This window comes from Saccostrea echinata, unplaced genomic scaffold (genome assembly GCF_033153115.1).
Source record: "Saccostrea echinata isolate AGI-Se365-2 ecotype Australia unplaced genomic scaffold, CSIRO_AGI_Sech_v1 ptg000006l, whole genome shotgun sequence".
Classification (NCBI taxonomy): Eukaryota; Metazoa; Mollusca; class Bivalvia; order Ostreida; family Ostreidae; genus Saccostrea; species Saccostrea echinata.
The window spans coordinates 14,059,628-14,131,716 of NW_026889755.1; the positions used below are offsets into that span (position 1 = coordinate 14,059,628).

Below are 72,089 nucleotides of genomic sequence, written 5' to 3' on the forward strand. Positions count from 1 at the left end.
ACACACAAGTACTCTGAAGTTGACATTAAAAAGATGCTTGAGTTTCTTATTGACAATATCTATGTGGTTTTTGGAGACCAGGTCTTCCAACAATCTATTGGAATTCCCATGGGTACCAATTGCGCCCCGTTATTAGCAGACCTTTTTTTGTATTCATATGAAGCAGAATTTGTCCAAAATCTTGTACGTGAAAAGAAGAAAACACTTGCTGTGGTCTTCAACTCGACATTTAGATATATCGACGACGTATTGTCAATTAACAATGGCTATTTCCATTCTTATGTCGATAGGATATGTCCTGGTGAACTTGAGATAAAAGATACCACAGAGTCTGACACATCTGTTTCATATTTGTATATTTTACTTGAAAAAGATGTTAATGGTAATCTAACAACCAAGCTTTATGATAAACGTGATGACTTTAACTTTTCAATCGTCAACTTCCCTTACTTATGCAGCAATATACCTTCATCACCTGCATACGGGGTATATATCTCTCAGTTGATTCGATACGCAAGAGCATGCTCTACGTATGTATAATTTCTAAAACGAGGTAAATTATTGACAAATAAGTTGATGAAACAAGAATATCAGCTGTCTCGTTTTAAAGTCATCATTTCGTAAGTTCTATGGTCGATACAATGGCCTTGTCAGCAAATACAATTTATCATTGAGTCAAATGCTGACTAACGTTTTTCATACTAATTGTTAGGCCATTATTTACACACTGAATTGTCGACGGATTTTTCCGTGATTTCCCGATCATGACAAGGAGCACACGGCAGGTGTGACCGGTCGGCAGGGGATGCTCACTCCTCCATGGCACCTGATCCCACCTCTGATGTTTGGAGGTCCGTGTTTGCTCTGCTCCTATTTTGTATTGTTTAATGGACTTTTGAGCTTGAATACTGTTCGTTAACTCCATATCTTTCATATGACCGATCCAAACTTTCTCGTATTGTTGCGGGTTCGAATCCTGCTGGGGCGGGAGATTGTTTCTCTCTTTTTTCAGTTGTAAATGATATTTTTCTCTGTGAAGACATGCATGATAGTTTTTGCTTATTTTTTAAAGCTTTTTTAACAGAGATTCTACAGAAATCCTTTAATAATCATGATCTATGTTGAAAGACTGTGTTACATAAACGCGAACAAAAAATACCTTCAATAAAAAATGAAATGAAGTGAGGTAGCACAGCGATCTGGAGAAAAGTTCGGTCGGAAGACCACTTGTTGCCCTAGCAACAAGAAACGCATCTAGTTAGGTCTTCCGTTTTCAACGGAAGACCTATAGTGATTCTACTGTTTCTTCTTCTTCTTCTTATTATTATTATTATTTTTCATTTTTATTTTTTTGACCTTTTCAAATCGCGATATCTCAAAAACTACTCATTCATTTTCAGCCAAATTTTCAGGAATGATGTGTTCTCTCATGCCATTTTGAAATATTGAAAAAGTTTGGGAAAAGTTACTTCCGGTCGGGAATTATTACGATTTTTCACTTTTTCCACTAAAAATCTAGTCCATGAATGTTCTCAAAAACTGTTAAAGGAAGGAGTCTGAAACTTTCAGGTATGATAGAATTTGGTTTGTAGATGTGTGATGGAAACATTTCGTGTGTCGTCGTCACTTCCGGTTGTCACAGGAAGTGATTTAAAAAGGGTAATTTTTTGATTTTTTTTGTTTTTCATTATTTTTTTTATGACGTTGATAGGCTAAATAAAGAGTCTTACAAGAATGCTAAATATGTAGTTTGTTTGAAAATTGATTAACCCATACTCTAAATATTTATCATTTTTCAATTTTAAACGATGATGTTTGATAGCGTAATGGTTAGCATGTTGAATTTTCATGTGGGCGATCCGGATTCAATCCAAAGAATGTCCGAATTTTTTCTCACTTTTTGGGGCTCAAATATAAGATTTTATCTTTAAGGGGGGGGGGGGCTATGTCGTTCGACGTCAGAGCAGCGGTGTTTGACGGCACAATATCAGCGTGTCTTTTTACTCCCTTATAAAGAGTTTGCAGTTGAATTTTGCACTAATTAATGTGCATAGATGCAATTGTGATATGACAAAATGAGGAAAACATGTTGGTACAAATGTATATGTAGCTAGATACCTATGCAATTGTATCATAAATTGGAGAGTTGCCGAATTGTATATTGAAAGCAGAATTTGTTACTTTCTCATGTTGATTGAAAAACATATAGCAATTTCAAATGAGAGAAAAATAAACTTCAATGATATTTTTCTTTGATTTTAGTAGGGCAATATTCCTTTATAGATGCAAGTTACTGAACATAAAAGGTATCGGATTCCTTGAGCGTCATATGGCGAGACGTGTTTTGTTGCGAAACATTCCAGTCTTTTCATTAATGTGTTACTAATTGGAATAATCCACTTTTGGGGTAAAGAGGAATATAAAATGTGTAAGAAATCTTAGCGCTGCATTTTTGTATACGGTATGTTATATGTACAGTGTGATAAATATACATTCTTAGGCTAGAAAATCAGTCTATAGCAACATATTTTTTAAAAATTTCCTTGAAGCTATCACGTACACTTATTCAATTGAAGACACATTCCAAAGAAAAGGCGCGAAGATTTACTCGTGACGTTTGGCGCGAAATAATTATCTTGACCCGCCTTTCACAAATGGTCTGATGCAGTAGTGTAGAAGTACAGAAAAAGATAACACGGACATGTCTGAATTTGGAATTGCATAGAATAGAAAGTTGAATGCATAAAGAATAAAGGAAGTAAACACAATAGTTTTTTTTTAGTTTTTATCAGTAACAGACTATTTTCTCTTCTATCAGTTATTGTTAAAACTCAAGTAACAAATCCGATGTAAATCTACTAGTACTTGCACAAAATTTAGCTGGCTAGTTTTCATCCTGTAATTCCACACTATAAGAAAAAAAGATTAACCTGCCTGACACTTGTTACTTCAGGGAATGAGTGCAAGGTAAACTTCGATGATGGCTGGTACATTGTGCTAGTGTAATGGTTTCAATATTAAAGAACAAGGTTCACTTAGGGCCTTTTTTGGCCCTGTGAATTTCAGAAAAACTGAAACTGCTTGGCTTTAGTTGACCATGCATTAAATATCATTTAGACCTTTGAGGACTGCGTGTCAATCAAAAATGACGTAATTTTCTGGCTAGCCAATGCATTATGACGTCATGAAATGCGTCATTTTCCTCATATCGTGAAAAATTCTACAAAACAGCCAATTTTTAAAGATATTTTTCGATATTTTATATAGAGCGTAACTTTTGATCTTAAATATGCAACTATAAAATGATAGAACTATTTTTGAGGGTTACAAAACCTGTTTTATTTTTTAGATCAGAGGGTGTGCTCATATTTTTTCTCTTCTTAAAAGTACTCATATATACTTATTTTCATTAAAATTCAAGAACATTGCAATTTCATGAGCCCTGTTTTCCAAGACCTTGGCTATAAGGAGAAAATTTTTAATAGGAAATGAAAACACTAAGTCTCTACTTTATCTTGTTGTTTAAAATGGAACATAAAGTGTTAGTCAATAAATTGGTATATCTACAGGGCCATTTTATGCATAAAGTGAACCTAGCCTCTTTTTGGACAGCCGAACTTGGTTTAATCCCGACTATATCTTAATTTTTTGCTTAAATTTACGCTTTCATCTTTATCAATGATGTTGAACTTTGTTTTTCTCTTTGTGAATTTTGTGCTCTTTTTATCTTTATTTTTTTTATAAATAAAACATCTTTTTAAAGACCCATGTTAAATTTTTTGGTGCCTTTACAACGAGCAGATATAAATGTAATTTTACGTGGAAAGAATATCACAGTTAAGGATGGTTATTCGGACGGAAGACCTCTCGTTGCTCGCAACGAGTATCTAGTATTCTTAATATTATTGTATAGACGAAATTTTGTAAAGGACTTTGTCCGCTCCATTTCTCCAGAACAGTTTAAGATATGAAAGTTAACTCTGTCAGATATCATAGATAATGACTTGTAGATGTCACCACGAATATTCTTTCCGTCGTCAATACTTCCGGTCGTCACAGAAATTGGATTAAAAAGTCGATTTTTTTCAATTTCTTCGTCTTTCTAACTTCTTTTGTCTGTAATATTCATAGGGTATGTAAAGGCCCCTCTTTGAAGATTTTACGTATTACCAGTTTCTTGATAGGATTAAGAAGGAATTAAATATCTTTAAATATCTTAGAATTTCCGGAAACGTAGGACCAACGTTTCTTAAACACTACAAAATATTGATTTTTTCCCCGTATATATAGTTTGCGGGGACTGCTCAGCGCTATTTACGTAGGACGTGGTGTAGATATAACACCTACCTGGTGATTGGGATAGGCCAGAAAAACCTTCCTGTTGCCATGGAAACGAGTTTTTATTAAATAAAAACGGTTGTATATGAAATGTGTGTGCATTTTATTCGCCCCTCTTTTTTTGTCAACTGTAGAAGACATTGCCATCTTTACTGACCCCCCCCCCACCCCCCACCCCTTTCTCTTTTTCGCTTTTATGTTATGGATTCTTAATAAAATGACCTTGACTTACATATCACAAGCAACTCTTCTTGAAGTTTTCAAAATGATAAGGCTTAATTCTTTCTACAAAATAATGGTAATTTACATGTTTATGTTCAAGACCCCCCCCCCTTCCTCGAAGCAACCAGGTAGAAAACACAGATCTAAAATTCACAACTTATTAGGAACTTCTTAAGAGTTTCATTAATAAAATTCAGTACCCCTGATGTGATTTGAGATTTTGCTACCATTCATTCTTCTTCTGTCTTGTCTATAGAATTTATAATTATTTTATTTAGAATTAATTTATCATTAGAAAGTAGTGATTGCCAGCTGCATTCATTAGCATTTCGCGTTTTCTTGTATATCTACTACTTGCATATTAATCATTTCATTAAATAATATTTAAAAGTATTAAAACTTCATTTCTAATAAATTTTATTCATTTGTAAATCCTTGGATCCGCTCCTGCAGGTGCGCGAAAGCCTCATCACTACTGTAAACAAATTATCCATCACGCCGAAAATGTTCATGATTCCGCTAAACTAAGAAAGTTTACACATAGTTTATCATCTCATAAACAACCATCAGCCCTGTCCAATGCAGAAATGCTCGAATTGAAGGGGAAAATTCAGGAATTGTTTTGCGTCAGCCATGTTTTGACGTGAACCTTACACGGCATTCTGTTATTAAGGTCTTTCGTTTCAGTCGGAAGACCTTATAGTGATTCTACTGTTTCTTCTTTTTCTTTTTAAGGTCTTCCGTTTCAGTCGGAAGACCTTATAGTGATTCTACTGTTTTTTAAGGTCTTCCGTTTCAGACGGAAGACCTTATAGTGATTCTACTGTTTCTTCTTTTTAAGGTCTTCCGTTTCAGACGGAAGACCTTATAGTGATTCTACTGTTTCTTTTTATTATTATTTTTTTTTTCCCCTTTTCTTGTAAATCGGATTTCTCAGAGATGGCTGGACGGATTTTCCTGAAATTTTCAGGGATGATAGAGAATGAAAATACGCTCAGGCGTTTTTTTCATTTTTTCAAAATTCACTTCCGGTCGTCAGTTATGTCCGATTTCCGCTTTTTTCAAAAAAGTTTTGTCCGAGTCATATCTCATAAACGGTAAAAGATGAAGACACCAAACTTATATGAGTAATAGATCTTGATAATTAGGCAAAACCAATCGGGTTAACATCGTGCGCCGTCACTTCCGGTCGTCACAGGAAGTGATCAAAGAAATCGAAAATTTCAACTTTTTATTTTTTGAAACTTTTTTGCATCACATTATAGCATCTTGTTTGTAGTTTCGAAATATATCAGTCTCACCGGAAACAAAAACGACAACTTCCGGTTATAAGAGAAGAACTGCATATTTTCAGTATTTTTCTCTCCCATAAATATTTTTTATGCGTAATGTATTTGAAATGGTTTCTAGATATGTTATTCAGACTGCAAATGTCTACAGTAACGTCAAATATCCTTGTAAAATTTACTTCCGGTCGCCTGGTTTCCTGTCCTCAAAATGAGAAGTTATTATAGCTAGATCTCGTAAACGGTAAGAGATAAAGACACCAAACTTAAAGGAGAGATAGATCTTGATGAGTATGCAAAAACAATTTGGATAAGATTGTTCGCCGTCACTTCCGGTCGTCACAGGAAGTGATCAAAGAAATTAAAAAAATCAATTTTTCTTTTATGAAACTTATTTTGCATCAAATTAAAGCATCTTCTTTGTAGTTTTGAAATGTAGCAGTCTCACCGGAAACAAAAACGACAACTTCCGGTTATAAGAGAAAAACTGCATAGTTTGAGCATTTTTCTTTCCTATAAATATCTTTTATACAAAAACCATTTGTAATGATTTTTGGATATGTTATATAAACTGCTAATGTCTACAGTAACTTCCAATATCTTTATGAAATTCACTTCCGGTCGCGTGATTTCCTGTCCTCAAAATGAGAAGTTATCACAGCTAGATCTCAAAAACGGTAAGAGATTAAGACACCAAACTTATGAAATAATAGATCTTGATAAGTTGGGGAATTCCTTGTTATAAGATTGTTATAAGATTGTCCACCGTCACTTCCGGTCGCCACAGGAAATGATAAAAGAAATCGAAAATTTCAACTTTCCTTTTATGCAACTTTTTTTGCATTACTTTTTAGCATCATATTTGTAGTTTTGAACCATATGAGTCCTACCGGAAACAAAAACGACAACTTACAGTTATAAGAGAAAACCTATATGATTTGAGTATTTTTCTTTCCCATAAATACTTTTTATAGATAAAGTATTTGAAATGATTTTTGAAGAAGTTAATCAGACTGCTTATGTCTACAGTATCATCCAATATCTTTGCAAAACTCACTTCCGGTCGCGTGATTTTTTGTCCTCAAAATGAGAAGTTATCATATCGAGATCTCGAAAACGGAAAGAGAAGAAGACACCAAACTTAAAGGAATACTAGATATTGATGAGTGGGCAAATCCAATTGGATTACAGCTGTCACTTCCGGTCGTCATAGGAAGTGATCAAATAAATCGAAAATTTCAACTTTTCTTTTTTGAATCCCTTATGGCATAACAGTTTTGCATCTTATTTGCTGTTTCGAAATATGTCGATCACTCCCACCGGAAACAAAAACGGCAACTTCCGCTAATATGAGAAAAACAACGTAAATTTGAGTATTTTAATCTCCAATAAATATCTGTTATAGAAAGAGAATTTGAAATATTTTTAGATATATTATTCAGACTGCTACTGTCTATAGTAAGGTCAAATATCCTTGTAAAATTTACTTCCGGTCGAAAGATTTCCAGTCCTTAAAATAAGAAGTTATCATAGCTTGATCTCGAAACAGTAATAGTTCAAAAAACCTAACTGATATTATTAATAAACCTAGAGGAGTAGGAAAAAGATATAAGATTAAATGCATCAGCATTCTGGTTTAAAGAGATAACATCTTTATTTCGATGTTTAACTTTCCCATAAATATCACTTATAGCCGAAGTATTTAATATATATATATATATATATATATATATATATATATATATATATATATATATATATATATATATATATATATATATATGAATAGCTGCAGAACTGTAGCTCTCTGCTTGAGAAAATTCGGACAGATAGAGCAGAGAGCTACAGATCCAAGCGTTGTAAAAACCTTCGATTTACGCCGACCTTTTTTCGTCGCTCATTATGGGTATTTTTTTGTGTATTTTATACTTCCCCAAGCTTTGGAAATAATTTTAAATGGTATTTAATAATTATTCATACATTCAACTTCAATTCCTGATCATTTAATTACTTACCTCTCAACGCTAACAAATGGCTGTTTGTGGTTACGGACGTCGAAATGGAACTCTTTAACCGACATTACAAAACTATATACAGGACTGTTTCGGACCGTTAAAAGGTAAACAAAGGTCAAATATAAGAGTTAAAATACGTGGACTGTTATAGGATACCATTCTAGAAGCATGAGAAAGATTAATCTACACGAAATAAATACCTAAAGTAGCGACAAAAAATCGTCGGCGTAAATCGAAGGTTTTTACAACGCTTGGATCTGTAGCTCTCTGCTTTATCTATCCGAATTTTCTCAAGCAGAGAGCTACAGTTCTGCAGCTAATATATGAAAGGTACTCATAATCAAAATTCGATTATCGTGTAGACTTGAAAATTGAAGAGTTGTGAATTACCTGCGTTTTCATCACAGCGCGAAAATATATATTCCGTAAAACAAGTTTACAACATGAAAGATATACACATTCGTTATAATTATATACTTAATGTCAACAGTTTTATATTCGGAACTACACATTTGGATGTTTGACATATCTATATGAAGAAAATGAAACTGATATCACTACAAATTTCAATTATTTGGATCTACAATTCAAAAAATCATGTTTACAAACATACAATTTGTACAAGCCTGGATTTATGAAGACGATTACCCTCATTACGAAAATTATTATTCTTGTCATTATGGGTATTTCCTGTGTGGACAGAGTGGTGGATCTGTGTGGTTTTTATGTCACGTCATATTAAAATAGCAGGTGCGTGCTTAAAAAGATAACAAGGAATAGATATGTAAAGTATGAAAGCTTAACCCTTCATATTAAAAGTTAAGGTCAAGTTTTTTTTTTAAGTAGGTCAAATACAGAAGGTCAAAAATCTTGTTATCCAATGAAATGTGTTGTCACAAGGAATAAATGTGTGACGTATGAAAGCCCTGGCTCTTACCATTCAAGTGTTTTTTTAAAGTGGGTCAAACTCCAAGGTCAAAGGGTTTAAGTGCTTGCTATCTAATGAAAGGTCTTGTAACATTACATATGTGAAGTATGAAATCCCAAGCCATAACTCTTCAAAAGTTATAGCCAAGGTTAATTTTTATAAAAAGTGGGCCAAACTCCAAGGTCAAGATCAGAAGTCAGAGTTCTCCAATGAAAGGACTTTTCACAAGGATTACATATGTGAAGTATGAAAGCTCTAATTCTTTCCGTTTTAAAGTTATGGCCAAAGTTTTTTTCCATGAGATGGAAATCTCCCAAGTCATTGTCAAAGTTGTTGCTATCAAATGAAAGGTATTGCCACAAAAAAAAACCTAGGTGAAATATTAAAAAGATAGTATTTACCACTCAAAAGTTATGGCCAAAGTGAAAATTAAAGATGTATGCGTAAAAAGTGGGTCAAACTCTATGGTCAAGTTCAAAATTGGTGGTACCTAAAGAAATGTCTTGTCACGAGGAACAAACCTGTGAAATATGAAACTCATAATTCCAGTAATTCAGAAGTTATGGGCAAGGTTTAAATTTTTGTGATGGACTGACAAACTGACGACTGAGATTTAATGTCACCACGCTTTTGGTTACGATGTTCCCTGCGCTAACAAATTTCGAGAAAACTCGCATATAGATCACAGTCAAGGTCACAAGGTCATTGACCTTGGTGTCTATTTAAAGAACTTAAGGAGGAATGCCACACCAAATTTTAATTTTATAGATCTATTAGTCAACCTTTTTAAACAAAGGTTTCAGCATTGAAAGGCCGATTTTAGCTCTTAATTTTTTATATGATTTTTTTGATATTTTTCCAAAGAAAATGGAAAAAATATGTATGAAAATAAAACATGTTATTTGTGAATATTTTTTAAACTTGTGGATAAAAATCTTTTGAAAACCAGTCATACATGTAACTGGGGAAAACATGTCTGTTAATCATATTTATAAAAGAAATTGAAACGAAATAGCCAAATTTTAAATAAATTAATCATTTAAACTTTGACCAAACTCGATCAAAATTTAACCGACTCCAACCATGAAAGTACAATTAATGGAAATAAATAACATTTCCCCAGCAACACTAATCTTATTAGGTGTAAAAAGGGTCAAAGATTATTGAGCTTGACAATCAAGTAGATTTCTTCATTGTAGCTACATGAAAGAGGCAATAAATTAGTATTTTATTCATTCTGTGTTAATTTTGATCGGGATCAGTTTTATTTTGATTGGGTTAGTCCAAATATTAAAAAAAAAATGATTCTCTAGAATTTCTCAATTTCTTTTCAATTTCATTTTAAAATATGATTAACAAACATGTTCTCCCTCGGTGCTTAAAAATATATCTAAATCCAGGAATCCATTTTTTGTTTGCGTCATCTCATTTTTCATCTGCCCTTAAGCCTTTGGTGCAGGTGACAAAGCTAAGTTTAATAGAAGTACAAGAGAAAAGAATGTCGTGTCTGTAATCCCAATATACATCCCAATTTGGCTTTGTTGTTCTTGAGAAGATTTTTTCATGTATATTCCTTTGTAAAATATTGTTAACTCATATATATTCACTACCTGTGGATGCTTTCATATCAAATGGGTCAAACATCAAGAAACTCGATTTTCACCAATATCTTAAAACATTCCAGAATATAAGGACCATAACTTTCATAAAAAATACAAACTTGAAATTGATGTGCAAGTCATCTTTATTAAATTAGCATATTATCTATATACATGTATAAAATCCAGAAAACTAATTACATATAATAGTATGTTGGAAAAATAGAATGACTAACAAAAATGGTTATCATTATAAGCCTATTCCTTTTTACGACAGGGTCATTTCTATGTTTAATTAGCACCATAAAATATGGCAAAAGTGAATGGTGAACTTAAAACATCTGCCATTTAATTAAAATCAGAAATCTTTTCAAAAGTTTAACTCTTTCACTCAATGATATTCATTCATTTCACTTTGAAGAAAAGTGGGAAAGATAAAGTTGGTTCAAGGGAGTTGTTCAACATCAACAGCCGTTTCCTTTTTTACTTTTCTTGAAAAACAGTTCTGAAAATAAATTGGACAGATTATTCACAAATAAAGCCGACATTTATTTGTTCGTTTTTTTTTTTTTGTTTTGTTTTTGTCTGATTTCAAGTATTGTATTTGTTATATTATGTTTTTTTTTTAACTTATAACATTGGTGAATATTGGCATAAATTAGCAATACAAATGCATGAGCTTGCAATTGGTCAATACCAGGGATGGCATGGGAATTACAATGCATTTTTTATTGACAGGTAACAATTTACATTCAATATAGAACAAACTGAAAAACAATATAAAATTCATTATGTACGTTATAAAAAGTTTTCATTTGCAATAACGAAGGTTCACTTTTGCCTTTTCTGGCCCTGTGAATATCTGACCCCCCCTTTCTAGATCCGCCAATGAGAATCACTTATAATGTAGATGTCTTATATGCAAATAGAGGTTACAGTATCATAAATATTTTTTGCGATTTTTAAAACTTTTTTCTCGTATCCAGGTAAAACATTTTATTTCGAGTATATTAATAAAAGAACTATTTATTATATAAATAAAAAAAACATGCCAAAGTTCAAAAAGGGTCATAACTATGGTTTCAAACCTCAAAATGTGCCCCATAATAAGGGAGTGAAAATTTTACCTGCACGGTACAACAGACTGTCCCAGCAGATGCATCAGATGGTTTCAGAAACTCCTATAGCTGCGGAAGGGCAGGAAATGCTCGTGCGGCGCATGTGCCACTATCTCCTTAGGCCGAAGGGACCGAAAGTTGAAAGCCCTCCAAAGTGCCTAAATACAAATGAATCAGAACAGTAAGTCAAATTTTGTATAAAACATTTATAATTGAGCAATAGTTCATAAAAATTCTAACAAATCAAGTCTTACTTACCTTTCATATAACTAAATATGGGAAAAAATGGACAATACTAGGGTAGGATACATATTACATACTATTACAAGTAAATAAATGTAAATTAATACATGCAAAGTAAAATGTAATACATGCAGTTGAAAGTCATATAGGTACATAAGAAAAGAAATCAGAAGCATTCATTTCAAAGAATTAAATTTATATGATGTTAAAATTTCTTATGTCTTGTCAGACAGTCTAAGGGAAGTAACTCTAATATGTGCTCTCATGTACTGAAAACTTCCATCTGTCTCAAGCAAATGAAAAATGGTATATTTAGGCTATGTAAATTTAATTCCTTGGTTCTCAGGCCAACTTTCTCCAAAACAGATGCGGGAGGGCGGCATTTTATTTTTCATTTAAATGGCAAAAAATTAGATGAGGGAGGTATTTTTTTAATTTTTAATTTCCGAATTTTCTTAAACATAAAGATAATTTTTTAAATTACAGATATACTTTCTATTTCTGGTCAAAATTACTGCTTTATCCATTGCTTAACAACGTAAATATCGTAGGTAATGTCCTTGAATGTATTTTCAAGCGAAGGAGCCAAAATCTCATTGTAAATTGCTACCGGAAGTGATATTTGAATACTAAACTACAAAACAAATGAGGTCGGAAATTATTTTCCCGGATTGGTCTCCGCAATATCAACTTTTTATTTTATCAAAAAAACAATAAAATCAGCAATGCGGTTACCTCAAAACAGATGCGGGCGGGCCTGAGAACCAAGATTTCAATTTTATTTGGCCTTACTAAGATTGGCTAATCAAAATTCCTATTTACTGCTACACCTTGAGAAAACAGCCGAGATCTGGAATGAGGTGATCTCTCTCCACCTGCAAGGGAATACGGGGTGCGATGGAACGCTTGAGTGAGATCTGGCATTTGATGAGAGGCGTGGTCTGGGAAGCCGGATGGGCCTTCAATGTACCAAGTGTCTATATGTATCAAGGCGGTACAATCTGTATGAGGAGGTAGAGACCAAATCCCCAGGTAGGAAAGCTGCCACTGTTAACTATGTGCTTCAAGTTGGCCTTAGTCAAACCCCTATAGGCAATGATGGAATGAGGAAAATCTTTCCTTCTACCAACACTCCCCCTCCTACGAGAAAGTCTCTACAAAAGACATCAAACAAAATTATGCCAATTATTGGAAACCTTAACGAGGCTGACATGAGTAACCGGCTGGTGGATGTCAACACTCTAAGGGGAAGTGGCTCCCCACATGCCATCCCTGTACAGTGCGATGGCATGTACAATAACCCCTTGTACTCGGGGGTGGGTGAGACACCCTTCCAGTCAGCGACACAGACTGTATACTCATTTGCCGAGAATGTCACAACAAGACATCAGATGATAAAAAAAAAATTTGTTCAAAGCATGGACACTTACTTGATGAGGGCACTTCAAACCATCAGTGTAGTCCTGGGGGGTGTGTGGGGCAAATCTACCCATGCACCATACCATTCAGGATGACTTCACTTGGACTCGGGAGGGGATGGCGGAACTCCTCTGCAAAGATGGACTCAAGGTAATCATTGACATGGACAGCTCTGTTGGTTGAGCTGCAGATTCCCTCTATAAGGACAATCTGCTGCAAAATATCCCAGTTCACTATATTGACACTCGACACTTGTCCAAGTCAATCAGAAAGTCAATTAAAAGAGATCAGAAACTTTCAGAGGTTATGCCAAAGAGAACCAATTAAAGCAGAAAAACACCAAACTTTTGCATAATTTTGCCCTAGATGCTGTTGACAGATGTACAGCTGAGATTAATCAAGCTCATGCAGTACATATGCTGGAGATGCAGATAAATTAAAAAACAAGCTCTCATATGCCAAACTTGCAATTGTGAAATGTTACATGGGAGACCATGCATCATGCAGAAAACATTCTCTGGTGTGCAAAGGGAAAGTAATAAATAACTGGGTTAGCAAGATTTCTTATTTAGGTCAAGGTTTTACAATACCGTCTTCCACGGAAAATGAGGCAAGGCTCCATGCCTGCATCTCTAAGAGGTTGTCTCCAGCTGTACTGGACAGGACGATCAAAAACACCAACTCGCAAAAGGTTGAAAGCTTCAACAGAACTCTGCGACGATCCCTGCCTTGAAATGTTACTTTCACAAGAAACTTTGCTGGTCGGACCCACAGTGCAGCTCACTCATCAAATCATGGTCTGGGCAGCCCACTCCAAAGTCTCTGTGCAGGGGTTGGTGTCCCCATCCCCACTGGTGGCCAAGTGGACCAGACCCTGAATAAAATAAAAAAATGAGCATGAATAAAATAAATCGTATCAGAAAACTCAATCGTATAAAACAAAAAGGGTAATTAAACGTAAGATATTATATAAACTTTAAGAAGAACATCAGGAAGAAGTAAAATACAAGAAAAACATGATGTTAGCTGAATGCCCGAGGCAATAAGAGAAATCCCCCTGAACACAATTATTCGAAAACAGGAAATAAACAAGTTGATATTCAAAAAATATATTTTAAATTACTATAAAAAATGCATTTAAGGTGGTGAGCCCCACAACAAAACCCCTGGTCCTTGCAGTGGATCCTCTCCTGGTTAGTTGCATGCGGCTCCAGAGTAAGGTGCATCGGGTCGATGCATAACTTCTCATGGCAGAGATAACTGACCTCCAGGCCTGCAAGTGCAAACTGCGACCTAGTCTGTCTCTTCTCTTCCATAAGAGCTACCTGATGCATCCTCTCGACTGTACTGCCCTCCTCCGGCCAATTTACCCTCATCTTCCAATACCCATTTCTAGCCCTCCCCCTTGTCCAAAGCCAGCAACCCCCAACCTTTTCACTTAATGAGGCTAATTTCTCCTTCAGGGTCTCAAATATATCTGGCATTATTCTTAGCTTACTCGATAGGGAAAAGAGTACCAATTAATTTCCTACAGAACTCAATACAAATCTTAGGCCCTCTGAGTACTTACCTATTGTAATTTCAGACATATCCTTGGTATCATTGGAAAAATTTTTCTTTGCACTTACAAAATATACTGAAAACAAGAGGCCCAGGGGCCACAGCGCTCACCTGAGCACATCAGCTAGGAAAAAACACATATCAGATCAGAACTGAAAGTTAATTTAAATTGGGGGGGGGGTGAATTTTAACCCCCAAGGGGATCATAATTTGAACGAACTAGAATCTACATTACCCGAGGATGATTCCATACAAATATTACTAATCCTGGCTTTGAAGTACTTGAAAAGAAGATTTAAAAGGGTTTCCCTATATATTTCTATGTAAAACTTTCGTCAGCTATTTTTGCCACACCCTTACCCCGGGGTCATGACTTGAACAAACTTGAATCTACACTACCTGAGGATAATTTCACATGAGTTTCATCTTTCCTGTTTTAATGGTTCTTGAAAAGATTTTTCCTATATATTCCTATGTAAAACTTTGATCGGCCATTTTGGCTCCGCCCTACCCCCGCGGGTCATGACTTGAACAAACTTGAATCTACACTACCTGAGGATGATTCAACATGAGTTTCATCTTTCCTGGCCCAGTGCTTCTTGAGAAGAAGATTTCTAAAGATTTTTCCTATATATTCCTATGTAAAACTTTGAACAGCCATTTTGGCCCCGCCCTACCCCCGGGGGCCATGACTTGAACAAACTTGAATCTACACTACCTGAGGATGATTCCACATGAGTTTCATTTTTCCTGGCCCAGTGGTTCTTGAGAAGAAGATTTTTAAAAGATTTTTCCTATATATTCCTATGTAAAACTTTGATCGGCCATTTTAGCCCCGCCCCACCCCCGGGGGTCATGACTTGAACAAACTTGAATCTACTCTACCTGAGGATGATTCCACACGAGTTTCATCTTTCCTGTTTCAATGGTTCTTGAGAAGATTTTTAAAAGATTTTTCCTATATATTCCTATGTAAAACTTTGATCGTCCATTTTGGCTCCACCCTACCCCCGGGGGTCATGACTTGAACAAACTTGAATCTACTCTACTGAGGATGATTCCACATGAGTTTCATCTTTCCTGTTTCAATGGTTCTTGAGAAGATTTGTAAAAGATTTTTCCTATATATTCCTATACAAACTTTGAACGGCCATTTTGGCCCCGCCCTACCCCCCGGGGCCATGACTTGAACAAACTTGAATCTACTCTACCTGAGGATGATTCCACATGAGTTTCATTCTTCCTGGCCCAGTGGTTCTTGAGAAGAAGATTTTTAAAAGATTTTTCCTATATATTCCTATGTAAAACTTTGATCGGCCATTTTAGCCCCGCCCTACCCCCGGGGGTCATGACTTGAACAAACTTGAATCTACTCTACCCGAGGATGATTCCACACGAGTTTCATCTTTCCTGGCCCAGTGGTTCTTGAAAAGAAGATTTTGTTAAAATGCCATTAATTTTTTTAAAAATCATGATTATCTCCCCTTAGAAAAGGGCGTGGCCCTTCATTTGAACAAACTTGAATCCCCTTCACCCAAAAATACTTTGTGCCAAGTTTGGTTGAAATCGGCCCAGTGGTTCTTGAGAAGAAGATGAAAATGTGAAAAGTTTACGACAACGACAACGACGACGACAAAGACAACAACAGACGACGGACAAATTTTGATCAGAAAAGCTCACTTGAGCCTTCGGCTCAGGTGAGCTAAAAATATAGGGTCCCATGGCGTTTATAGGTCAAAATGGCCCTTTTCTGCAACTTTGAGAGATCGGCAGTAAATAACATGTTATGTCAAAAATCAATCCCCACTCCTAAAACTTCCCCTGGCTTTTCTATACTTTCTATAATATTTCCCCATTCCATCATTCATTTCAAACATTAATATTTTTACTTTAAAATTAAGATAATTACTTACCTGAATTTAGCCAATCAGATAATGCCTACCCATTCAGTACTCGACTCTACATGCGCCACAAATAAAGCCATGTGCACATCCAAGGTTTGGTACTCTCACTCCTATACTCACATTGTTACCTACCTTGGAATTAGTCAATTTAGTAATTTTTAAAGACTTTAAGCTTACCCGAGTACATGTATGAAATTTGAGTCCTGCAACCTCAGCGTCTTGGGTACTGTGACCTTCTGAACTGATGACACCCTACTGCGGCCAACTGTGTTAGACTAAGATAATTACTTACCTGAATTCAGCCAATCAGATGATGCCTACCCATTCAGTACTCAACTCTACATGTGCACATCAGAGGATTTGGTACTCTTATTGAAAGAAAGCAAAGAACCAAAGATCCATAGCTACCTTACAGACGATTCGGCCTACTCAAGTATTAAAAGAAAATCACTTGTTTCTACTTATAGATTATACACAAAGCTTTTCAATTCAAAATCAAACTCCATGTATGTAATCATTTGTGAACCAGTGTTATATTTTCAAAGTTGCAAGTTTGTTGCATGACAGTAATTTTACTTGCTCTAAACAAGATTGTTTGAAATTTTAAAAATAATACAGGCTAACAGCTATGACTTTGGGTTATTAAAATAGTTTAAGACTGTTTTCCCCAAGATACTTTCAATATGCAATGTTGTATTATATATCTCTTTTAAAAATTATTTATACATGTATTTATAAAATGAAAGAAAACATAGGAAAATGCACACAGAGAAAAAAAAATCATAATTAAGTAACACGCACTGTGAGACTCGAACTCAAGATTGTTATGTCATCAATCCAGCATTTTTTTTTTTTATCTTTTATGCAATGTTGTATTATACATATCTTAAAAATTATTTAAACATGTATTTATTAAATAAAAGAAAACAAAGGAAAATGAACACAGAGAAAAAAAAATGAAATCGTAATTAAGTAACGTGCACTGTGAGACTCGAACTCACGATCGTTATGTCTTCAGTCCAGCAATCATACCACCACGCCAGGAAGTCTTGATAACCAAATGGATAAAATTGAGACAGATGTGTTTTTCTGGTTAAGGGTGGTCTTTTCCTACAGTTTGTCATTGTTTAGGGGGGTACCTCAGTATTTACTACATTCTCCATATAAACTGAACAATTTTTATAACTATTATATTAGGGAACTATTAATAATTGAGTATTATTTTTGTGTGAGTTGCTTTAAAGCATGTATAAACTAACATTGTATGACAAAATTTTGGTTAAGGAAAGTATTTAAAAAATCACTACTAGAGTAGGCGAAAGTGACTATCAAATGAGCTATGGCTCTTTGATCTTAAATGGGCGACCAAAAAAAAAGTTATTGGGAAAAGCCAGAAAATTTGTGGAAGGAAGAATGACAGACAGACAGACAGAGTGATTACTATAGGGCACCCACAAATCCTTGCGGTGTCTTAATTAAAATTGAAAATTCTGTAAATTTTATTAAAAACTACTCCTTTAGTTGCAATCTTATTGCAATATGTATATTGCCAGAAAAAAGTGACTTAATCAAGGATTATTATTCTAATTGCTGTTTTAATGTTTGAAGAACAAACTGCTACTTTTCTCTTAGTTTGTTATAAGTATAAACCAGTAAAGCTACAGTCTCAACAGACACTTATGTCTCAACAGACACTTTGTAAGTAGGGCAACCTGTTCAATTTTTTGTGTAGTAAATCATCAAAAAGTGGTGTAATGAGCCTCCTTTCACATGTATGTTTGATGAAATATTTAATAAAATTTTCCTTTTCAGTTAAATATCTTTATCATGTTTATATCTTGCAAATAAACCCTCTCGAAATACTACACTGTACTACATGTTAGACATTCATCAAAACTTTATGTTGATATATTACCTTCAATTTGTAGATGTTTTCTATCTTCAAAACATGTAGACTTTACTGCATGGAAGTCTGATCATTGAAAATGGATGTGGAATCTAATCTTGATCTCAACGAAGATTTCTAAACACAAAAAAAAAACACAATCATTACCAACATATGATACATGTTATCACATAATTTCAACACTATACTCTTCTTTAACAAAAAATTTGCTTTGTATTTATTACTGATAAATTATTTATACTAATTTATATTACCGGTAATTAAATCATTCCAATAATGTCACGTTCTTTCAACCAATGAAAAGGTACCAAATAATTTTTTCATTGATTATAAAAAAGAGCTTAACTTATTATGAGGACCAGTGACTTTGAAATTAAGATTACTAGTATATGTGATAATAAACTAAATCCATTTTTCATCCAGGAAGATGACAGATAATTCCCGTTCAAAATAATGTCAACTCAAAATTAGTCTGAATCTTTATTTTTTTGAGTTCTCACATGAATTTCTATAGCTTCATGATAACTGAAAAACAACGATTTTTTGTGCACACAGGCTTCCAGAGAACCAGTAACATATACATGATCTAAAGTTGTTCCACCCTCTGTTGTGTAAAACTGCACCAACTGCATAAATCCCATAGATTCTAAGAATGTTTGTATGGGTCCTTGGGCTTTGGCATCTTCATTCATGTCACCAATAATGAACAAGTTGCTAAAACGCTTCTTGTAAAAATCCACCACTTTTTGCAATGTGTCAAGAAAATTGTTTACAGGTAGTACACTCGGTCGGTAGAGTACAATGATTGCAATATCCTCCTCATGGATTTCTACAGTTAATCCCTCTATATTCTTGTATTCCAAAGCATTGATCAAGATTGTCTCATTGGTTTTCTTCTTGTACACTCCAACCCCACCACCTTTAGCTGTTTTTAGTCTTGTCATCACATCTTCACTATCATCGTAACACTGGCTACGTGGAATATGGTGAAAGTCAAACCCTGAAATTTCAATATCTCGGATGTTCTCATTTTCTCTCAGCCATGTTTCTGTTAAACATACAAAATCAGCTTTCATCAACCTGCTGTCACAATTCATCTCCTGAAAGTGTCCTCTCAAACTCTGCACATTAAACAATAGAATTGTTTTGTAATTTTCAAACTTTGCTACATTGCATGTCAATTCTTCATCTAAATTGTATCTTACCATTCTATTAAGTGCTAACTTCACATCTAAATCAGCATAAATTTTTTTCTGCAGGACACTTTCATCATTCATCTCAATGAACAGACCATCTTTTGAAGTAACACGGCTGACTGCTACATATGCTTGACCAGGAGAGAAAGTCCGATCTAAGTTCACAACAACACTCTTGGCGGTCATGCCTTGAACTTTATGTGCTGTGCATGCCCATGACAGTTTCAGTGGAAATTGATGTCTGACAATACTCTTTATATTTTTCTCATTCATCTCTTCCTCCACTCTTTTAATTGGGACAATATTCCCTTTGGGTGTTTTCTTCCCTTGTATTTTACCAATACTTGAACTATCAAAAATGACTTCAACTACTTCTACTGCTGGTGCAGGCTGTTTTCTTTTAAACACAAAATTTGAAATATATCCCATTGCACCATTCACTAGTCCATCTTCAACACATACATTTCGTGTCAGCATTACTCTTGCATTCACAGCCAAAAGTAAGGTAGCAGAGAGGCCATCAACTCGGGTACTAACCAAAGGTTTGTCACGTAAAGTTAATTTCCCCGTTGTCTTATCTTTCTGATAATCATCTGCATGCACTTCAATTAATTCCTCACAATTCCCATGCAGCATTTTAAGATTGAATTCATTGGCCTCTTGGTTAGTAGAATAAACATGAAGAACATCATCTGGTCCTTCTCTGATGCATTCCCGCAGTGTTTCCAATGCTTCATCTGATAAAGGTTCTTCACATGTTCGAACACGCAATGAATTCAGAACAGTTGCAAATGCTTTATCTTCACGTTGTCGCATAATTTCATCTAATTCTACAATTTTAAAAAAATCTAGCCAGAAGTCAACTGGATATGAACCATTTTCTTTGTACAATCTTTCATCTTTTCGTTGTTTAACAGGTGGAAGTTGATAAAAATCTCCAACTGCTATCACAGATACACCACCAAATGGATCTTTACATTTTTTGATTTGGACAAGTCGTTCATGAATGTAATACAACAATCTTTTGTACACCATGGAAACCTCATCAATGACCAAAATCTGCAAATGTTCTAATCTCGTTCTTATCCCACTCAAACTTTGTTCCTTCAAGGGTTGATATGGAATTGGTAAAGCTTTTGTTAAAGAAAACACATGATGAATGGTATTTCCTCCAATATTGAATGCTGCTGTTCCTGTAAAAGCTGTGAGAATCACCGATACTGCATTTGGAGAAGGCAATGATTTTTCAAAGAGACGAGAAGCTTCATAGTGTATTGTCTTAATCAGATGGCTTTTCCCTGTCCCTGCTCCTCCAGTTATAAAAATGTGCATAGGTTTTACATTCTCTCCAGTCATTTTCTTGACACACCATTCATGAACAGCATAAAAGATGAGCTTCTGTTTGTCATTCAAACTGCACAGTAAAGGAAGCATCTCTTTTCTGGTGCTTTGAGTCTCTCTTAAATGATATATAGCATCATCAGAGCCACTACACTCAATTTCATTTGTGACCTCTGATTCTGTATTCTCCTGATCATTTCTTAATTTTTCATTCAAACATTCTCTTCGATTTAATTCTGTTTCTGGACATAAACTTGCCCATGCGTCCTCTAGTTCACCAAGCATTTCTAATGCATCCTGGGCATTTTCAATATCATCCTCACTTTTTGAGAAGTAAACATGATTACTGTCCACTATGCTTTTAACTTTTTCCAAGTTTGTGTTTGGTTTCACCCTCACATGTCCACTCTCATAAAATGTCTGGTACAAATCAAATCCAGCTGGTCTCAACTGATTCAGATTCCAGTATGGAAGGAAAAGTTGTAGCAGACACTGATAATATTTCTCAGGTGCGTTATCTCGATGGAATCTTGGATATCGTATTACAGCAGGTTTGCCTCTACTTCTCTTTTGAATGTAACCCTTTCCATTTCTCAATTCATACACACCATCTTTTTTGCCCGTAGGGATCTGAGATTTACTAAGCACTCTGTACTCTGAGCAAAATTCAGCAAGACACATTTTATGGAAAATATTTAACTCTGGGCGGTTTTCATACCTTTCCACAATATTTGTCATCCACATACTATCTTCTTCCTCATCATTGTCATCTGCATTTAAATCATTTTCATCAACCTCAATTTCCCGATTTTTTTTTATTTGTGCAAGAGGCTTACTCAGACGAGTTGGATTTTCCCCCACAGGAATGAAAATGACTTTTCTTGAACTTTCTTTCATCTTCAGATTGCACACCCTGTATACTGCTTCCTGTGCACTGACCTCTCTGTGATTGAGATAAGCTGATCCTACTCTCTTGATGGTATCATGTGCACTCAAATTTCCCTCTGCTGCTTCAAGTTGAGTTTGTTTTAATAGCATTCCCATCTCCCTTTCAGACTTTGAAATGTATGATATAATGTAGACAATGCAGCTGAAAGGGTCTAATACATACTGTATATCCATATTTGCATCCCAGCTTTTGAGCAGGCATGGGTTGTACTGATTTGTCCACATTTCTGTTGGATTTCGTTTCAAAACAGTCAATGTTTTAGAGGCCAATACTCTGTGTGCTTTTTCATACAAATCCTGTGATAAGTTTATATTGCTGAATATTTCCTCTGTTGTTTTAAATGCCTTTGCATCATCCATTACTTCATTCCACACCTTCAACAAAATCTCCTTTGCCTGCACACTACCTAACTCACTACTTGACTCATCCACATTTTGTTCTAATTGTCTTGAAATGAATGTGCACTCTGAAGGCGGTCTTGGAAAGTTGAATCTACATTCTGTTCCTTTCTTCCTGCATGATTTTGAGTGTCCTTTGCTGTGTTGTTGTACATCCAATACAATTTGTCTAAGTTCTTGGTCAGTGTCATTTGATGGCAGAGCACATGTGATATGCCTATCAATGAAGTGACAAATAGTCTCCTCACTGTCCTCATCTAATTTTGGAGCATTCTCAACCCAGTACAAGCAGTGCATATGAGGAGAACCCCTTTGCTGAAACTCAACTCTTACAAAGTAATCTACAATGGTTCCTATTGGTTTTGCTGGTGACATTATTACATTTTTCTGGAATATATGGAACCTGTGTTCAAACATTCTAGCAACAGTTACAGGATTGCTTCTTAGAATTTCACTTTTCTCAGACCAATCTAGATCAGAAGGATTTCTGCTGTCATTCATATGTAGCATAATTGAACCCAGTATTTCATTCCACCTATATTCTGCTGCAGAAAAAGAACAAAACCATGTGGGGATTCCAAGTTGTCGAAGCATAGCAAAAAGATCTTTTTGTGTACTTGACCAATATGCAGGTGTTCCTCTAATTGGTTGCATAAATCGCATAGCCTCATCACTCCTAAGCAGCTTGGCAAGTACAACAGGATTCTGTAACATTTCTGTTGTGACTTGTATCCCTCCATCAAGTTTCGATACAGATTTGCGAATTGAAATTTGTGTTTTCTCAATAACCTGGTTCAATTCAGATAGGTACTGACAAAAGAAAATGTAATTGGTATCCTTTGCAAATCTGTTATCTGCATTCATCAGCCTGTTGTTAAAATATCGAGAAAGAGTAATCCTTACATCTCGACTTTCATTCCATGAATATTTTCCAGTTGGAAATAAATGAGGAAAAGTTTTTGCTTCATTGCCCTCCTCTTGCAACATTCTTACAGGATTCTGTCCTTCACCCGGAGCAAGATTATAAACATCATCAAAGTAGTGATCAAGAACTTCCTGCGCAATATCTACAGGTTGTAAACACGTATCTGTAGCAACTTCTTGCATGGCACTGTTCTGTTCTTCACATTTCTTCACTGTCAAATGCTTCTGGCTGACTGAATAAGGTACTTTGGTCATTATCATTTTCCCATGTTGAGTTGATTTCGACATCATGATACCACTGATTGTTTTCTTTCAGGTAGTTAAGGGCTATCTTAATGTGATTTGGGTTCACAAACTGATATTCATAATATCCCTTGTATGACAACTTTCGTTTGAGTTTCACTCGTAACAAGAGATTTTCATTTTCATTCAGAGGTAAACTGCTTGTTTTCTTTACATTTGATGGCACACATACAACAGGCCCATGTACATTTTGTTGACCGCCTTTTGGAAGCATGGTTACTTTCATGAAAGGTATATGCAGAGCAATTAGATGCTGCTCTAAAGTATTCAGGTCATTGAGCTCTGGTGGAATATCTTCTAAACACATGTTGTTAAATGCTGCTTCAGCTGGAACATTTCCACTCAGAATTTTTCTATGGCATGTAAAACAAATCCATGTTCTTGATTTGGGACAATTAGGAGAACATCCAGATGCACAAGTATGAACAAACTTCTTATCAATGCATAAATTTGCAACATGAACTGCCTTCATACTTTTCTCATACATTTTAAGTGTACATCCTTGCACCTGGTTTTCAAACAAAAGGCGATGGCAGCAGCAACATACATATTCTGGTCCATGTATCACACATGCTTTAAATGATTTCACTACTTCATCAATATTTTCAAGCATTTCATGCAGTGCTTGTCTTTGTTTTTGTACCAATTCCTTTTTCTGTTCCTTTATTTCTGCACTGGAATGATATCTAACTTTACTGGCTGTTTTAACCTTCTCTTGATGCTGTTTGTTTGTTTTATACTTTTGTCTGCCTCTTTTTTTGACATCCTCTTTGTGTGTCTGGTTTGTTTTATATTTCTGTCTACTTCTTTGTTTGACTTCTTCTTTGTGGGCCTGGTTTGTTTTATACTTCTGTCTACTTCTTTGTTTCACATCCTCTTTGTGAAGCATGTTTGTTTCATACTTTTGTTTACTTCTCTCTTTGACTTTTTCTTTGTGTAGCTTGTTTGTTTTGTACCTATTAACACCAAGCTGTTTTAAATTTTCACGATACTCTTGATCATTTCTGTATCTGTTCCTAGCATCTGCAATGCATTTTATTTTGAATTTTGGTTCAGTTCTGTACTTTGCATTTTTCTTACTCAATTTCTTCTCTTTAGCACTTAAACCTGATTTTTGAAGTTTGCCTCTTTCACTTTGTTGTTGTCGTTTCTGTTTTCTCTCTGCACCAATTTTCCTTCCTTTTTCTTTCAAACATAACAGATTTTGTAATGAAGTCAGTGTACTATTTTCTCCACATGTAATAGATGTAACAACATTATAATGATTCTGATTTATATGATCTAGATAAATGCCACCAAATGAAGTCACATTTTCTTCTGAATTTACCATTTGTCCGGAATAAGTAACCCATCTGTTCTGTGAGTATGTATGAATTTCACTTTTCAGTAAATGGGATAGTGCTAGAATCTCTACTTCAGTTGCCCATTTTCCGTCCCTAAGCATGCCTGACAAGGAAATGTGGTTTTCTACAGATTTTTCACCTGGCCTTAAGAACGGTGAGAAAAGTAAACCATTTTCCAAGAGGTGATTGCATATTGCTAAACGTATTGTCTGATGGTAGTCTTGTATTCCCGTCAAACAGAATGAGATTGCTCGAAAGAAACAATTTCCATCTGGCTCAACTGGTACACTGTTCATTGGTACTGTAATTTCCTGTCCATACTGATGTTGATTTTCACACTGATTCACAGAAAATGGTATTCCTAAGATTTCACAGTGTGTTTTCTTTTGATCACTTGAAAGTGGTAAAAATCTTATCTGATGGTTCTCACTCCCAACAAATTCTATCTCATTATCATTTTGTAATCTTGAACTACTACATTGAAAGTCGGCAAAATCATTTAATTCTTTTTCTACATCACTGAACTGTGATTCTTTATCAGTGCCTTCTTCATTTCCAAATGAAAGCTGTCTAGCAGAGCATTGCACTCCAGTTATTTCACACTCAATTGCTTCAGTATAACCCATTGACCTAGCTAAAGACACAATATGATTGCATAAATCTTGAACAGTTTTGTACAAAACTCGTGTACTTCTACCGTTTACACTCTGAAATCCTGCAGAAGACCTGGAGTGGGAATCAAATGTGAAAAAATTATGGTGAGATTTCCCAATCAAAAATGTATTTCCACCAAAACATACAAAACACCCGTCACTGTCATCAAGGGCTATTTGAAGTGCCTCTAACAATTCATGAGCATTGAATACAGCATAATCCATTACAACATTTGCTAAGTTTATCAAACTTGGTAAAGACTCGTTTGCTTTAAACTCATACAGCCTACCAAAGCATTCGAAAAACTGAGGTAACTCACTTACTAAAAGGTATCTGCTTGCAATTGTAGAACTACACTGTAGATATGAATACAACTCATCTCCTGTTGCCAATATTTTGTTCATATCTGCTGATTGCCATTGTTCACAATTCTTCAGTTGATGATATGCCAGTGCTGTTAAAGAGTTAGCTACACACTGAGTTCCTGCATTTTCACCAAACATTGGATCTCCCTGATGAAATGAACCTTGAACAGACAAATTCTGATTTCTTGAACATTTACCTTCACTTGCTCTAACATCTTTTCTATATTCCTGGACAGATTTTTTAGATTCTCCGTCACATATTTCTGATTTCTTTTCAAATTTCTCTGATATCTTTTCAAATTTCTCTGATTCCTCTATTATTTTCTTAGTTTCCTCTATATTTCCTTTGTTTTCCTCTATATTTCCTTTGTTTTCCTCTACATTTCCTTTATTTTCCTCTATATTTCCTTTGTTTTCCTCTATATTTCCTTTGTTTTCCTCTCTGTGCCTTACATCTTTTTTTAAAGCCCTGCTGACCTCTTCCCCCTTGGGAGGTATCAGCTGCGCCTGACCTGCTGAACCAGACATCATCCAAATGTCCGATTCAGGTACTCTCGGTGGAGTACAAACCCACGCTGGGGAGTCAGGGGATGCTACCTTGTCCTTTGGGACAATCAGACGACTTCCCCGAGGAGGTGACAACCTCGGGGCTGAGTGCATTTTCTCACTAGGAGAGGCCTGCACCCTGGCCAAGGGTTTTAGCGAAGTAGGTGGCAACCCTATAGAGCCACATTCTGACCTAGGAGCAGCTGCATCCACTGTCAGTGTTTCTTCTAATGGAGGATCAGGGCAGGACTGAAGTCTCTTTTGCCTCTTCCTCATAGCATCCCTCTTGCGCTCTTTATTGCCAGTGAGTGACTTTCTCTTAGGCATCTATCAAAAAATTAACTCATTAACTAACAAGAGATGTTTGTAAAACATTTATGCCCCGTCCCCCCAAATTGGAATTCTTCCAAGTCCAAGGGGCATAAATCTGTCAACAAGAGGCCCACGGGCCTTATAGGTCACCTGAGTATTGTTTTCTATATAAAATTTTGATTGCCAATTTTCACCGCGCCCTACTCTCGGAGGTCAAAATTTTAACAAATTTGAATCTACACAACCTGAGAATGATTCCATATAAATACTAGATGTTGTCATGAGACAGTAATACTGAGACAGTAATACCCGCACTAAAGTGTTTGCCTCTAAATACACACTCGTACATATTGGGCGGCTTTCCAAGGAAAAGTCAAAATAATTCTAAAATTTACACAAACATATATATATTCGTTAAATTGACTATGAAAATTCTCAGACCCTGTGACATATGACTCAGAACCTCTTATAATATGTATTTTACATGCTTAATTCATTACCACTTTGAATTTAATTAATGACATAAATTAGATTTTGATAAATGTTTTGCTCATAATAGGACCTTTTAAAATTTACAAATCCCCCCCCCCCCCTCAACACCACAAACACACAGCACATACCTTTTTTAGAATAGGCTTAGATATGAAAAAGTTTTGTTAAAACATCATTTGTTATGAATTAATTTAAAATTTGTTCTTGTACTTTACATGTTCACATGGTTAACATGTGAACTCCTTTTGGAAAAATTCTACATTACATTGGGTTGCATCATCCATTATCATATTTTTAGATTAAACACCATTCGGCCTACCTCTGTCGATTCCCACTTCATCTAATAAGGTGACTGAATGGATGAAGGTTTGCCGAATGGGATAGCATAAGCACATGCTGCAGTCTGGTGTGTATTGGATTAATTCATTTTGTGTTATAATTGGATTATATTTCATGGAGTTGACGAGACCAGTATGACAGTCAGTAAGTACAAGTTTAAGTATAGTGGGGGTAAAATAAATTCAAATGATTATAGGTTAAAGTTCAAAAAGGGTCAAAGATCATCGCTGCTACACTAGACAAATTTCATATAGTGAAGTTATCTGCCGTTGTCGATGTGACATTCAGTTACTGCCAATACTGATGCAGATCCAGAATTTTTTTTCAGTACTGGGGAGGGGGGTTCACATCTCAGTAAAAAAAATCCAGCCCACAATTTCCTGACAAACAGGAGAAAAAAAATGAAAACAAATGAAACTAGGGCTTTACAGATGTTCCCCAAACGCTCCCCAACTCCCTTTTGGTGCTATATTCCCTTTAAGCTCTATTAAATATGACATTATGTCTATCTTTATTTTAAATCCCATCCTATTTGGTTGGAAAATAAGGGCATATAACCATTCAAAGTTTAAGCCAATCAGATTTCAGCGAACATGCATGCACGTGATTTCATGAAAATATTATATATCATATTGTAGGATATCTTAATGCATGACTATGTTTAAATTTTAAAACATTTCGTCAAAAAACAAAAAAGATATTGAGATTTTTGTTTCAGCCAATCAGAGCAAACTGCACGTGCACGCACGTGCATAATGACTATATCTTCTTGTAGGAGCTTCTTATATCTATCTATGTTCTAAATCCCATCCTGTTATGTTGAAATGTAAGGGAGTTATAGCCATTTTAAATTTCAGCCAATCAGATTTCAGCGCACGTGCATGCACGTGATTTCATGAAAATATCATATATCATATTGAAGGATATCTTAATGCATGACTATGTTTTAAATTTCAAAACATTTCGTCAAAAAACAAAAAAGATATAGAGATTATTCTTTCAGCCAATCAGAGCAAAGCACACGTCCACGCAGGTGCATGATGACCAAACCTTCTTGTAGGAGTCAACTATGTCTCTCTATGTTCTAAATTCTATCATGTTTGGTTAAAAAACAAGGGAGTTATAGCCCTTTAAAGTTTAAGCCAATCAGATTGCAGCGCATATGCACGTGCATGTTTTCATGACAATTGTTATATATCATATTGTAGGAGATTCTAAAGTATGCCTATATTTCAAATTTCATAGCATTTCTTAAAAAAAAAAAACAGAAAAGATATTGAGTTTTTTGTATCAGCCAATCAGAGCGAAGCGCACATGCAAGTTCGTGCTTATTTGAGTGTGTCATTTTATCTACGCTATTCATATATCCTTATATAATGAGTTTCACATTATTTCATCAAAAAATATAAAAGTTATAGCTATTTTAAGGATATAAGAAATTTTGCGTGTTGCACGCGCCTGCACGTGCATGCGTATGCGCGCAAAAATGACCTTCCCTGCGACCACCTACACTACACACCTATTAACCCTAAAAAGGTTTTCGCTTTTCGCTCAGTTGGATGAACAGTTTCTGAGAACATTTGCGGACAAAAAAGTCCGGAGAAGAAATAAGAAAAAAAAAATAAGAAGAAACACAGTAAAAACAATATGATCCCAAACTCTGTTTCGGGAACATAATAAAAACAATGATAGTGGGGTCAAATCCGTCAATGTTTTTTAAGTTTTAGGGAGGAGGTCCAAATTTTATACTTTATTTGCTTCAGTAAAGTTTATTGTTTATTTTCTTCCAGTGACCTTCAATTTCCCAAAATGACCTTGGGTCAAGGTCATGACACACCCTTGGGTCATGGGCAATCTTTGTTTGAAATGAGAACCTACCAAGTTTATCCATAAGAAAGATATGGACCGGACACAAATTATGAAAATTTTCTTCCAGTGACCTTGAACTTTCCCAAATGACCTTGGGTCAAGGTCATGACACATCCTTGGGTCATGGACAATCTTTGTGTGAAATGAGAACATACCAAGTTTATCCATAAGAAAGATATGGACCGGACACGAATTATGATATTTTTCTTCCATTGACCTTGAAATTTCCCAAAATGACCTTGGGTCAAGGTCATGACATACCCTTGGGTCATGGGCAATCTTTGTGTGAAATAGAAACCATACCAAGTTTATCCATAAAAAAGATATTGACCAGACAGGAATTATGAAAATTTTCTTCCAGTGACCTTGAACTTTCCCAAATGACCTTGGTTCAAGGTCATGACACATCCTTGGGTCATGGACAATGTTTGTGTGAATTGAGAACCTACCAAGTAAGGGCAAAACGATTACACGTGTAAACGGAGACGTTTCGATTATATGCTCTAAACGTTTACAGTTTCAGTAAACGTTTACACGAAGGTCATTATCAATGTCTTCAGAAAAAATGTTGACCACAAACAAATTGTTTTATTTCAAAATTTACAAAAGAAACACTGACTTTGACAATTTGATAAGCAACAATCTAAACTGGAAACATATAGAATGAGAATATCTAAAACCCGATATGGGCTAACATAATTCATATTTCCGAGTTGCTAATAGGAGCGATGTTTTACGACACTTAAAATATAAAACTTGATAATTATATTTTGAATATATTTTTTGAAAGTCTTTGAAAAGTTTAAATATAGTCAGCAGGTCTTGTTTTACTTCTTTCATGATTAAAAGATCCATCTTTACTACGTCCGGTAGCCAAACAAACCAAGCAAATGGGTGACGAGGTCGTAAGTGAATGAATTTAATGCGCCTCAAATTCTTACGGTTAAATCACAATAACAAACAATAAATTTGTAAAAATAACTCAAACTTATATTAAAGTGAAAGAATTGATTATCAAATTCGACTTTCATGAGTAAGTAGCCATTAAAATCCAACATAGAATATCTCTCGTTTAAACGGAATCGTTTCAATTACTGCTATCCGTTTAAACGTTTACAAAATTTAGTAAACGTTTCACCCTTACTACCAAGTTTATCCATAAAAGATATGTATCAAATTGATTTATGAAAATTTTCTTCCAGTGACCTTGAACTTTCTCAAATGACATTGGGTCTAGGTCATGACACACCCTTGGGTCATGGGCAATCTTTGTGTAAAATGAGAACCTACCAAGTTTATCCATAAGAAAGATATGGACCCGACATGAATTATGAAATTTTTCTTCCAGTGTCCTTGAACTTTCCCAAATGACCTTGGGTCAAGGTCATGACAAACTCTTAGGTCATGAGCAATCTTACTGTGTAGTAGTACATTCTAATGTCCCTCTGTAAGAAAGATATGGACCGGACATGATTGCACAGACAGACGGACGGACGGACAGACGGACAAGGTGATTCGTATTTACCCCCCCAAACTTCGTTTGCGGGGGGTATAATTAAAATGATAAACATTTTTAGACTGAATTTAACAATTAATGGAGATTTATGAACAGTGTGCATGAAATTATATGTATAATACAAAAAAAAATACTTTATTATGATATATTAAATCACCATCAGGCGACCATAATTTGATTTTTAGTTTTACGGATTTTTTTTTCAAGAAAGGTCAAGTCGGAGGACGAAAAAAAAAAAAAAGACAAAAATCATTCTAGCAACGACCTTTTTCACATATAAAAAGTCATGTCCCATTTCACTGTAATATAAAACAAAACAAAAAACAACTTACAAGATATTTTTTTTTTTAAATATTAATATACATTGCATGTATAAATGTTGTTATTTATAAAAACTACAACTTTTAATTCAAACATTGTTTAATATGAGTACCATGTAATATTTGAAATTATAAAAATTTAATTATGTTCTTCACTGTATAGTTTGCACTTTCATTTGAGCGTCATTTGAATAATATTCAGGGTAAATATCGAAGTTTAACTTGGCAATTAAACGAATTAATAAAATTCTGCAGATGCTCTGAGTTTCCAGCTTTCAACTGATGGATGAATGGATTTTTCTCATTATAAGAAACAAGAGATCTGTTTCCTGGATTTAATAAAGATCTGAAATTGAAGGAACTGGATGTACCTGTTAGCCAAACTTAAAACTTAAAACATTTTTAAAAATTACATCTGTAATCTATTGAGAATGAATTAGATAGATTCTTAGATCCTGCATTCTTTTTTTTTTTTACTCTAAGTACATATGATATCAAAGCATTATTGTAGTCCTGTTCCAATCTGCTAAAATTATATTTTGAAATTCAGAAACTTTATTACCCTGTTTAGCTACATAAATTCAAAGAAGTCTTCTAGAGGTACTGTCAAGTTGCTCTGCAGTTTCAAGGGTTTTTATATACTGGTCTTGATGTAGGATTTGCTAAGTCACTGAATCTCGTAATCCGCGGTGTTCCCTCTGCAGACTGTCACTCTTTATTAGTTACCATGTACTTGCTTTCATTTCCTCTTTAAATTAATAATAAAGTAATCCTACTGTATAGCTGGGTTAGCTTGGGTAGAGTTCATGTCTTTCCTGATCACTGTATTATTTATGGAGGAATTATTGTGTTTTAGGCGCATATAAACTTGTTTGCAGCAAAGTATCAAGTAAATTCATATCGTTATTTACCATCCTTTTTGTGAAATTTCCACATCTAGTATCTCTGTCTTTGAAAAACAACACTTTTTATGAGGATAATGAGCAATTAGAACTGCAATTACATCTGGTAGCACAGTTAACATCTTGATTATTACCTGTTATCAGTGGCAATAAGCAGATTAGCTACCAGTAAACACTGCATGACAGCCATTTTTGTTTTGACTTGTCAGTATTTTACAAATCGAAGAAGGTAAAAAATCCGGATTTTTTCGAAATTGGTAGAAACAGCAATTAAAAAAATAGAGAGAGACATGCAATGGGGAGGGTTCAGAATTTGTAGACTCTCGATAAAATCATAGTTGACAGCTCACCTTCTTCTACCATTCGGCACATGTGTTTTTTTCTAAGTTTCTGTGATTTGCTTTTATAAACACAGGTTTGACAAAAGCGGATTGAAAATTTCCGATTTTATTTTTTTTTTGAAATGCAAATTTTTAGAGTCGGCGGATCCGTAAAATTAAAAATCAAATTATGGTCGCCTCACCTTCATTCACTTGAGAGCTTACTAAGGCGAAATGGGAATACTTAATTTTACAGTTTAGGCAAGATGGGAACAAACCCTTTAACCTTGCTGATACGTTTTAAGTGGAATGGGCTATACACACGGCTTCCACATTTCATAGGTTTATTTCTTGTGACAAGACCTTTTATTTGGGTACCATTAATTTTGACCTCTTGATTGCTTGACCTAGGATTTACACATTTTTACAAGAAAAATACCAAACTTTAAACTTGGCCTTAATTTTGATCAGTAGGTGCTTTCATGTTTAACATGTGTATTCAATGTGGATTGTCAACAGGTATAAATATGTTTGATCTTGACCCTAGAGTTTGAACCACTTTAAAGAAAAATTTAACCTCGTCAATTTACTTTGGAACAGGAAGTATTAGGGATTACTTATTTTACATGTGTATTCCTTGTGACAGAACTTTCTTCTCATACCTACAATTTGAACCCTTTGACCTTGACCTTCGAGTATGACATATATTTGAGAAACTTCAACTTTGCCTTAGGCTTCTATACAGGGGCATCAGTGTTTCACAAACACATCTTGCATTATTATTTGGTGGTGTCTCGATCCATATGAGGGCAAAATTCCCGAGAGAGATGTTTTCACAACAAACAAACAAATTACTTAAGAAAATATAAAACATGAATATCTTGGTCATGCACATCTCTGCATGAAAAAAAACAGCTTTTCAAATACTGTAACCATATTTTAACCCTTTCAAAACACTCAGCTTTTCTGGTTTCCTTATCATATAACATCTGTCGTGACGTGTTGTCCACCTGTTTGTCTGAAAACTTTTTACATTTTTAACTCCTCTAGAACCACTGGGCCAATTTTACCCAATTCATATAGAAATATGTACTTTTGTATGTCAGACTGTCCATCGGTCTCAATATAAATATTAATCTTGGTCATCACGATCATATCTACTGAATGAGAAGAGACAAGGTATTCATATCAAACATGTATTTCTATTTACCTGTGAGAATGGCACTGTTTTTTTTTTTTTTTTTTTTTTACACATGACCTAAAAGTTTGACGTACTTGTACAAAAATTAAATTGGTATAAATTCATCATTCTGAAAGATAAAAGTTACGGTATTCATATTATAATGCATGTATATTATTACCTGTCATAAGACCTTTCAAATAAATCATGACTTTTGACTCTGTGACCTTTGACCTTGAAGCTTAACCTACTTTTCAAAAATGTTGCATTTGCTTATAATTTTTGATTGAGAAGAGATATATGACTCTCATATTTGACATGCACATCAATTACTCATAAGAATTGAGATGTTTCCCAGCATGCGATGCTTTTTTTTTTACCCTTTGACATTGATGTTTTACATAATTTTAAAGGACTTCAGGGCTTTTTGCATAAAGAAAGTTCCACGCCACAGCAAGATACGCCCGCAGAAAATTACAATTACAACATATCCTAAGTGCAGGAAATCATTTCAATCTTGATTTTAAGATTTCAATGATTTTTACACATCTTAAAAAATTTGTTTATCCATCTCCTGTGGTGTATGCATTAATTATAACAAATATTGCATCATTCATAGATTTCTATACTGGTTGTGCAGGGTTTAAACTTAACTGAAATTTCCACGAGCCATGTGGGCTCCTGACATTTCAAATTTAGGAGCCCACTGCTAAATTTGTTAGCCCACAGTCTCTGTGATTTTTTTTTTAAAAGCATAGATACTGGGACAAAAAGTAGATACAAATGAAATACATATATAAAGTCATCTGTTTAAAATTGGAGTTCTTACTTTATAAAAATCAGATGTCATATAAATATTGAATCAAAAGAAATGAATTTGTATTCAATAAACATTTTTACTATCTTTTTTTTTTTACTTGGTAATACATGTATATAAATACGTAGCTGTGGTACATGTCTTCAACTGATAAACTGACAATGACACAATAAGATTTTATAGGTTAAATATTTTAAATACAACATATCTAAATAGGTGAAAACACTTACTATTCATATGACTGAGTAGTTGGGAGTTAGTAAAATTGTATATCTCTCACGTATCAACCATTTACAGAGGGTTGGAGGAAATTCGGATTAGGAAAAAAGACGATCGTTTTAGGGAATTTCACAAATCCTGTAGTACTTTAAATGGAAAAGATGAAGGATATTTACGAACAATAGGACCATACTGCTGTGATTTATTTCATTTTTCTGTAGTTTTAAATCAAAAACCTGCATGAAATATCTGTTTTTCAGCAGATTTTCAGTAAGGTGACTGGGAATGAATTCGGCCCCCTGCAGAATTTTTATTCGCCACGTGGGCGAGCAACTTACAAATTTTATGAGCCCACACCAATTTTTACTCGCAATTTGCGAGTGGGCGAGCGTTAAGTTTAAACCCTGTTGTGTTAGACCTTGCCAAATGCCTATCATATCAAACACTATCAAATTAGTCTTCACAACTTAATTTATACCTAATTAATTTTGAAAATAAAAGACTGGTTATCAAATATAAACTGACCAACAGTTCTTCTGCCTAACTCCCAAAGGATACAGATAAGACCATTCTATGAAGAAATGAAAGAGCCATGCAGCTAGCCTTCCTACATTGAACACATTAATTAATCTTTAACTGGATGCTTTTCTACTCATTACTCCCAAAAGATTGTTGGATCTCCACTATCTACCATAAAACATTTTCAAAACTTATAAAACATCAATGATTTTTTTTTAGATATAATGTCACACAGTTTTCAATATGAAATTCATATGGACATGCTGATTTCACCCCCACCCCCATAAAATTAGTTTTTAAGTTCATAATACTATGTAATATCAAAATAGTTTAATAGGCAATATCAAATTAGTTTTCATTACTTGTCATAAAATTCATTTTAAAACTTGGGCTAGCCAACAAGTTATTTTTAATCCAACAGGCTTACCCATTTGGCCCAATACTCAAGGAATATAGATAGCACCGATGCTGTTACAGGCAGCTACTCCTCACACTAAACTCATTAATTTCTCTCTCTAATTTGACGATGCTTTTACAGCTACTCCTCACTAAAAAAAACTCATTAATTTCTCTCTCTAATTTGACATGCAATTTTCTGTTATCGAAATTCTTCTTCACCAGTGCTTGAAAATTACGTACACTCATGCGAGTGGTGGAATTTCTCTTAACATACATAATATTTGTTATAGATTGCTGTCAAGTATATGCTAAAAAAAAAAGTATTTTCTTGATTTAACATTTTTCTAATAAGGATAGTGCAAAAGTTTTAGATTTTTTGAATGTGTAAATGAATAGAAAAAGACATTTAAAAAAAAAAAAAAATTTCACTTAAATTAAAGGTCACAGTGAAAATGAAATAGGTCACGACACACCTTCTACCTTGAAATGACCAAGTTTAATGATTCTAAGTCTACTAGTTTTCTAGTTATGGACCAGACAGGGTTTTTCCATATTTGGCTATAATTTTTTAATTATAGGTCAGAGCGACCTACTTCTTGTGCGCAACACACCTTCTACCCAATATGTATAAGCTGACAAAGTTTGATAACTCTAGACCTTATAGTATTAAAGTTATGAGCCGATATGAGAAAAGCTAACAGACAGACACAAACCCTATAACATATTATTATATAGTCTATCTATAGTCCCTATATAATCTATACAAACGCAAACAGTTCATAACACTACATATTCACTGGATTTTAGGCCGTATTCACCGGAGGGTCAATTCGCATGCAACAGCATTGTGACGTCACAATCAAAATATCAAACAACGTTGTAAACAATGGATGCAACGGCCGCAGCGAGCTACGTATCTGTGCAGGAAAACGATTATTCAAACCTTTTTCAGGATTATTTTTTAACATCTGAACGTCTTACACATAGACAAAGTCAGAAAGGAAAACACAGAGGTTACAAACAGTAATCTGGAGATTTTTTTTATTTTCAACAATGGAAGATCGCAAATGAAAATGGTGTCGTCATACAGCCTTGAATGTCTTATCTATACAAATCCCGACTATATAATAAAACAATTATGGACTCTTTTAGTGTTGAATATGGTTTGTTATTCACCAGAAAAATATTCATATTGACCGAGGCGAATTTCTACGTCCAAGGGGCATAACTCTAACAAAAAGGATGCGATCATATTCAAAACAGAACTTGGCCTAGATATTTATCTAATATACCTGTACGCTAAATTTCATTTCAATATGTGCAACCTCTGCAAAGAAAATGAACGGAAACTGCAAATAAGTGGAAATTTTCTAAGTCCAAGGGGCATCACTCTTATAAAAATGGTGCGATCGTACCCAAAAGAGAACTTTACCTACATATTCAGCTCATAAATCTGTATACTAAATTTCATTTTAATATGTGCCACCTCTGCAAAGAAAATGAACGGAAACTGCAAATAAGTGGAATTTTTCTAAGTCCAAGGGGCATAACTCTTACAAAAATGGTGCGATCATACCCAAAACAAAACTTGACCTGTATATTTACTTGATAAACCTGTATAACAAATTTCATTTCAGTATGTGCAACGGTTGTGAAGAAAATGAACGGAAACTAAATGGACCAACAGACCGACCGACGAACAACAGCAAAGCAATATGCCCTCCCTTCTTTGAAGGGGGGCATAAAAAGTTTTACCCCAATTTTCAAGCTTAGCCCTCTAGCCCTTCTGGTTCCAACACCTAAGGCATAAGCAGTTGAGAATGCCAACTATTAATGCAATGATTTATAGCACTAAGCATTACAATGCAATGCTTCAAGATTTATTTGTCTACTCTCTTATTAAGCAGGTCTTATCATTAGTTGCTTCAATTTAAGCATGTAAGTCTTAAGGCCAACTTTTTATCTATGTTAAGCATCCACAAACAAATTGTTTTAGTTAAATATTTGTGAAATTAAAGAAAAACACACATTAATGTTGAAATGTCACAAATGTAAAACTTTAAAACAGGTTGTTCTCTTTTCGGATCAGCATCTCTCTTTTCTAGAATGGTGGAGTGCAGTTATACCATTTTTTTTTCAACATGTCCATTAACTAAATAATAGTTTAAGTTAATCAGTTAATAACAATGACAGAAAATTTCTCAAATGACTGAGAAATTTTACAACTGGACATAAAATGTGCCTTTTCCCTGTGGGTTTGTGTGTCTATTCAGCTTAGAAAGATAGCTTTTCAAATTTGGGGTGGATGCTACACAAATACAAAATATTGGAATGGCCTAAATAAAACAAAATAATGATATTTTAATTCAATTATTTGACGAGTCGACAACATCAATTTCCATGCGTTTGTGGCAATAGTTCTTAAATCAAGAAGACAAGAACTAATCCATCAGTAATTCCCTTGGTCGCCATATTTGACGAACGAAAATTTTCAATATATGCCTACACCAAGTACTTACTTTAAATCTCTTTGATCAGGCTCGAGCAGCAAGTTGGAATTAATAACAATCTTATCTCTAAGGATCTTTGAAGACTTTCTTGAAATCTTTCCAAAAACGATGTCAGATTGCTGTCTATAAAGTGTAACCTGCAAGTCTCTGTCTACTGCAGCTGCAAACACTGGAAATGACAATGACGTCACATTCGGGCAAGGGTAAAAGTAGACTTCCCGACGCCCGACTATCTACAGCCCCGGAACGATATGCACATAGCGCGAGACGAACGTGAGATTACATAAATGTTAAATATGATAAAAAAAATTGATCAATATAAATTGGAAAGATATTTTTTTCTCAAAAAAAGGGATTTAATATAAATATATATAATGCCCAAATGATTTTAAAGCCATTTTATCTGTCATTTGTATGTGTATATATGTACATGTGTTTTTGCATGTTAATTTATGCTGTAAATGTTTTCTTGTGATATTTTAACTGTGATAGTCGGTCTAAGAGCTCTACAGAGCTCATGTTTCTTGTTATGTATTGTATACAATGCCGACTTTAAATAAAATTTACTTACTTACTTACTTACTTAGGGGTTTGTAATCATATATATAGCATGTTAATGAAGACAATAGTCAATTGTCACATTTGTTACTTCAGTATATAAACAGTGTCACCCCTTGGGTAAAATATTTTTTTTTGATATGGTCAAAAACAGTAAAGGGAAAGACACCTCCCGTCGTTTTTGTGTTAATCCTGTTATTTTAAAATCACACTTTAAATTGTATTTTATAAAATTACTTTGGTATAAATAATTTATTTCTTTCACATATTTTTATAACGTATTTCATTTAAAAAGTATATATATCTTTCCCAATTTATCTTTTTAAGTTATTGTTAACAGTACCGTCATTTAAACGCATTCACTAAAATTCACAATGTTTAATGGAAAAGATTGTTTTAATAAAAAAAAACTCTCCACTAGGCCCTAAATATCCAATTGTCAAAGGTTATCAGAGAAAAACTGCATATTATGACCATTTAATTTATGAAATTCACATTCATATCGCTTACAGATAATTATATATAAGGTATTTAAAATTATTTTTACATAATTATTATGTTATAAAGCTTGACACTAAAATGTATCATTTCTTCATCTTTTTTTATTATTTTTTTTTTTATTATTATTTGTCCGTAATCTTTTCATCTCCAAACATTCGGATGGCCTCAGCTGACTACATCTTATAAAATTCACAATTTTTCGGTACTTTCCGACAAGCGGATAAACCACGAGGTTGTTTAGCCTGGTTCCCTGTCCCTATTTTGCTTCGTACACTCCGCGTCACTGTAAGGATGAGCCAGTGGACCAGGTTAGAGGTTGTTTCACCGACCTCCGACGGAAGGACCCGAATGGTTTTCCCGCCGCACGTGCAGCGTCAGATTAATTCCCGCGCTCAGATCAGTGAAACGAATGATGGCCAGAAATATGCTAAGAACAAAAGTCTACATTTTGACAGAAAAGATTAGGCGGAAAAACGACCGGGGCTCTTTCCTAATCACCATGGCCTATGTAGACCTTGAGAAATCCGTCAAACAAATTACATTACCACACCTGAAGCACTTTGAAAACAGCCTTCAAAAAGGAAAATATTATTTGTGCTCTAATGTAGCAGCCATCGGCGACACTGTCCGCCTTACAGAATCCTCAAAGGTAAGAACATTCTACACTTTATTCCAAGATAGAAATGCCTATAATTTTACTTATCATTTATGCTACCAACAGTTCAGGGCCCCAATATCTTGGTCTTTTATTTCTTGTGAAAGACAGAAAGAGGGATGAGAAGGGAAGAGGTATTTATTACTCTTACAGTTTACAGTTGACATACACTAAAGTCGCCAATATTACAGGTCACGTCTAGATGTTTCATTGCAAAGTTCTTCAATCCTGCTTTTATCACAAGGGGATACAGTTTAAGCTTTATTGTCCCCTAAAAATTTTGTTTTTAAAAAGTTATGAAATTAACATTAACAATAGTTGAGAAGATGAATATGATAAATCGTTAAAGAATATGAAATAAAGGAGAGGCTTTCTGGAAATATGACGTCATTTGGTACGTTTCTAAGTTTAATGCAGAAAAGCACGTTTCTTTCCTAATTTTCCTTTTAAAAATTGTCTCCCACTGTCGCCCACTTTCATTTTTAGCTCACCTGAGCTGAAAGCTCGGGTGAGCTTTTCTGATCAACCGTTGTCCGTCTGTCTGTAAACTTTTTACACTTTCAACTTCTTCTCTAGAACCACTGGGCCAATTTTAATCAAACTTGGTGCAAATCATCCTTGGGTGAAGGGAAATTTAAATGGTTTAAACCAAGGGCCAAGACCCCTTCCAACGGGAGATAATCAAGAAAATACAAAAATACGGTGGGGTCATTAAAAAATCTTCTCCTCAAGAACCACTGGGCCAGAAAAGCTGAAACTTGTGTGGAAGCATCCTTAGGTAGTGTAGATATTAAATTGTTAAAATTATGACCCCCGGGGGTAGGGCGGGGCTTTAATAGGGAATCCAAGTTTTACATAGAAATATATAGAACAAATCTTTAAAAATCTTCTTAGAAAACACTGGGCCAGGGAAGCTGAAACTGATATGGAAGCATCCTTGGGTAGTGTAGATATTAATTTGTTAAAATCATGAACCCCGGGGGTAGGGCAGGGCCACAATAGGGAATCCAAGTTTTACATAGAAATATATATAGAACAAAAAGATCTGCATCAGCTAAGTTACTCAGGTGAGCGATGTGGCCCATTGGCCTCTTGCTGGATATATAAAATGCTATAAACAGGTCCAGGAAAATCACTATATTTAGCTATATAGGTATATCTACCTATATAGCTTTATTTACCTATAAAATATTGCTATATTTAGCTATTTTGGAATAAGTTTCAGTTTTATGAAAAGCAGACAAAAAGTCGCACAATGAGTCAGTATTAGTTTTCAACATATATATCAAAATCTTTCTGAAAGAAAATTCCACTGAAAATTAATGTCTTGTGCAATTTTTAGGTCACCTGAGTAACTCGGATGACCTATTGCCATCTGTTTTCGTCCATCGTTGTGTGTTAACATTTGAACATTTTCAGCTTCTTCTCTGATACCACTGAACCATTTTCTACCAAATTTGGTATGCAGCATCTATGGATGAAGGGGAACAAATATTGTGAATTTCATGGTCCCCGTCCCCCTGGGGCCTGAGGGGTGGGGCCAAACCTACTAAAATTATTGCAATCTTAAAAAATCTTCTTCTTTACTCCCTGACATCAAGCAGACAAACTGTTAGCATGAATGTAATAAGCAATGAGTCCTCTACCTAAATTGTGAAATTTATGGCCCCAGGGTCAGAGGTTCTAGTGCTAGGGCGGGACTATATATATTATATAGTGAAAATGCATTATTTCTTTGAAAATCATCTTCTCTGCTTCTGGGTATTAGATAGTTATGATGAGCAAGAATGCCTCTTCCACATTTGTTAATTTTATGGCCCCAGGGTTAAGGGTTCTAGTGTTAGGGCGGGGCTCTATAGATTATATATAATGAAAATGCATTTATTCTTTGAAAATCTTCTTGTCTGCTTCTTGGTTTTAAATAAACTAAGTACATAGTTATGATGAAAAAGAGTGCCTCTTCCAGATTTGTGAATTTTATGGCACCAGGTTCAGGGGTTCTAGTGTTGGGGTGGGGCTCTATAGATTATATGTAATGAAAATGCATTTATTCTTTGAAAATCTTCTCAGCTTCTGGGTTTTAAATAAACTAACTAGGTACATAGTTATAATGAGCAAGAGTGCCTCTTCCAGATTTGTGAATTTAATGGCCCCTGGGTCAGGGATTCTAGTGTTAGGGCGGCGCTATATAGATTATATAGTGAAAATGCATTTATTCTTTTAAAATCTTCCTCTCTGTTTCTGAGTATTAAATAAACTAAAATAATTAAGCATAAAGTTATGATGAGCAAGAGTGCCTTTTCCAAAATTGTAAATTTATAGCCCTAGGGTCAGGAGTTCCAGTGTTAGGGCGCGGCTCTATAGATTATATAGTGAAAATGCATTTTTTCTTTAAAAATCTTCTTCTCTGCTTCTGGGTTTGAAATAAACTAACTGAATACATAGTTATGATGAGCAAGAGTGCCTCATCCAGATTTGTTAATTTTATGGCCCCAGGGTTAAGGGTTCTAGTGTTAGGGCGGGGCTCTATAGATTATATATAATGAAAATGCATTTATTCTTTGAAAATCTTCTTGTCTGCTTCTTGGTTTTAAATAAACTAAGTACATAGTTATGATGAAAAAGAGTGCCTCTTCCAGATTTTTGAATTTTATGGCACCAGGTTCAGGGGTTCTAGTGTTGGGGTGGGGCTCTATAGATTATATATAATGAAAATGCATTTATTCTTTGAAAATCTTCTTCTCTGTTTCTGAGTATTAAATAAAATAATTGAGCACATGGTTATGATGAGCAAGAGTGCCTTTTCCAAAATTGTAAATTTTATAGTCCCAGGGTCAGGGGGTGTTAGGACGGCGCTCTATAGATTATATAGTGAAAATGCATTTATTCTTTGAAAATCTTCTTCTCTGCTTCTGGGTTTTAAATAAATTAGCTAAGTACATGGTTATAATGAGAAAGAGTGCCTCTTCCAGATTTGTGAATTTTTATGGCCCCGGTGTCAGGGGTTCTGGTGTTAGGGCGAGGCTCTATAAATTATATAGTGAAAATGCATTTATTCTTTGAAAATCCTTTCTTTGCTTCTGGGTTTTAAATAAATTAGCTAAGAACATAGTTAAAATGAGAAAGAGTGTTTCTTCAAGATTTGTGAATTTTATGGCCCCAGGGTCAGGGGTTCTGGTGTTAGGGTGAGGCTCTATAAATTATATAGTCAAAATGCATTTATTCTCTGAAAATCTTTTTCTCTGCTTCTGAGTATTAAATAAACTAAATAAGTACACTGTAATGATGAAAAAGAGTGCCTCTTCCAGATTTGTGAATTTTATGGCCCTAGGGTCAAGGGTTCTAGTGTAAAGGCGGGCTCTATTGATTATATAGTGAAAATGCATTTATTCTTTGAAAATCTTCTCTGCTTCTGAGTATTAAATAAACTAATTAAGCACATTGTTATGATAAGCAAAAGTTCCTTTTCAAAAATTGTGACTTTTATTGCCCAAGAATCAGGGGTTCAGGTGTTAAGGCTCTTTTGATTATTCAGTAAAAAAAACATTAATTCTTAGAAAATATTTTCCTTTGCTTTTGGGTTTATGCTAATGATCCAAGTATATATATATTAATGATGAAGAAAGGTGCATCTAGCAAAATGATTATTTTTTATGCCCCCCCCCCCTCCTGGGTCAAGGGTTGGTAGGTGGGAGTTACATGGTCTGAAAACAAATTAATGCTTTGAAATGCCCAAATTTTGCATGTACACTAAAGTTAATGCAAGCTATATATTATATAAAAAGAAAGAGTTTCACTATTGTAGTTTTCACACAATAAAACTATAGTCACCCCCCTTTAAATACTTGATAACAACCCTAATCTTCTTTATTTGTGTCACTACAAGACATTTTATTATAACCCCCACAAACAAAGTTTGGGGGGTATATAGGAATCACCTTGTCCGTCTGTCTGTGCAATGGTGTCCGGTCCATATTTTTCTTAGAGGGACATTACAATCTACTACTCCACACTAAGATTGCTCATGACCCAAGGGTGTGTCATGACCTTGACCCAAGGTCATTTGGGCAAGTTCAAGGTCACTGGAAGAAAAATTTCATAATTCGTGTCTGGTACATATCTTTCTTATGGATAAACTTGGTAAATTCTCATTTCACACAAAGATTGCCCATGAAACCCTATTTTGTGTCATGACCTTGACCCAAGATCATTTGGGGAAGTTCAAGGTCACTGGAAGAAAAATTTCATAATTCGTGTCTGATCCATATCTTTCTTATGGATAAACATGGTAGGTTCTCATTTCACACAAAGATTGCCCATGACCCAATTGTGTGTCATGACCTTGACCCAAGGTCATTTGGGGAAGTTCAAGATCACTGTTAGAAAAATTTCATAATTTGTGTTTGATACATATCTATTATGGAAAATATTACTTCTAAAAAATCCAGCGGGGGGTATTTTGTCCAGTTTGGACAGTTCTTGTTGTATCATAATAGATTTAGACAAGTAGATCGAAATATCTGAGTACCTTAACAAAGCACCTGCTCTACTAAATATTGCTGAAATCTGAACAAAATTGACATGTTTTAAGGTTTTTGAAACATCTCCATTCGAAATGAACCAATCTGTCATTGACACATACCTCAACCCACCACAAGAAACAGTCGAGGAAATTCTCCAATCACCACAAAAAAGAATGGTTTCAGTCAGAGGTATTTTACGAAAAGTAAGCATAAATTTATTTCTTTCTTTTATATAAGGCTCAAGTGAACTTTTCTGATCACATTTGTCCGTTGTCTGTCCGTCTGTATACTTTTTAGCTCATCTGAGCTGAAGGCTCAAGTGAGCTATTCTGATCACATTTTGTCTGGCGTCCTTCTGTCCGTCTGTCTGTAAACTTTTAACATTTTAGACTTCTTCTCAAGAACCGCAGGGCCAATTTCAACCAAACTTGCCACAAAGCATCCTTGGGTAAAAGGGATTCAAGTTTGTTCAAATGAAGGGCCACACCCTTTTCCAAGGGGAGATAATTATGAATTAGAGAAAAATTAATGGCATTTTTAAAAAATCTTCTTCCCAAAAACCACTGAGCCAGGAAAGATGAAACTCACATGGAATCATCCTCAGGTAGTGTAGATTCAAGTTTGTTCAAATCATGACCCCCGGGGCTAGGGTGGGGCCAAAATGGCCGACTCAAGTTTTACATAGGAATATATAGGAAAAATCTTTAAAAATCTTCTTTTCAAGAACCACTGGGCCAGGAAAGATGAAACTTATGTGGAATCATCTTCAGGTAGTGTAAATTCAAGTTTGTTCAAATCATGACCCCTGGGCTAGGGTGGGGCCAAAATGGCCGACCCAAGTTTTACATAGGAATATATAGGAAAAATCTTTAAAAATCTTCTTCTCAAGAACCGCTGGGCCAGGAAAAATGAAACTCATGTGGAATCATCCTCAGGTAGTGTTGATTCAAGTTTGTTCAAACCATGACCCCCGGGGCTAGGGTTGGGCAAAAATAGCCGACCAAAGTTTATATAGGGATTTATAGGGAAACCTTTAAAATCATCTTTACAAGTACTTCAAACCTATGATTGGTGATATTAATATGGAATCATCTTCAGGTAGTGTAGATTCAAGTTTGTTCAAATCATGAACCCCTGGGGGGTTAAAATTCAATCCCCCCCCCCCCCCAGTAAACTTTCATTTCTGATCTGATATGTGCTTTTTCGTAGCCAATGTGCTCAGGTGAGCACTGTGGTCCCTTGGCCTCTTGTCACATTTACTTCTCCTCAAGAACCACTGGGCCAATTTTGACCAAACTTGGTACAAAGCATCCTTGGGTGAAGGGCAATTTAAATTGTTAAAATGAAGGGACATATCCCCTCGCAAGGGGAGAAAATCAAGGAAAGACAAAAATAGGGTTGGGTCATTAAAAAATCATCTTCTCAAGAAACACTGGCCCAGAAAAGCTGAAACTTATGTGGAAGCATCCTGGTATATTATAGATTCTAAATTATTCACATCATGACCCCCATGGGAAGGGCGGGCCCACAATGGGGAATCAGTTTTATATAGAAATATATAGGAAAAATCTTTGAAAATCTTCTTCTCTAGAACCACTGGGCCAGAAAAGCTGAAACTTATGTGGAAGCATCCTGGTATAGTTTACATTCCTAATTGTTCACATCATGACCCCCGGGGGAAGGGCAGGGCCACAATTGGGTATCAAAATTTTACATGGAAATATATTGGAAAAATCTTTAAAAATCTTCTTCTCAAGAACTGCTGGGCCAGGAAAGCTGAAACTTATGTGGAAGCATCCTGGTATAATGTTGATTCTAAATTGTTGAAATAATGACCCCCAGGGGAAGGGCGGGGCCACAATGGGGAATCAAAGTTTTATATTGAAATATAAAGGAAAAATCTTTGAAAATCTTCTTCTCAAGAACCACTGGGCCAGAAAAAGTGAAACTTATGTGGAAGCATTCTGGGGTAGTGTAAATTCTAAATTGTAGGAATCATGACCCCTGGGGGAAGGGCGGGGCCATTGTAGGGAATCAAAGTTTTACGTAGAAATATATAAGAAAGATCTTTGAAAATCTTCTTCTCAGGAACCACTGGGCAAAAAAAGCTCAAACATATGTGCCCATGGAAGGATCATTGGGTAGTATAAATTTCAAAATGTCTAAATTATGATCAGTGGGGTAGGGTGGGGATGCATTATGTATAACAAGAGGGAAATCCGGTAAAGAACAGAATGGTCAAAGCTTCTCAGGTGAGCGATGTGGCCCATGGGCCTCTTGTTATAGATACTTGTGAACATTCTTTTTAGAAAACATGATCATAATGATTATAATGTACAGTAATAATGTACAAAGATCACGTACATTTTATATTTTTACAATTAAATTGTATAACATATTTCTAATATACAAAGTATTTGTTCAAGTCATCACAGATCATAGAATCGCCCAATAGTAAGAGGAAGGAGATAACAATAGAGTCGATGGAAGGTACTTCCCGAGTAGTTTGTAAATTGTGGGGAGACCATGCCGACAAGTGTCTGCCGCAGAATGATGAAGTCGTGACTGTCTGCAACGTAGAAGTTGCAACATTTAAAGATATAATTTCACTAAATTCAACCCTGCTTACTTCCATAAAGGTATGAACTGAAATTCTTGTTCTCTTAACATTTACATTTTTAGGTCACCTGAGTAAAGTTACATCACCTGAGTAAACTCAGGTGACCTATTCCTATCCATTTTCATCCGTCAGCGTACAGTAATGTTTGAACATTTTGAGCTTCTTTTCTGAAGCCAGTAAACCAATTTCAACCAAATTTGGCATAAAGCATGCATGTAAAACAAAAATTGTTAATTTCATGATCCCTGTCGCCTGCAGGATGGAACCAAAACCACTCAAATTAGTGCAATCTTGAACAAGATGTGTTTGGAAAACACTATTCACCCATCTTCAACACAATTTAAAAAAAAAAAAACACTTTTAGCATATGGGCCATAGTCAAGGGCACAAGATCACAGATCTTGATGTCATTCAAAAGAACTTGATTAGTAAAATATGCATACCAAATATGAAGTCTCTATCTCTCATTGTTCAAAAGTTATGCTGAAGATTCAAAACAGATATTTTTAGCATATAGGACACTGTCAAGGTCACAAGGTCATTGACCGTAGTGTTGTATGAAACGACTTAATCAGTGGCATATGCATACCAAATTTAAAGTCTCTATCTTTTATGGTTCATAAGAAAAGGTGAAAGTTAAATTCACAGAAAAAAAATATTTTTAGTATATCGGTCAAGGTCACAGAGTCATTGCTCTTGATGTCATTTGAAAGAGCTTAATTAATAATTTTTTTCTTCCTTTATTTTAATAACATACCAGTTGAGCTAAAGACTTAACACACACTTCTGGTTTATTCATTCTTTTGAAACCTTGAAAAGTGGCCACATGTGTAGCCAATTTCTTGTTCTCAAACAAGTCATCTCTTAAATCAGGTTTGACTGTAGTGAAAATGCATGCTCCTGTCTATTTTACAAATAGAAAAAATAATGTAAAACTTGCAGATCTATAAGAAAAAAAATACATTCAAGTGAGTCTTTTCAAGCAAAGGATTAAGTTGCATGAACTTTCCACTTTAATGCTTTAATTAAAAATCATTACAACAATTTTTCTATCATAGGAATCCGAAGAGAACACCATAGTCGAAGGAAAAGTCGAAGGGGTAGATTTTAGAGAGTAAGTCATTAAATTTTATTCTTCTTCACTGACTACAGCTGAAAGATTACTTGACATTTTGTGATCACATATCCTATTATTTTTAGGTCACCTGAGCCGAAGGCTCAAGTGAGGTTTTCTGATCACATTTTGTCCAGTGTCCATCTGTCTGTCTGTCCGTCTGTAAACTTTTCACATTTTCGACTTTTTCTCAAGAATCACTAGGCCAATTTCAACCAAAATTGCCACAAAGTATCATTGGGTGAAGGAAATTCAAGTTTGATCAAATGAAGATAATTGGCAATTAAGGTCCCAAAATGGCCGACCAAAGTTTCATATAGGAAATATAGGAAAAGTTTTTTTAAAATCTTGTCTAGAATAGCATAGTCATTATTCATCATATTTACATAGAAGCATCCTCAGCTGGTGTAGATTCAAGTTTGTTCAAATCACCGCTTAATGTTTTTTCAAATCAAAGCTTAATGACCAACATTCAGTAAAAACATTCCACAAATTTTGCTTCTTCTAATATTTTGTCATCAGTTTAACTCTGGTTTTGAATAAACATGCGTATATGTAGGCTCTTTATGAAAGCACATTAGCTTTAATTTCTCATAACTATCTTTGAAAGTTGAAATTGCGATTATTTGTCTTTCTGAGTAACAATCATTATATTAGTCACAGGATCCCAAATTACCTCGATCACATGGTCATCATATTACTTACCAATGCAGCATGAGACTGATATTATGCTAAAGTCATAGGTGCAGCTTACTAATTTTAAATTGTTTAAATGAAATGCATATTTTTGAAATCAAAATGATGTTTTTGTCGATTTCCATAAGATACTCTGCTCTCATTTCTGTTACATATTTCTATAATAACACTAACCTGGTTCCCCTAACCAGTTTACAAATGCATTTTACAAGAACTAATTAATAGTTGTACATACAACTAGTTTGTTTTGCTTAATTCTTTGCAAGCGTGTCTTGTTTTGGCATTGGGTTACGAATAGAAATTAATGCAGCTTTGTGGATATTGGACACCTGAGCTTACAATAAGGCCACAATAACTTAATTTGTTATAGTTTAGGGTCCTCCACACACCCACAGCTTATGTTCGCATATTATTGAGCATTACTTTTAACAAACATATCAACCTTTAAAAACTGTCCAGGGATTAAGATATAATTTATACTGATTTTTTAAAATAATTATTTCACAAGTTTCAAGAAATTTTTCCCGAGGCGTTTTCATACCTAGCAAAAAAAATTTGCCTTACCCTTTCGTATATTTTTAAGCTCACAGAATAACCATAAAAACTCAATTTTATCGATCAACACATTTTTTACAGAAATTTATTTTATTTATAAGAAGTACATAAAACTCTTTTTCTTTGAAATACATCACGAGAAAAATCAACAAGGACTCCTTTTGAAGAGAAGAAACATTAATGAATTAGATTACATAAAAAAATTGAATTAAAATTAAATGCACTGATGTAGAAAAAACATTTTCAAAATCTCTGGTATCAAAGTTCCTTTTTGGAGTTATCTTTCCTGTTGCTCGGGACTCAAAAACTTTGGCAAGTCTCCGCTTACGTCACCATACTATTATAATTTAGTAATATACTAGCCACTGAACTGGACAAAAATAAAAGAGAAAAACTATAAACGCACACTATTTTATCAATATTTATAAACACACAATGAGATAATGTATTATTGAAACGTACAAATTAGTGTGCCGAAATTTCAACATGTTCAACTACACAGTATCAAAAACAGACTCGGTTGATTAGCCTGAAAGTGTAAATAACCTATACTTTTCTCGTCATACACATCGGTACCTGTTGTCTAGGAATTATTATCTTTATAATAATAATCCAAGACGTCTATTGTTCTTTTATTGAAAAAAAAAAATACCGCAATCCTTTTCATCGGTCACTCCGTGATCATCATGCCATGTGTTTATTGTTTACAAACAGTGGAAGGACAATTTGTTCATGTATTTTCTCAATAAAATCGGAAGTAAAAGTATTTTTTCTCTATATACGTCACAGGTCACATGGTGTGGAGGACCCTTAAATAAAGAAATTTGAAAAAAAAATTCTTAAACTAGCCATAGTGACTCAAAGATCATCTTTTTTTTCATCTAGGGACTTCAGCTATCTCATCATTGACACAAAAACTTATAAAGTAAAAACAACGGAACTGGAAAGAATATTTCCCAGAGGGTTCGAACAAGACATACATATCAAAGGAAGCGCTCATGGATTTACCATTGTTGAACTGTAAAGTTATTTATATAACTATATATATAATCATGATCTCAAAAACTCTCATTAAAATAATTATATAATCATGATCTCAAAATCTCTCATTAAAATAATTGCAAACATTATCAATAATGCAAAATTTCAACTTTTTACTTTTAATATATCTAGTATTACAGATTGTACCTCTTCAACAAATATAATTATTTGGAAAAAAATTTCTTCGGTATTATCAATGAGGTCAAAAATTTATATATTACAACATTGCAAATACTATCAATATAAAGTATATCAAAACATTTTTACTATTAATCCATTTTTAATGAAACTCTTGAAGAAATAGATCTTCACAATATTTTTAAAGTACTTTCATGCAACTTTAATTTTCATTCATAATTCTTCATTTTTCCAGAGAGAAGATCAACCCAGCAAAGAAACCTAAGAGAGATTAAACTTTTCAAGAAAAGTACTTCTTTTGAACAATTTGAACAACGCCCATTTCATTTCAGCTATAATTCAAAGCTCAAATAAGCTTTTCTAATCATAATTTGGTCGTCTGTCTAGCTGTCCGTCTGTCTGTAAACATTTCATATTTTTAACTTCTTTTCAAGAACCACTGGACCAATTTCAATAAAACTAAACACAAAGCATCCTTGACCACAGAAGACTCAACTACTATCTTCATATGAAAGGCCATGTATGACCTCTTATAAAGGGAAATAATGAAGACATAATTAAAATTTTGTGGCATGTTTGTAAATCTCCTCATCAAGAACCACAGAGTTGGGAAAATATAAAACTAATCTGGAAACATCTTCAAGTATTGCACATTACAAAATTTGATTTTTAAATTATGACCCCCAGATATAGCCTGAGGCCACCAGATATGATCAAAGTTTAACATACGAATATATAAGAAAAAACTTTAAAAAATCTTCTTAAAGACAACAAATCCATGATCTTTGACATCTTATATGTATGCATCCTCAGGTAGTCATTTAATTAGTTCAAATCATTAAATGTCCCCTCATGAAAGGGTGCTTTTCAAATGAAAATCATATTTTTAGTACAAATATTTATAGGAAAAAATTGAAAATCTCTCAAGAATAACAAAGCCAAAATTGCTCATATTTACAAAAAAAAAAAAAAGTTGTGTTATTATATTTGTATAAATCATGACCCCAAGGGTTAAGGTAATTAAACAGTGGACAATCAAATTTAATAAACGAATATATATTAAACAAATATTTCCTTCTGAAACAGCTTCAAAAACATGCCATTGGAAATATACATATCAAAACATACACAACGCCATCCTTAAAGAAATGTTTGTTTAGAATTGCCACCTGGGGGGTTTCAGACCCATGAGGGAGGGAGGTTTTTTTTTTTTTTTTAATTGAAGCTAAATGATTAAAAAATCTTGGTGAACAGTAAAGATTTTCAATAATTTTCTTTCTTTTATTTATTGATATGTTTTGTTTTGTTTTGAAAAATTATATATAGCACTACACAGAATGGTACTCATATATCAATCTAATTCAGATGTTAGATCTGAACATTTATTAGAATTCACCTTAAACGTCAAACTTCTATTTTATTTAAAAAATCATTTTTTAAACAATTTTATCAGTGTATTTCATAGCATTGCTCTTGTTTAACATTACATTTCAAAGACTAGCTTGTGAGTTGTCATACTGTCAGATATTTTTCATTTCTTATCCTTGCAATTTTCTAACTGGGATCTGAACAATCTTTTTTATTTCAACATAAGGGACTTAGCCTCTCAAGTTCAATGTTGAATCTATTGAGATATTCAATACCAAACAAAGTATAATTTTATTTTGGCCCAAGTATTGTAGATTCAAATTTGTTTACAACATTACCAAATGATGGAGAATGGGGAAACAATGCTGAGTCAAGGCTTTACATATAACAATAAAGGATTTTTTTTATAAGTTTTCTCAACAACATAATCATGATTAGTGATCTTTTTATGAAAACATCCACACATAATTCTGTCAACATGTTTTCAAATTTTAATTCCTAGGCTTCAAACTTTTATTTAGAAAACCCATAGCACATCAACACATTAACATCTATATTAAACCATTGTCATTTAGTGTAGATTCAAGTTAATTCATATAACCCCCCACCCCCTTAAGTTGTATGTTTGGACGTTTTAGCCACACTGGATTTCATTTTGCTTTCTTCTTGGCCGTGACATGTATTACTAACAGGTGAGCAATGTCACTCATGGTCGCACCACTTCTTTATTGCTGACCTTTTTCTTGCAGAAGTGCACATGTTTTTATTGATTTTTATTATCAAGTAACCTTGGTAAACAGGTTTCAAGTTTTCAAGTTTTTATGGCAAATTTGAAAGCATTTTTTTTATACCTCACTTTTTATAAATATGATTAGAGGTCATATTGTTTGGTCTATGCATTCGAAACAATTTAACAGAAGAAATTGATCTATTATTTTGAAACCCTATTTCCCAATGTGTAGGGGTAAAATATTTCAAGTGCACAGATATTGTTTGACCAATTGACTTCTCTAGGTCATAAACATGCTTTTCTTAAATTTGTCACAAGTTCAGTTTTACAAGCAAAAACACTTTATTTACTCATTATTAGTGCAACAAAAATTAATCAATAGCTTCTAAGGCTACCACCATATCATTTCAAAAACAACCGCAATGATCTTTTTCTTTTTTTTCTTTTATAGTTTTCCAGGTTTAAAAAAAACATTGAGTTATTCCCCACCTCATTAATTCTATCTTAAATGATAGATAATTTATTAGAAAACGATATATATCTTCAAAATTCACAATATTTTATGAATAAATATTCAAAGAAATATTTGGAATAACATAATTTCAAGTTGAATACATATTACAACTTAAAAGAAAACCTACCTGATGCATTTAATTTTTGGGCCTGAGAAACTATTAATTTTTTTTTAGCCTTAATGAAACCTGTATGCAACATTTATGTCCTATGGACTTGTATTTCTTTTAAACTGTGTCAAATACAACACACATCCATCTTTGAGATAAGATGTTCCAAAAAATACTGGTAACCACATTGTATAATGTGCTCATCGATACTGTTTAACATTTTATTCTTATTATTTCACAAATGCAACCTATTTTTGCAACATTATTAATGTGTGTGAAAAAATCATTACTTGCCTATATCCTGACCACATTATGAAACTTTTTTTTTTATTATATTGTGAACATTTTTGGTAAAGTCCTTTCACAGGATTTTTGAACGAATGTTATCAGTTCTTATTTTGTTGTTTTTACACATAATTATTGTTCCAGCTATTCCAGAAAAAATGTAGTTGGTTGTGGGGGAGGGGGCTAGAAGGCACTTAATACATTTTTTTAGGTAGTAAAGTATACAAATTACTTTCATTTGAAATTTACAGACAGCATACAATGTTCCATCTCAAACACATCACATCGTACAATTTTTGTAGTGAGTATCATTAACTTTGACGAGCGCTATCTATTCAACCTGTAGCAGAAAAAACGCAATTTTTTTATTTTGAATTTAGATGAATGGTGCTATATCAAAAGAATTTCCAATTCAATGTAATGCTGATTGGGGGGAAAAACAATTAACAATACAAGTGGTTAGGTAAAATTAAAAGTGCCTTTTAAACTTTCCATATTACATTTTTTACCTGGAATAGCTCAATGTCAAATTGAAATGACATTACTGAAATAAAAGAATGCAAAATTTGTATATCTCTTCTCATTTGATGTTCTGACTGAAACTTTAGAAAATGCACAATTCAAGTACTAACAGGCGAACTAGTTTACATACATTTTACTCTTAATATTTCATTTAAATTGTGCATTTATTTTTAGTTACATTTCATTTTAGATTTTGGGCATCACTTTTCCCATAACTACATTTTTAGTTTACCACAGCAGAAAGCTCAAGTGAGCTTTTATCGATTGTCTGTTGCTGTTAATGTAGACTTTTTAGTTTCATCTTCTTGATATTGCAACAATTTCTTGAAAAATGAATGACATATACATATTTTAAAATTCTTCTAAAGAACCTCTGTACCATCAAAGATGACTTTGATATTCTCTGGTAGTATAGATTAAAATTTCTTACAAGCTTTACCCCTGAGAGAAGGCAGGCCAAAATGGAAGATAAAGGTTTCACATGTGCAATACCTTCTCAAGCACAGCAAAACAAGAATTAATCATATTTATATGCAAGCATCCTCGATTGTATACTTTCAGTTATCTTTGCAAAATTGACTTCCAATCGCGTGAATTTCTGTCCTCAACATGAGAAGCTATCATGGCTAGATCTCGTAAACGGAAAGAGATTAACAAACAAAACCTGTAAAATTGTTAGATCTTGATGAGTACGCAGAACCACCGGGGATAAGATTGTCCGCCGTCACTTCCAGTCGTCACAGGAAGTGATCAAACAAAGTGAAAATACAACTTGTCTCTTCTGAAACTTTTTTTGCATCACATTATAGCATCTTATTTGTAGTTTCAAGATGTATCAGTACCACCGGTAAAAAAAACCGTAAACTTCCGGATATAAGAGAAAAACTACGTAATTTGAGTACATTTCTTTCCCATAAATACTTTTTTAGATAAAATATTTTTGAATATGTTATTCAGACTGCAAATGTCTACAGAAACTTCAAATATATTTTTTAAAATATTCACTTCCGGTTGCCTGATTTCCTGTCCTCAAAATGAGAAGTTATCATAGCTACATCTCGTAAACGGTAAGAAATTAAGACACCAAACTTATAGGATTGGTAGATCTTGATGAGTAGGCAAATCCATTTTGGTTAACATTTTCCGCCGTCACTTCCGGTTGTCACACGAAGTGATGGAATAAATCAAATATTGAAACATTTCTTTATAGAATCTTCTTAGTCAAACATTTAAAAAAATAAAACTGATTTTTGTAAATGTTATTGAGACTTTAATAGTTTAAACTTACATCAATAATCTTGGTAAGTTACACCTCCTGTCGTTCGTTTTCCCGAAATCAATTAAAAAAATCATGTGCCTTTTTTAACATATATAAAAGTTCATTCATGCAGATCAATAGAGGAGAACGGAAGACCTTCTTTGTTGCTTTAGCAACAAGAGTTTCTAGTTATTATTATTATTTTTTTTTTTTCCCCTTTTCTTTTCGGGGCGATTTCTCAGAGATGGCTGGACGGATTTTCTTGAAATTTTCAGGGATGATAGAGAATAAAAATACCCCCAGGTGTTTTTTTCATTTTTTCAAAATTCACTTCCGGTCGTCAGATATGTCCGATTTCCGTTTTTTTCAAAAATATTTTGTCCCAGTCATATCTCAGAAACGGTAAGAGATTAAGACACCAAACTTATATGAGTAATAGATCTTGAGGAGTAGGCAAAACCATTTGGGATAAGAGCGTCAGCCGTCACTTCCGGTCGTCACAGGAAGTGATAATAGAAATCGAAAATTTCAACTTTTCTTTTTTGAATCTTTTTTTGCATCACGTCATTGCATTTCATTTGTAGTTTCGAAATATGTTGGTCTCACCGGAAATAAAAACGACAACTTCCGGCTATAAGCGAAAAACTGCATAATTTGAGTATTTTACTTTCCCATAAATATTTTTATAGGTAATGTATTTGAACTGATTTTTGAATATGTTATCAAGACTGCAAATGTCTAGAGTAACGTCAAATATCTTGGTAAAATTCACTTCCGGTCGCGCGTTTAAATGTCCCCAAATTGAAAACTTGTCCCAGTGAGATCTCAGAAACTCTAAGAGATTTAGAAACCAAACTTATAGGAGTTTTAAATCTTGAGAAGTACACAAAACTATTTGGGTTAAGAGCGTCAGTCGTCACTTCCGATCGTAACAGGAAGTGATCAAAGAAATCAAAAATTTCAACTTTTCCCTTTTGGAATAAGACTTACATCATATAATTATATCTTTTTCACAGTTACGATAAGTGTTGGTCCCACCGGAAACAAAAAAGGACAACTTCCGGTTATAATAGAAAAACTACATAATAGGGGTTTTTAATTTTCCCATACATATCGCTTATAGATGGAGTTCTGTAAATGATTTTTATATATGTTTTTAAGACTGCAGTTGTCTAGAGTGACATGAAATATCTTAGTAAAATTCACTTCCGGTCGCGTGTTTTCTTGTCCTCAACATGAAAAGTTATTTCAGCGAGATCTCGGAAACGGCATGAGAGTAAGACACCAAACTTATAGGAGTAAAAAACATTGGTGGGAAGGCAAAACACATGGGGTTAAAAGCGTTAGCCGTCACTTCCGGTTGCCACAGGAAGTGATCAAAGAAATCAAAAATTTCAACTTTTCTTTTTAAAATTAAAACTTGCATCACTTTATTGCTTCTCTTTCGCTGTTTTGAAATATGTTAGATTCCACCGGAAACAAAAACTTTAAACTTCCGGTTTCAAGAGATAAACTACGTTATTTCGTGATTTAACTTTCTCATAAATATTACTTATAGATAAGTATTTGAAATGTTTTTTACATATGCTGTAGATACTGCAAAAGTCGAGAGAAAATTCAGAGATTTTTATTCAGTTCACTTCTGGTCGTGTGCTTTTCCTGTAATCAAAATTATAATTTTTTCTCACAATTGTTCGGCAACAGTAAAAGACTGAAGTTTAAAACTTTCAGGACTTAAAGTCAATCATCAGGTCATTTGCATCGTGTAAAAGTCGTGTGTCATCATTGATTCCGGTCGTGACAGGAAACGAAGCAAAAAAGTATTGTTTTAAGTTATTTGGTTTCTACATAAGTTTTAGGCTAATACCGACGTTGGAAAAGACATGTTCATGCAAACAGGAAGTAGTATAACGGAAGACCTTCTCATTACTAGTAATGAGTTTCTAGTTAAGGTCTTCCGTCTTCACGGAAGACCTTATAGTGATTCTACTGTTTCTTATTATTATTATTATTATTATTATTATTATTCTTTTTTTTGACAAAATTTTGTGCACGCGATTTCTCGAAAAGTATTCAGTCGTTTTCAATGAAACTTTCAGGAAAAATCAGTCATTGTATGAACTTTGTTCATCACAAGGAAAATTTGGAAAATTCCATTTTGGTTCCAAGTTACGGGCAATTTCCTGATTTTAAAATGAAATTTTGTCGCCCCTTTTTCTCAAGAATGGCTAATGATATGAACTGGAGACTTATTGGAGAGCATAGAACGTGACTTCTAAATTTGCAGAATCGCATTTTCGTTCGTCGTCGGCACTTCCGGTCGATTACGGAAGTGATCAAAGAAATCGTAAAATTTCAACTTTCTTTTTTTAAATCAATACTTACATCACATTATTGCATCTCTTTTGTAGTTTCGAAATATGTTGGTCCCACCGGAAACAAAAACGTCAGCTTCCGGTTATAAGAGAAAAACTACATAATTTGAGTATTTTTCTTTCCCATTAATATCCTTTGTAGATAAAGTATTTGAAATGAATTTTAAATATGTTATTTAGACTGCATATATCTAGAGTAACGTCAAATATCTTTGTAAAATTCACTTCCGGTCGCGTGTTTTCCTGTCCTCAAAATGAGAAGTTGTCTGAGCAAGATCTCGGAAACGGTGAGAGATTAAGACACCAAAGTTATATGGGCAACAGACCTTAAGATGTAGGCAAAACCATTTGGGTTCAGAGCGTCAGCCGTCACTTCCGGTCGTAACAGGAAGTGATCAAAGAAATCGAAAATTTCAACTTTTCTTTTTTTAATTAAAAATTGCATCACTTTATTGCATCTTTTTCTCAGATTCGAAAGATGTTGGTCCCACCGGAAATAAAACGTCAACTTCTGGTTTTAGGAGATAAACTACGTTATTTTGATATTTAACATTCTCATAAATATTGCTCATCGATAAAGTACTTGAAATAATTTTATGTATGTTGAAGATACTGCAAATGTCTAGAGAAAAGTCAGAGATTTTATAAAATTCACTTTCGGTCGCGTGTTTACCTGTCCTCAAAATTAGAATTTGTTCTAACAATATTGCTCGGCCACAATAAAGGACTGAAGTCTAAAACTTTCAGGACTGATAGTCAGTCATCAGTTTATTTGAATCGTGAGAAAATCTTGTATCGCCGTTACTTCCGATCGTGACAGGAAGTGATGCAAAAAGGTGAATGGTTAATGGTTAGCACGTTGGATTTTCACGCTGACGACCAGGGTTAAATCTCCAGGATGTCTGAATTTCTTTTATCACTTTTTAAGCTTGAATTTTCGTTTTTATTTTCAGAATTGGACGGAAGACCTCTCATTGCTCGCAATGAGTTTCTAGTTATTATTATTATTCTTTTTTTCTACTTTCTTCTCCGGTACTTTTTTGTCCGCGAGTGTTCTCATAGAACCACTCATCCGATTGACATGAAACCTTTTTAGGGTTAATAGGCATGTTGTGTAGGTGTTCGGAACGAAGGTCATTTTGCGCGCACATGCATGCACGTGCGCGCGCGTGCAATGAGTGAAATGACTGATATACTTGATGAAGCCGTAACTTTGATATTTCTTGATGAATTGCTTTGAAACTCAAAATATAAAGATACATTAGTAGTCTAGACAAGATAACATGGTCAAATTAGCGTGAACTCACGCGCATGCACGTGCGCTCTTCTCTGATTGGCTGATACAAAAATCTCAATAATTTCCTTGTTTTTTGACAAAATACTTTGAAATTTAGAATATAAGTATATATTATAAGGTGCTACAACATGTTATATAGGAAATTTCTTGAAAACACGCGCATGCAGGTGTGCTGCAATCTGATTGGTTGAAACTTTAAATGTCTATAACTCCCTTGGTTTTCAACAAAACAGGATGAAATTTATGACATGGATAGGCACATAGAGCTCCTACATTATAATACTACCAAAATTGAATGCAAGGACCTGCATGTGCGTATGCTGAATTCTGATTGGCTAATACTTGAAAGGTTACATCTCTCTTATTTTTCAATGAAATTCTTTAATATTTAACACAACTGTATGTATTGTGAGACACTATAAGAAAATTAAAGTGAAAAATGTAGAAAACATGTGCAAGCACATGCGCTGAAATTTGATTGGCTAATACCCATATGGCTATATCGGAGTAGTTTTCCAATGAAATACCCTTAAAAATAAAGTGTCCATCTATATTACAAAAGTATTGTCTAATTTATTGAAGCTTGTAGAAAATGGGGCATCATAAGGGATTTGGGGAGCCGTTTGGGGAACATCTGTAACGGTTCCCGTTACAATTAGCACTAGTTTGATTTAATTTAAATCCAAAACATTTTATTAAGGACGTATAAAGGTCCCCGATTTCATGAATCCTAATCTTTAAACTGCATACATGTATTTAATAAACGATTTATTTCTCAATTATATGTTATTATGTGTTTAATTTCGGAGATTCATTGCGTGTGATTAATTCTGCAGATAATTCTAACTTGACACACAAGGTTTGTAGACAAAGAATTCAAAAGAGATATATTTTGAAAACAATAAGACGCATTGCTAAACACTTTTACATTATTTTCTTTTTAAAATGGCTATCTTTATGATTACACCAACTTTTAACATGCTATGTGAAAAACTCGACTATAGTTTTGTAACTCCAGCGTATGACAAGTACATGTGCTTTTTATTAAACACCTAATTTTCCATTAACGCCCACAAAATCTACCTAGCTTAAGATCGATAACATACCGCCCGACAATCATACAAAAATAAAACAATAGCTGCTGATTTGATTGACAGGCCAGCAACCTGCGCTACCTGATACTGTAATCTGAGTTTGCATGTTTTGAAAGCAATTACACGTACCTGGTCACGCGTCAAACGCTTTCATGTACCGCTTGAAAAGTCGCTTTGTATACACTCTGGTAAAAACTTATATCTTTGTTGGTAATTATGTTTCACAAAATAATTGAGAGAAGAGAATTAAACTTTGAGTTCATTATTTTATTTTCACTGCTGTTTTGTACACTGTACTTGTATGCGATATGTCGTCCAAGATAACTGTACAGCTTTCCGAAGAAAAAAAAAACTGGCGGCTATTCGAGCCCCTTTTCGCCTTCAATGTTCTCTTCAAAACACACCTGTTTACAGAGAAGAGATCATAATATTCAATAAAATATTTCATATTATATGTAATCTGATTTTGTATGTATAAGTATCTGAAAGGCTATATTGTGCTGAATTTTTTAAAATACATGTTTTATGTAATACATATTTTTTAGCATACGATAAAATATCGCCAACAATATAAGCTTAATTATTTCTGATGTCCAGAACTGTGTATCGTAAATGCCATGCATTTAAGAAGTGTGTTAACTTTTTATAATTTAATTACACTTGCACGCGCGGTTCAAAAAAAAAAAAATGTACAAGGAGTACATATACATGGACTTGAATATAACAAACTTATTAGCACATCTAATGAAAATGAAAATAATTGATAATACACTTTTACAACTTCATTTCAATGATAAGTTATTCTTAAACTTTACTTCAAATGTCAGAAAGGCCAGCACAGCCAAACTACTGTTAATTGTCTCTGTTTTAATTACAATGTCAATCACAATAACTTTTTTCTTTAGATCCCTTCATTTCTTATTTGTACATAGTTACATGAAATCCATGCACGGCGCTACATCTGTCAATCAAAATTGTAAACTTCTGGTGCCACGGAAGCATTTCCCCTGTTTTGTAAAATATTCTTTAGGTCAATTCTAATTTTACGCTTTTATAGATACAGTGTAATATTTCGAAACAACGTTTTAATTAACATGATTAAGGCTGAAGATGCATGCTGTGAATTTATCAAACCTGCAGTCCTAATTGACGATCCGTTCTTACATGTATATTATAATTAATCAGAGAGTCCAGTATTTGTGACAAATTTTGATTGAGATTTCACTTTCCCTTTAGGATAAAACGATTCATTAAATAGATTGTGCATATGAGATGGATAGCTGTACTACATATAAATGTATACTTTTCATTTTGTAACAAGAATCTGTCATTGACAATTAAAAGTGAAGAGTATAGGTAAAAGACTTTGACAAATGACAAGTTATTCCTTCTTAGTCACTATATAGCTTAAAGCTATATGGTCGTGCCCCCCCCCCCCCCCCCCGCAATTATGTTTTTATTTTTATTTTTTTTTTTGCTTAGATATCAAAAAAATTTGATTGTTTGTGCCCCGTCCCAGAAAAAAATGAAATTGCGTTCTACAGGCTGAAGTCAGAACATGATTTTCATAATGATAATACATTTATCAAAATGTTTCTACCCCTACGATTCGTAGTTGTGGTTTCGAATACCACCACGTCGCCCGCGTGGCGCAATGGTTTGAGTGTTTGCTCTAGAGTCGCGGATTAAGGAGTTAATCTTTACGTCGTGGGTTCGACTCCCTCTGCGGGATGTGGAGACCGGTCCTTTGCATGAGACCGTATAAACCGAGGTCCCGTGTAGCAGTAGATGCTGGGACGAAAGAGATCCCTCACTGCTCAATGGCCTTGAGTGTCGAGTATAGGTCTGAATTTGCAGCCCTCCACCGGCAAGTGGTGGCGTTTCCATATGAGTGAAAAATCTCGAGAGGGACGTTAAACAACACACAAACAAACAAACTATTCCACTACGGGATGTGGAGACTGGTCCTTCGGATGAGACCGTATAAACCGAGGTCCCGTGTAGCAGTAGGTGCTGGGATGAAAAAAATCCCTCACTGCTCAATGGCCTTGAGTGTCGAATTTACAGCCCTCCACCGGCAAGTGGTGGTTTTTCCATATGAGTGAAAAATCTCGACGGGGACGTTAACACACAAACAAACAAACAATTTCACTACAGAACGTGGAGTATGGTCCTTCGGATGAGGCCGTATAAACCGAGGTCCCGTTTAGCAGTAGGTGCCGGCATGAAAAAAATCCCCCACTCCTCAATGGCCTTGAGTGTCGAGTATAGGTCTGAATTTGCAGCCCTCCACTGGCAAATGCTGGCAGCTCAAGGGACGTTAAACAAAAAACAGACATTCACACAAACATTTTTGTGTCGCCTGCAGAGCAGAGCAGCACTTAGCGATCAATTTACCTGGCGTCTGTCTTGCTGTCCGTCCGTCTGTCACACCTTATATCTCGAGAAATGTAAGAGGTATAGGTTTGATAATTTGCACATATAGCTTGACACTATGGCTTTTGTATTTTTCCATGGCTTCCGACCTAGATATCCTTGAACTTGACCTTTGACCTACTTTTCAAAATAACCAATAATGCCGATATACAACTTATTTTTGATATTTATGAGGTAAGTCTATGCTATTTAGAATGTGCACTGTTTGTCATAAAACATTTTGAAAAATATCATCGTTACAGTTCACTTGACCTTGACCTTTGACCTATTTTGTAAAATATACTGCGGAGGGTAAAATTTAACTTATGTCTTTTGAAATTACAGAGGCAGGGTTTAATAATTAACAGTTATACATGTTTATGATCTCATGACAATGTATTTTGACACTGTATGAAATAAAGAAACCACAAAAACTGAAATTTAAGTACTATGAAAATACAACGGGATCGGTATTCCAAAATGGATGGTGTAGACTGACAATTGCTGATATGAAAGACTGAAGCCTCTTTCGAAGGATTGTTGAAATCACGTACTTAAATAATTTATATATAATTATTTATAATAAATTTATTCAAATTTCATTAATATCCATTTTAGCTTTCAGGGGTTAAGGATTTGCATTTCTATTTGATTGTTAGATTCTATCGCAGCCTTACTATCCCTGGATTTTTTTTTTTTTTTTTTTTTTTTTTTTTTTTTTTTTTGCATGAACTATATTCAATGCCTTAGCAAATAAATAGCTGATAACTTTTAGACTTGGTTACATCTTTAATGAAGCTAAAAGCAGGCGACACATGCGTTCCTGGAACACTCTAGTTCTGTAAGAAATCAGCAAAGATAATTAAGCAGAGATTTTTGATGAATAAATGGGTTTTTTAAACCTTTTTTTATAACGCTGACTATATATACATGTATGGTCTGCGTTATAAAACATGATGTGATAGGGTAACGTAATGCACCTTGTACACGTACTCAAAGATGCCGACGTTTTTCAATATCGAAATTGGACATAAAACATATATACAATAAAATTTGAAGCCAGCGAGTTAAAAGTAATAAATTACAACTATATGGAAACGAAATGAAAAAAAAACATGTGTAAACTTGTCAAGTTGGAAACACTCAGAATGGGTATTGTTGGTATCATACAGACTGTGTCATGGCCTTGACTCAAGTTCAACGTCACTAAGAACAAGATGCTTTTACTGGATGTGTGGTCTGAAAGAACATGTGTTAACTTGTCAAGTCGGTAACACAGATAGGTTTGCGTCATAACCAGAGTGTGTCATGGCTTGACGCAAGGTCATCTGGACAAGTTCAAGGTCACGAAATAGAAAGTGTACATTATTTTATTGTCTTTCTACTGGCGAAGCATTGCAAGTTGATAGTCCCTTAAAAGATTATTTATCATCTTAGAATATGGCATGACCTTGACTCAAGGTCACTGCTCCAACGGAAGACCTATTCGTTGCTCTGCAACGAACTCGGCTCTAGTTTTGTATTATAATTGTACTGTCTTTTCATTCAACATATAATTCAGTCATTCTACAAAAACATGACCAATTAAATTTTTTTTATGTCGCTTACAAATTTACCGTTGTAAAATCTAAACTATAAATTTAAAGATCGATTTCAACTCTAAGACTTAACATACACACATGGTTTTGTAAATATTTACCGATATATCTGCAGTTACAGTTTTGATTAATCCGAGATTCCTCTGACTCTAACCCCTGCTTTTATATTTTGATCTGCACATGTCAAAATATAAAAGCAGGGGTTAGAGTCAGAGGAATCTCGGATTAAGTTTTGATGTGAACATAATGTAATGTTGAAAAACGTATTCCACTGCAAATCTCAATGTCGCTTCATTTGTTTACAAATTTCAAGATGAAAATTTCAGCCGTAAAAGCGTTCCAAATAGATTGTAATGAATGTTAGAAAATTTTTCTTATCCTGTTTAAAAAGAAATCAAACCACTTCTCGCAAAGAAATGCATGGATCTTCTTTCATGCGAAATTATAGCATGTCGCTAAAAATCGATTAACTTTCGTACCGATTTCGTTTTAAATTTCACGCACAGAATGCAGATTTCAAAAAGAACCGAAACTTATCTGAAAGTGACAACGGAACCATATACAATCGATTCTAGTTGCGAGTCAGCTATTTTAGACGATGACATTTTCGACATAACAAAATGAATTAGACAAAAACAGTTGTCTCTCTTAAAAATTTAACTTCCGTAACGGTACTTCAGGAAAGTTTTTGCATTAATTATTTTGTGAGCGAAATGCTTCATACTTTTGTTTAATATCCTAAAACAAACTTTAATTTTAACTATTGCCAAGAATTTGAACGTTTATTGCTGGGAATTAACTTCCGTAACGATTAACTTCCGTAACGATATTTTCCCCGAAATTTTAACTTAATATCGGATTCATGCGAGACTTCATGAACCATACTTTAGCGTTCTATACTGAACATCAGAAACGAAAAATTGGTCAAATTCAGCTTTATTTGAAAAATAATAAGACTTGTTCAAGCATTAACTTCCGTAACATTACCTTAAAATCAATGGTATATTAAAATTGTTGTAAAAAGTTAACGATACCAGATTTGTGGACAATTCTTTGTTTTCAAGTTCACTGATAAGTCCTTCAGAGAATTATGATGTTCATTTTGCTATTTGAAACAATTATTTTTTTCATGTTTTATACCCTGAATTGCTCCATTTATCGTAGAATGATGAATTATAGCCTTACTGTCAGACATTTCATTTTTATTTTTTTTTATTAATATATTTAAACACAGTTGAAATGAAATAACAATATGCTTTACAGATTTTCACATAAGGACGTTAGCCATAAGGAAAATATGAACTTATGATAATAAAAATCTTAATATCTGAAAAATATTCACATAGCCTCATAATGTTTCCAGCTCTAGCCACGTGGAGGCCTCCTTAGTGTAGGGCCTTGATTTAAGACATTTTTGAAACATAAAAATATTAAAGCCCAAGGACCGAAAGATAAAATATTACAACCAAAGAAAGCAATAAACATAAAGTAAATTATTAAATAACTTTATGGAAAATGAACAGAAAAAGAAATTTATAATTTTATTAACATCAGTAAAAAGATGTAGAGGTTTAATGAATTCAAATTAAAACATTTGGCTTGATGATTGGATTACTTTGAACAGAGAGCCAGAGGCAATGGAAGATATAATTTTTTAATTATTTCAGTCATTAAGGTTTTGACGAGCTCCGTTACGTCGTGTGACGTCACAGTCTAGATGTCTCTTTGAAGCGCTCGCCCAACGATCACACCGTAAAACATATTAGCGAAGGAATTCTGGGAATGTTGCACAAGAAATTTTGCCTGCCTGACGTGTGAGCAGATTTCATTCCTGTTCGAATAGGTAGCATCACTTATTCGAATTGACGATATCACTTATTCCAGTCATATTTAAATCAATTAATGATCTCCTGAACAGATAATGGCAAATCAATAATTACTTCTTCAAAGGCCCAAATTTTTTACCGAACGGTTACTTGAGGGGAGGGGAGGGAGTGGTCTTAGTAGTACTGAAGTTATTTACCCGGTGAGCCATACTCGAGATGCCAAAGATGGTAATTGTTAAAAAAAAAATCAGATAGCACAGGTAGCCGGCATGTCAATCAAATCAGAAGCTATTGTTTTTAGTTTGATTGACAAGCGGTAAAGTACTGATCTCAACTTAGGTAGATTTTAGAGAAGTTAACGTAAAATTGGGGCTTTAAATGTACAACTATAATTTAATATATCTCAATCAATCAACCAGCATTAAAGCATAAATTAATAATGATAAGTTTATCATGTCAAGATCCTATCTTTCTTTTACCCATTAGTTTTATAGCATCTTAAAAACGACAAAACTTTATTCTTTTTTTTTTCTTCCTCTATACAAGACATCACGCAAGTCCTGATTCTGACACGTAAATGAGAAAAAACTACACAGCTTCACACAACTTTAATAATAGTTATACTAGGACCGATTTCCCTTGATACCCCCTCGATAACTTTTCAAGAAGGAGCCCGACATTTTGACTGATGAAAAATCCTAATTTCCATGTTAAACTTTGCTTTTGATGTGGTAAGTGCATGTTTATTATTGATAATCGGCTTGATAAGTATAATTAGAGAGTATTCCTTGAATATCAACAAGGAAATTAAAAACCATCCTCTGCATATGAAACGAAAATGGAGTCACGGAGACATTCCTTTATATTGTGTGAAGTTACTTTTCAATATGGAAAAATTGTGAATATTTTATAATAGCTATTTAAATATATAAAAGAAGACAAAGATATATTGGATTGAGTTCGGGTGTAAGGGGGGGGGGGGGGAGTCTTCAAAATGAAAACATGAAAAGACTGTATGTAGAAAAACTGATGCAAGTCACCGTCATATTCCTCGACATAGTTTCAGTGTAAAGGCTGTTGATAAAGTTCGTTTCAACTTTTTAAGGAAAACATCTAAGAAATCCTCACATTTTTAAAACAATTCTCCTCCAACAATTCAATAAATCTTAGTATACATGCAGTATAGTTTTTGATAACAATATTGTCATTGTACTATAAATAGAAATCTCTGTAATTTTTTAAGACTCAACGTTCAACTTTCAATTTCAAATTCAATAGAAATATGTACTCATGTAGAAGATAATAAAAAAAAAATAACACCGTAAATCAGCTCTTAATTTCGATCAAAGCAGTTGTGATACATGTAGTACCTAAAATAGAATAACATGTGAAGTTCTTTAAAAGTATTTTTCCTCTTAAGTTTTTTTCCCATTTCAACAAAACATGGAACAAAATCAGAAGCCATCAAGCTTCCTTTGCTGTAAGTAAAAGTCAGTAAAACTACAGTCTAATCAGAGACTTTTGGTTAATGTTTTTTATTTTATTTGGATAGTACATTGTTAAGGAAAGATCTAGCATCTCATTTCAAACACTCTGTAGCATTGAACGAACAATAAGCACTTTATTTCAGATTTGCTAAGTTTTAACTTCCTGCATACACTCAGATTATATTTATAAATGAGGACAATAATTTTTTTTCTTCATTTGTTTACACAGGAATGAACGATTGCAGAAAAATACTTGCGGGCTATGTAATTTTTTTCTGCAACAAAATGAAAATATGGATATAACGAACAGTATTCAAACCCAGAGTCAATTTAAACAATACAGATCGGGAGCAGAGCAAACACGGACCTCCAAAAACTTCAGAGGTGGGATCAGGTACCATGGCGGGGGGGGGGGGGGGGGTGAGCATCCCCTGCCGACCGGTCACACCCGCAGTGTGCTCCTGGTCATGATCGGAAAATATTGGGAAAATCCGTCGACAATTCAGTGTGTAATTAAAAGCCTTACAATTAGTATGAAAAACGTCAGTCAGCATATGACTAATGATAAATTGTATTTGCTGACAAGGTCGTTGTATCGACCAAAGAACTTACGGATGATGACTTTAAACGAGACTGTTGATACTTTTGTTTCACCAACTTGTTTGTCAATAACTTACCTCCTTTTAGAAATTGTTCATACATAGAGCATGCTCTTGCATTTCGAATCAAATGAGAGATACACACCCCATATGCAGGTGATGAGGGTATATTGCTGCATAAGTAAGGGAAGTTGACGAGTGAAAAGTAAAAGTCATCACGTTTATCATAAAGCTTTCTGGTTAATTACCATAAACGTCTTTTTTCTAGTAAAATATTCAAATATGAAACAGATGTGTCAGACTCTTTGGTATCTTTTATTTTAAGCTCACTGGGATATTCGTACGACATATGAATGGAAATAAGAATTATTAATTGATAATACGTCGTGGATATATCTAAATGTCGAGTTTAAGACCACAGCAAGAGATTTCTTTTCTCTGACATGTATAAGATTTTGAATACCGGTAAATTCTGCTTCATATGAATACAAAAATAGGTCTGCTAACAACGGGGCGCAATTGGTACCCATGGAAGTTCCAACAGATTGCTGGAAGACCTGGTCTCCAAAAACCACATGGATATTGTTATTCAGAAACTCTAGCATCTTTTTAATATCAAATTCAGAGTACTTGTGTGTACAATTAGAATGTTTATTAACAAAATAATTTTGCAAATGACCAATGACACGGTAAGTAAATTTACGAGTTCTATTTCTATTGAAAAAGCAGCTGTCAATGATGTCAAAAAGCCTGGACTTTAATTTGTCGTGGGGAATGGTTGTATACAGAGTTGAAAAGTCCTAAGTTTTTTGTCATTGATTTTTGGTAAAATTTTGTAATCTCAAAATTTCAAAAAGTTCCTTGGATTTTTAAGTATCCACATCTGATTTACACCACTTCTCGAATATATTGTTGCACATAACTCCTGAAGTTTTCCTTCACTGCTGTTTTACTATTTTAGCGAGGAGTAAAGAAAGAGGCTTGGTAGAACATTTACTGGAATCCGCTATGTATCTTTGTTTGTAAGGATTTTTATCAAGTTTCGGAATCCAATTTAAATATGGTAATTCAAATTCATTTTGGTTGTTGAGAATATTAAAAATATTCAAAACTGACATATGATTTTGAAGAAATTCCTCCTTAGAAAGGGAGCTATGGGTATAAGTTGGATTGCCACTTGTAGAATTAAATCCCAGTTCTTCTAAAATATAATTTAATAATGAGCCTTACAAACAACGACAATGTTGTTACCAGCTTTGTCAGCTGGAACCAGTACATTCTGATCGTGTAGTCCATCTAACTTTTTTTTTCACTTCTGAATAGACACAGAAGGATATATAGTTTTCATATTGCCTCTCAATCGCTTAATGCGAGATTTTAACATACATCTGATACGTTAAATCCATTTTGACAAAGTGTCAAGGTCTTCTTTTCATGTCTGGTCCATCGCCTGACGTAATCTTCCACAGCACAGAATTCATAGTATTTATGAAATTATGGCTCCAGTTGAAAGATCGGGTTTTCTAAATTTTTGCCCTTTTAAAATAAGTGATTTAAGGTCCTCATTATTAACTATATTTACGTCATCAGTAATAACGTGTCCAGCTGGACTATAGTTGTAGGGTGGAGAAGAACATGAAAACGATGGACGATTATGTTTCAGATGCTCAATATTCAGGCTCTGTAAAGTTTTCTTGTAATATAAAAGTTTGGAAGAAATAGTCAAACAACTTTTCATTGTTTTTATCTCTACCTGTTTCAAATTATTCGATAAAAGTGGGCAAAATTGCATTATCAATCCCTACGTTACATTGATGTTAGAGTCATGAAACAGCTTGCCTTTGACACATCTTAAAAATATCAAATATACAACAAATCTAACTAGTTTAATTAGAAGTTAACGATTTTCATGAGAAATTTTTAAAAAGTATTCAGTGGAAGTAAATATTATTAACATATTTGAATGGAGATTGCAAAGAAAAACCTGTTTTCTCATTGAATTATAGTCATATTCCTCTTTGAGAATCTCTGTCAATACGGGTTGTGTCTAAATATCAGGAGCCTGAGGTACATATGAATATTTATGAGATGCATCTAATGAATAAAAGGTATCCGATCTATTATTTTATCTATTATATTTTCAACATAGGGTACCTTGCATTTACCCCCAGGAAAATTGTTCAAAGACAATAAATTACTTATGAACAGAAATCACGTTTGTATACTTAAGTGGGCAAAATACATCTTGACCTATTACAATATTATGAACTTGGTTTGACAACAAATTCAGTAAGACACTATACATTTCAATTATTTATTTTTCTAAATTAGAGGGCAGTTTACTCTGTCTGCATAAAAATACCGCAAAATCAGAACTCTTTATAGTGCAGTGTGCAGATACCCCTTAAAATGCTTCTCTTCCTTTTTTTTGTCTGATTTCAAAACAGCTTGGTACACATAACTTTATCATTTTTTTCATGAATGGAGTAACCATGCATGGTTACGAAAAATAAAAAATTTCCATAAACGTTCTTCATAAATGCTAGCATGAGGCTATATTATGAAAATACCATCAATTTAAAAAAGAAATTTATGTAGATCTGCCTTTTAAAAAAATACTATCTCTTTATTAAATAAATCTCAGAACAGAGTTCCATAACAAACATTTTAACCATTACTAACAAAATGAACAATTGAACATGCTGAAGTCTGTTTCATCTATCTATAGATACATGTAGGAAGCACTTCTGTACATGTATACTCAGCTTTAAATCTGTAGATTTTTCAATATGTGTAATTCAAAGACAGACAAACTTGTAACATAAGGAGAGAAGCCTTGAGGAGGAGAGGGGAATAAGTAGAAGACTAATAGACTGTATAGGGTCGTATTAAATTAATAAAAAAGGATCGAGGGGGGAAGCTAAACATTGACTTGGAACATTTTTTTTTACAAGTTTTACATTCCGTAATATTTCAAGTTTTATCGAAAACAGTTAAAAACTAAAGGAGCAGATATCGGGAAAATTGTTTATTTGAAATTTCTGTATGTAGTAACCATGGCAGGGCCGCACGTTCATCAAAAACTGATAAACAAAATTATGTGTCTTAGTGTAATATATTTGTGATGAATTGAATTGTTGTATTATTGAAATCAGACCAAAAATTATACGAGGAGAATTGTTTTAATAGAATTTCAGATCTGTTTTTCGTTACTAAGGTAACCAATCGTCAAAATCAAAAATCATCGTTAATTAAGTATATATGTGTACCAGGTTTTCTTGAAATCAGACCAGAACTCTAAGAGGAGGAGTGTTTTCAAAGAACAAAAATATGCAGTTTTTTTAACCTTGCTTACACGATTTTGAGTAAAATTTCGAAAAGAGAGTTATATATCTTGATGACGTCTATTTCCTGAATTCAGAGAAAAACTGAAGTAGTGATGGGATTTTGAAAAAAAATGTTTATATAATGACTGACATGCAGGCGGAAAACGAACACTCTTCCATCTCATAGACACTTCTTCTAGTCTCAGACAAGTAAAGCTAAAAATTACTTCCTTTAGCAAGTAAAATTTATGATAAGAAATTTCTGACAGTCGTGAAGGTTCAATGCTGGAAAGTACATGTATAAGAAGATTACTAAATTATTGGACTCCCGAATAGTAATATTTCTTGATTTACCTACAGTGAACCCGATAGAAGCATGGAACAGATTGTGCAGCACCAGTCTACTCCCGAGGAACCAAGAGAATCTGATTCAACATCTTCGGAAGAAACTGACATAGAAACAGAAAACAATCAATCAAATGATCCACCAATAAGAAAAAGTATGAATAAAGCATGTAGTTGCTCATTATTTTGTAATCCCCTTACCTCCTCAGTAATATAAAGTTTGTTCAGTATTTTGGCGTGAAAGCAAAATTCACCAATTAAAATGGTTTA

The 72,089-nt window shown here is 34.1% G+C and overlaps 2 protein-coding genes and 2 long non-coding RNA genes across 9 annotated transcripts; 1 reads left to right on the forward strand and 3 right to left on the reverse strand.

The window, feature by feature from the left end:
- Nucleotides 1-10,526: 10,526 nt before the first annotated feature.
- Nucleotides 10,527-17,482, reverse strand: LOC133180282 (uncharacterized). 6 transcript variants are annotated; one of them, XR_009720311.1, is made up of 4 exons: nt 16,924-17,482; nt 13,179-14,041; nt 11,515-12,902; nt 10,527-10,892 (listed from the first exon to the last, which is right to left on the reverse strand). It is a non-coding gene; the product is annotated as an uncharacterized LOC133180282 (long non-coding RNA). The 6 variants fall into 6 exon arrangements; XR_009720310.1 differs by having other exon boundaries at nt 16,809-17,482; XR_009720312.1 differs by having other exon boundaries at nt 11,515-11,663; nt 12,541-12,902; nt 13,179-17,413.
- Nucleotides 17,483-19,004: 1,522 nt separating this feature from the next.
- Nucleotides 19,005-23,528, reverse strand: LOC133180420 (uncharacterized). Its single transcript, XM_061314950.1, has one exon. It carries the CDS (start codon nt 23,526-23,528, stop codon nt 19,005-19,007), a length of 4,524 nt encoding a protein of 1,507 aa, XP_061170934.1.
- Nucleotides 23,529-27,616: 4,088 nt separating this feature from the next.
- LOC133180283 (uncharacterized) lies at nt 27,617-30,892 on the reverse strand. Its single transcript, XR_009720314.1, has 3 exons — nt 30,775-30,892; nt 29,373-29,785; nt 27,617-28,116 (listed from the first exon to the last, which is right to left on the reverse strand). It is a non-coding gene; the product is annotated as an uncharacterized LOC133180283 (long non-coding RNA).
- Nucleotides 30,893-39,598: 8,706 nt separating this feature from the next.
- On the forward strand, nt 39,599-51,441 carry LOC133180277 (uncharacterized). The gene is made up of 6 exons (XM_061314820.1): nt 39,599-39,978; nt 44,576-44,710; nt 46,934-47,146; nt 48,186-48,241; nt 50,378-50,512; nt 50,907-51,441. Exons 1-6 carry the CDS (start codon nt 39,739-39,741, stop codon nt 50,944-50,946), a joined length of 819 nt encoding a protein of 272 aa, XP_061170804.1. The 5' UTR covers nt 39,599-39,738; the 3' UTR covers nt 50,947-51,441.
- The last annotated feature ends 20,648 nt before the right edge of the window (nt 51,442-72,089 follow it).

Bases quoted from the DNA above. Each gene is read 5' to 3' on its own strand.
- LOC133180277 (XM_061314820.1), top strand. From the start codon at position 39,739: ATGATGGCCAGAAATATGCTAAGAACAAAAGTCTACATTTTGACAGAA. The intron at 39,979-44,575 runs GTAAGAACATTC...ACATGTTTTAAG, and splicing joins GCCTTACAGAATCCTCAAAG to GTTTTTGAAACATCTCCATT. The intron at 44,711-46,933 runs GTAAGCATAAAT...TATTTGTTCAAG, and splicing joins TCAGAGGTATTTTACGAAAA to TCATCACAGATCATAGAATC.
- LOC133180420 (XM_061314950.1), bottom strand. From the start codon at position 23,528: ATGCAAGAAGTTGCTACAGATACGTGTTTACAACCTGTAGATATTGCG.